Source organism: Pimephales promelas, chromosome 7, assembly GCF_988280905.1.
Source record: "Pimephales promelas chromosome 7, fPimPro1.hap1.1, whole genome shotgun sequence".
NCBI lineage: Eukaryota > Metazoa > Chordata > Actinopteri > Cypriniformes > Leuciscidae > Pimephales > Pimephales promelas.
Genome location: NC_142775.1, coordinates 21546795 through 21618883, shown reverse-complemented (window position 1 = coordinate 21618883; position 72089 = coordinate 21546795). Strand labels below are relative to the sequence as shown.

The window sequence follows — 72089 nt, the reverse complement described above, 5'->3', positions numbered from 1 at the left end:
TGGTACCCCTTACATTTTTTTATTTTCGGGCGAAAAATTAAGTTTCTCCAATCTTCCCAAAACTCTGGATTCTGATAGAGGGCCATGAGACTTAGACCTGAGTGCAAAAATGGAGGCTCTAGCCCCTTCCAGAGCTGAGATATCGAAACTCAAAAATTCGGCCCAAAAAAAAAAAACGACAGTGGTACCCCTTACGTTTTTTTTTTCGGGCGAAAAATTAAGTTTCTCCAATCTTCCCAAAACTCTGGATTCTGATAGAGGGCCACGAGACTTAGACCTGAGTGCAAAAATGGAGGCTCTAGCCCCTTCCAGAGCTGAGATATCGAAACTCAAAAATTCGGCCCGAAAAAAAAAACCACAGTGGTACCCCTTACATTTTTTTATTTTCGGGCGAAAAATTAAGTTTCTCCAATCTTCCCAAAACTCTGGATTCTGATAGAGGGCCATGAGACTTAGACCTGAGTCTAAAAATGGAGGCTCTAGCCCCTTCCAGAGCTGAGATATCGAAAATCAAAAATTCGGCCCGAAAAAAAAACGACAGTGGTACCCCTTACGTTTTTTTTTTTCGGGCGAAAAATTAAGTTTCTCCAATCTTCCCAAAACTCTGGATTCTGATAGAGGGCCATGCGACTTAGACCTGAGTGCAAAATTGGAGGCTCTAGCCCCTTCCAGAGCTGAGATATCGAAACTCAAAAATTCGGCCCGAAAAAAACAACAACAGTGGTACCCCTTACGTTTTTTTTTTTTTTTTTCGGGTGAAAAATTAAGTTTCTCCAATCTTCCCAAAACTCTGGATTCTGATAGAGGGCCATGAGACTTAGACCTGAGTGCAAAAATTGAGGCTCTAGCCCCTTCCAGAGCTGAGATATCGAAACTCAAAAATTCGGCCCGAAAAAAAAATGACAGTGATACCCCTGACGTTTTTTTTTTTTGGGCGAAAAATTAAGTTTCTCCAATCTTCCCAAAACTCTGGATTCTGATAGAGGGCCATGAGACTTAGACCTGAGTGCAAAAATGGAGGCTCTAGCCCCTTCCAGAGCTGAGATATCGAAACTCAAAAATTCGGCCCGAAAAAAACAACAACAGTGGTACCCCTTACCTTTTTTTTCGTGCGAAAACTTAAGTTTCTCCAATCTTCCCAAAACTCTGGATTCTGTTAGAGGGCCACGAGACTTAGACCTGAGTGCAAAAATGGAGGCTCTAGCCCCTTCCAGAGCTGAGATATCGAAACTCAAAAATTCGGCCCGGAAAAAACAACAACAGTGGTACCCCTTACTTTTTTTTTTTCGGGCGAAAAATACATTTCTCCAATCTTCCCAAAACTCTGGATTCTGATAGAGGGACATGAGACTTAGACCTGAGTGCAAAAATGGAGGCTCTAGCCCCTTCCAAAGCTGAGATATCGAAACTCAAAAATTCGGCCCAAAAAAAAAAAACGACAGTGGTACCCCTTACTTTTTTTTTTTTCGGGCGAAAAATTACGTTTCTCCAATCTTCCCCAAACTCTGGATTCTGATAGAGGGCCATGAGACTTAGACCTGAGTGCAAAAATGGAGGCTCTAGCCCCTTCCAGAGCTGAGATATCGAAACTCATAAATTCGGCCCGAAAAAAAAAAAAAACGACAGTGGTACCCCTTACATTTTTTGTTTTTTTTTTCGGGCGAAAAATCAAGTTTCTCCAATCTTTCCAAAACTCTGGATTCTGATAGAGGGCCATGAGACTTAGACCTGAGTGCAAAAATGGAGGCTCTAGCCCCTTCCAGAGCTGAGATATCGAAACTCATAAATTCGGCCCGAAAAAAAAACGACAGTGGTACCCCTTACGTTTTTTTTTTCGGGCGAAAAATTTAGTTTTTCCAATCTTCCCAAAACTCTGGATTCTGATAGAGGGCCATGAGACTTAGACCTGAGTGCAAAAATGGAGGCTCTAGCCCCTTCCAGAGCTGAGATATCGAAACTCAAAAATTCGGCCCGGAAAAAACAACAACAGTGGTACCCCTTACTTTTTTTTTTTCGGGCGAAAAATACATTTCTCCAATCTTCCCAAAACTCTGGATTCTGATAGAGGGCCATGAGACTTAGACCTGAGTGCAAAAATGGAGGCTCTAGCCCCTTCCAGAGCTGAGATAACGAAACTCAAAAATTCGGCCCGAAAAAAAAACGACAGTGGTACCCCTTACGTTTTTTTTTTTTTCGGGCGAAAAATTACGTTTCTCCAATCTTCCCAAAACTCTGGATTCTGATAGAGGGCCATGAGACTTAGACCTGAGTGCAAAAATGGAGGCTCTAGCCCCTTCCAGAGCTGAGATATCGAAACTCATAAATTCGGCCCGAAAAAAAAAACGACAGTGGTACCCCTTACGGTTTTTTTTTTCGGGCGAAAAATTTAGTTTCTCCAATCTTCCCAAAACTCTGGATTCTGATAGAGGGCCATGAGACTTAGACCTGAGTGCAAAAATGGAGGTTCTAGCCCCTTCCAGAGCTGAGATATCGAAACTCAAAAATTCGGCCCGAAAAAAAAACGACAGTGGTACCCCTTACGTTTTTTTTTTTTTCGGGCGAAAAATTAAGTTTCTCCAACCTTCCCAAAACTCTGGATTCTGATAGAGGGACATGAGACTTAGACCTGAGTGCAAAAATGGAGGCTCTAGCCCCTTCCAGAGCTGAGATATCGAAACTCAAAAATTCGGCCCAAAAAAAAAAAACGACAGTGGTACCCCTTACATTTTTTTTTTTCGTGCGAAAAATTAAGTTTCTCCAATCTTCCAAAAACTCTGGATTCTGATAGAGGGCCACGAGACTTAGACCTGAGTGCAAAAATGGAGGCTCTAGCCCCTTCCAGAGCTGAGATATCGAAACTCAAAAATTCGGCCCGAAAAAAAACCCGACAGTGGTACCCCTTACGTTTTTTGTTTTTTTTTCGGGCGAAAAATTAAGTTTCTCCAATCTTCCCAAAACTCTGGATTCTGATAGAGGGCCATGAGACTTAGACCTGAGTGCAAAAATGGAGGCTCTAGCCCCTTCCAGAGTTGAGATATCGAAACTCAAAAATTCGGCCGAAAAAAAAAAAACGACAGTGGTACCACTTACGTTTTTTTTTTCGGGCGAAAAATTAAGTTTCTCCAATCTTCCCAAAACTCTGGATTCTGATAGAGGGTCATGAGACTTAAACCTGAGTGCAAAAATGGAGGCTCTAGCCCCTTCCAGAGCTGAGATATCGAAACTCAAAAATTCGGCCCGAAAAAAAAACGACAGTGGTACCCCTTACATTTTTTTTTTCGCCGAAAAAATTACGTTTCTCCAATCTTCCCAAAACTCTGGATTCTGATAGAGGGCCATGAGACTTAGACCTGAGTGCAAAAATGGAGGCTCTAGCCCCTTCCAGAGCTGAGATATCGAAACTCAAAAATTCGGCCCGAAAAAAAAACGACAGTGGTACCCTGGATTCTGATAGAGGGCCCCCGTCCACACTACGTTTGCACCTCCCGTCCACACTAAAACGGGAAAAACGAAGACCTAAAACGGAGAAGTTTAGAAACGCTGCAGCTGCGTTTTGCGTTTTGAATCTCCGGAGGGCGTTTTAGTGTGGACGAGACAAAACGAAGGAGTTTACAAACGATGACGCAGAGGCTCACGCTCGGCTCTATGATTGGGTGTCATCAGTCATGACGTATCTTTCCCTGATTCGCCAACCACTGTTCACACCAGCGCGCGCATGCCCAGTGTTGGTGAATTGTCACGTGATCCACGTTTTCAGTCGTTTTAGTGTGGACGGAGATAAATTCTAATACGCAGGTAAAACGCTAGTGTGGACGAAGATCGTTTTCGTTTTAATTCTCCGTTTTTAAACGAAAACGCAGTAGTGTGGACGGGGCCTTAGACCTGAATACAAATATGGAGGCTCTTGACCCTTCCAGAGCTTAGATATTGAGATCCCACATAGCATTTATGCCATTATAAAAATAGTGGGTTCGTGGACGGTGTAATAATGGGATGGCGCTTGGTGCTATGGACTCAGGGGCCCCAGCTGAGTGCAGTAGAATAGTTTTTATCATGAAAGAAACTTTTATTAAAATGTCCAAAAAATACACTACCCAAATCCCCATTCAATAGATTGCCGGCGGGATTGTGTCCATTTGCAGCTTATTGCATGAACACTGGGGTTTGTAAATTTAAAAAAATAGTTGGTTATTAGACACATAGTGGGTTCGTGGACAGTGGATTTATGGGATGGCACTTGGTGCCACGGACTCAGGGGCCCCAGCTGAGTACAGGAAAACAGTTTTCATCTAAAAAATATTTTGAAAGCTAAGCTTAAAAACCATGTGTCCAAAAACCCACTTTTTGTCTAATAACCCACTATTTTTCAAATGTACTAACCCCGGCCTTTGTGCAATAAGCTGCAAATGGACAGAATCCAGCCTGCAATCTCTTGATTTGGGTAGTGTATATTTTGGACATTTTAATTAAAGTTCCTGTCATGATAAAAACTATTTTACTGCATTCAGGGGCTCCCCTGAGTCTGTGGTACCAAGCGCCATCCCATAATTCCACCGTCCACGAACCCACTATTTTTATAATGGCATAAATGCTATGTGGGATGTCCATATCTCAGCTCTGGAAGGGTCTAGAGCCTCCATTTTTAGACGTATGTCATGCGCCGAAACGGCTGGAAACAACAAGTCCGAATGATCAGTAGATTTGGTTACAATAGGATTTCAGTCAACGAGAACAGCAGGTTTTGTTCATCTAGGAACAATTATTAATTCGAAATGTATATTTGACACAAAGGACAGTGATGTATTCATTCAACGGTCGAAGCTGTGTCTAATCATTACAAATACGCGGATGCCGCTGCGGTCGTGTCTGATCTGCTGCAAATGCTGTACAGTGATTGATCTGTCTGTCTCTATCTGCAAATGTGTAATAAACAACAATTTTGGGAAATGGAGCTGGGAAAATGTACTTTTATATTTTTCAGAAACTTGATACAAAATTCAGGTCTGAGGGGGTTAACAGGTATTAAACTATATTTATTAGATTTCCAGAAGGAAATGGTGGTGCGTGCAAGGCAGCAAAGTAATAAAGTGTTTGGTTTGCTATTGCTTTAGATTTTAGGTAATTTAGTTAGAAATGTCCCAACCGGATTTGCAGTCAGTTTAAGTCAGTGAGTTCTAGAATACCTGTAGAGAGTGAACCGCTAGCATTCACAATTGTCTCAGTTGCAGTTATTTGGCTAGTGCAGTAGTAAGCTCATTACACTAAATTCTGGACTGGTTGTTAATAATATATGCCTTATGACATTTCTCTGCAGGTGCAAGAAATCAAATACAGACAGGAATGGGCTTGTATTTTTGCTGCTGGTTTTGACCTATTAGAAGTGGAAAAACTTGGGACTGAATACGTTCTTGTGGTGCCATGAAACCCATGATTTGAAAACCTGTTAGAAACCATCATAAATTTCAATAATGTGCTTGCATCTAGAAAGATAACCAAAGGTCTTTGTGATGACCGATGACGTGGCCACACAAAACGATGGTAACGGAGAACACACATGCGTCCTGGGCTGTTTACATGTTATTTTTAGTAATTCATGATGAACCAGTTGCTTACGTGGGAAGAGTGGAGGTTTGGGGCTGTCTGGGACGCTGCGCTCCGGTGGAGGTCCGTTCCATTAAAGGACCTGCTGGTGTCAGTTACCGCCATTTTGTTCTCTTTGGCTAATCCAAGCTGCCAATTAGAGGGGGTACATGATTAATTGTACTGTATATTTGATTGTTTATTTTAATTCTATGTATATTTTGTTGACTATATGTCTTTGGGTATTACTTTGTTTGTGACCCATTTCTTCATATTTCAGAAATTAATTACTTTATTTAGTAAACTGTGTTAAGTGATGTTTGTTACTCCCTGTGTATGTGTAATGGACCTACCCTATCTCACGACCAATTCGTATGAATTAGACGAATGATTAAAAAGTGTATAATTTGTACTAATTCGTACGACCTCACTTGTACGAATTCGTACGATTTGTCTAAACCCACGTGATGGGTAGGTTTTGGGGCGGGGTAAGGGGTAGGTCATTCGTACCCATTCATACGAATTGGCCAATTCGTAAAATATGTACGATTTAGCAAAATCTTACTAATTCGTACGAATGAGGTCATATGAATTCGTACGAATTAGCCCTTTTTTATCATTCGTCGAATTCGTATGACTTGGTCATGAGATCGGGTTGAATGGACTAACACAGTCTCATCCCAAATCGTCATATAACTGACGTTTTGGGACGTATTTTGACCATACGTCAATATCCGCCTTTTTAGGGCCCCCTTAAACGTCGGTAGATGGCGATCCCGGGCCGTCATACAACTGACGCTTTACCTTTAACGTCAGTTAGGTGACGGGTTAGGTTTAGGGTTAAGTTTAGGTATGGGGTAGAGTTAGGATCCCATAACCTCATCTACCGACGTTTAAGGGGGCCCTAAAAAGGCGAATATTGACGCATGGTCAAAAGACGTCCCAAAACGTCAGTTATATGACGATTTGGGATGAGACCGGGTTGAATGGACTAGTCCTTTGTATATAGAATTTCCCCATGTTTGGGAGGTCATGTTTTCTGTTTGGTTTGGTTTGCTTAGTTGGTTTAATTGGTTTGGTTCTGTTCAGTTGACCCAGACCTGACTTTATTTTGTTCAGTTTTCGAATAATTTAATTTGTAACTTTGTCTGGCGTTTAATAAAAAAAAAAAATTATTTGATTAAATCATGCATTCTGCGCCCTTGATTACTTGGTCCTGCACAGTGTTCATGTAATCTTCATCTTTCATCGGTTTCATTCTCAAAACAGTGTTTTGGCCAAAAACAACAAAAACATATTTTGGGTTTTTTTTTTTTTGTTCATAACATTGGCTTAAAATTTGACTCAAGTCTTAATTATGCACTTCAATCATCTTATATTTTTATATAAACAGTCAATAAAAATTAGCCTCTAATCAAGCAATGGAATTTGCATGGCCTTCATTTGGTGCTCCTTTGTTATTTCAGTGTCTGTCATAATGAGGAAAATCAGCCTTGTGAGAATGTTGCTTAATTAAGAGATGCTGTGAAATCTTGAAGTCAAGACGAACACCCCATAAATAATTTATTTAGTAGTTGTGTGTGGTTCTCTCTCTTCAACTTTGCCCAGCTCTGTATGTAGAATGCCCTCTCTCTGCAGGGTCATTTCTGTTCTATTTAGCTGTTGGCTAATGTGTAAATGAAGAGTTCAGATGCAAAAGCCTCTAAGTGCCATTTGAAATTTTCTTCTAGAATGATCATTTTTATCAAGCCTGTATATTTAAGTTCAGTAATTTCACTTAAATTGCAATGAAGATTACCTATTAATTGTCATTTAAGTGAAATTACTGAACATAAATATACAAGCTTGATAAAAATGATCATTCTAGGAGAAAATTTCAAATGGCACTTAGAGGCTTTTGCATCTGAACTCTTCAAATATTTAGCAGCAAGGCAAATCTTAGTGAAATCTGAACAGCCCTGTTTTTTATTAAAGGAGGATTTTTACGTGAGTGATATTTAGCTGAACAGAGAAATTGAAAGGGTTTTTGTCCTGTGTTGATCTTAGTTTAGATCTTGCAGTCTTTGTAAATATATATATATATTTTTTTTTAACATAACTTCACTCTCTGGAAATAGCCTCCCCATTGCGCATTGTTAATCTTTTCCTATGGACTATGTGGGAGAGAAACCTTTTGAAAGATGATCTTTTTTAAATAAATATTTTTTTTTCATTATTATTTTACCCGTTTTCCTGCACCATGAGGCATACATCATCCATTATTAATTCAATCTGATTAATTTATGTTCATGTTCTCAGCTGATGCTTTCTTTCTAAAGTTCATTACAGGATGCATGTCACTAAAGCCAACCAGGAACTACTCGGTGGTATTGGCTACTCTGTGTGTTTCGACCGCAGAGGCCAGGATCTAAAAGTTCCAAGAAAAAGAAAAAAAAATCCCTCTCAAAAATTCCCTACTTGCGAGGTGGTGGTGATTTGGGCACTGAACATGCTGATTGGTTGAGTTCACGCAGCATTTTGATTGGTTGATTGATTGGTTTAAATCTGTTGCGGTGCATACATTAAGAGTTGTTTGTTATTCAAACCAACAATGGAATTACAAAATATACGACTGATGGATCGACAACGAGGTTCAGGCGTTATCAAGCTTAAATGCAAAGGGCAAAATCTGACTAATATGCCTAATCTTCGCAGAACTTTAGACCATGATGGAAATGCAGACAGTAAAAGTTCCTGAGACAAATTGTTCCGGGTAATTTTGGTTAAATAGTTTTTCTTGAACTAACTTGCCTCATACGTTCATATGGTCACATATTATTCACATTCATATTATCCCAGCTGTGCATGTGCACTATAGCTGTTCCCTGAGAAATCTAATGAGTGCTGTGGGGCAATTTCCTTTTCTATTTAGGGGTGATGGGGACATGTGTGTTTGCCATGAATATGTGTCAGAGAGCACTTCCTCTTTTCTCTGCACTTTTATGGTTGCTGGGCTACATCATGTTTAAGAAATATCGAGAAATTCAGGAGGAAGGAAAAAAAATGGACTCCCTTTAGAAGTTGTTAGTAATTGTGTTAAACATCCTATTGGTATTTATTTATTTGGTTACTTACTAGCATGAGCAATATGGTTTTTTTTTTTTTTTAAATGTACCCTTGTGGCTGTATTCTGTTTACTTAGCTGGAAAGCTGACAAGTTTGGAAAACTATGTATTGTCATGGGTATTATGTATGATTACCCTGTGGATGGTGTTGTGCCTGAGATCTCCTTTTAATCAAAGCTGAAAGCCCACAGGCTCATATTGTCTCCTAATAAAATATGTGCCTATTTTAAAGGATAGATAGCAGGACAGGAATAGCATTCTTGTTTGGCCCTGCGCTTGTTAGTGTGTTCACTGATATTTTGACTCATTCCATCTGGTGTGAACTGTAAGGGAAGCGAGACACTGTTTGATGCCCTACAACTCCTCAACATTATACCAGATGACAACCTTGGACAATTTCAGCTTTATCACTAAAGCCTGTGACTATGACAGTCGGGAATAAACATGTCATCATGAAAGCAGTTCAGACACTATTCCACATTAAAGCACCCACCGTAGTAGATACCCACTAAGTAGATAATGCTGTTTATATTTAGCATTTACATTCTTTCTCTTCTGGGACAAAGGACTGAAAATAATGGTGACAACAAGGGTTTATGTATGTAATATATATATATATAGTACAAATATGCATTAATCTACCAATATATATATATTGGTAGATTAATGCATATTTGTACTGGAACTATTTAAAGCCCCCACATGCCCAGGATTATTTATGTTATGTAAGGATCTGACTGTGGGAGTTGAAGTAGCCTGTATCTCATGAGGCAGATTGTAAAAATGATAGTTCTGTCATCCTCATCCAGGCAGTTTGACTCCTTCCATAGGCCAAATTAACTGCCGTTCATGTCTTTTCTCTCTTTGTCTGTAAGGCATCCGAAAGTCAAATGCCCTAATTATTCTGCAGCAGACAGAGTCTCTTGTTTCATCGGCTTTCTGAAGACAGTTCTTCATCAGTGGTGGTGGTTTTCTGTAGTGAGACATGCATCTGGGTCTGTCTGATGTTAGCAGTCTTACACACTGCTACACACTGCACACTTACACACCACATCTTACACACTGTCCCCTGATTTGTAGCATGAGCATCTTTGATTGTCCTCATCATTTTCTTCTTTGCTGCTCTCTCCTTCTTTTCTACAAACTGTACATTTTCAGGCTTCCAGCAGGATTATTGCATAATTTGTCATCGCTCTTCTGCAATTTCAAAAGTACTGTAGGTTAGAGATGACAAATGTGAATTTGATGCAATTTGTTTGGTCCTTAAAACATAAAAATGAAAAGGACGTTCAAGAAAGTGAATATCATAAGCTAGAGATGTTCTGATGATAATCCGATTTTTATGTTATGGCTGATAATAACCGATAAATTGATGATATTAGTACAAAAAAACAAATCAAACATTATTTTGCATGTGAATAACAATTGAATCTACAGTAATTATGAAAAAATGGATATTCATTTTGAGATTTGCTAAAGAGTTAATGTCCTTGCGTATGCAACCCACCGTTCCCTGAAGGAGGGAACAGAGGGCGTAGTCGACAGTCCACTAAATGGGGATCGCGTCAGAGAGCATCTGTTCTTCGATTACTATTGAATGAGCCAATGTAATTGTGAAGGTATAAAGTAGATGCACGTACTAATTGCTTTTTCGCTGAGGAGCCGAGAGTAACCCGGAGTCAGCGGTGGTGCAGCTATAATGGCAAGGGGACTACGTCCTCCGTTCCCTCCTTCAGGGCATACACAACCAGGACGTTCCCTTTCAGTCGATAACGTTGGACGTAATCAACGGTCGACTGAATGGGGATAACCTTTAAAAACGCCACTAAGGCTGCCACCTTCCAGTGCCTAGACAAAAGACTCCTGATGCCCCGCTATTTCAACGCATTCTCACCCCAAGGCGTCACCTTTGACCATGCTTCAATATTTGACGTTTTAGGCGCCCTTTAGCGTCACTTACATGACGCGATCCTACGGCGTCATCTAACTGACACTAAAGGAAAGCGTCAGTTAGAGGACGTGGTTAGGTTTAGGTGTGGGGTGGGGGTAGGGTACACGCGATCCTAGGGCGTCATCTAACTGACGCTAAAGGGCGCCTAAAGCGTCAGATATTGAAGCATGTCCAAATGCTTCCCAAGGCGTCAGTTCGGTGACGCCTTGGGAGTGAGAATGGGCTGGCTATTTTAAGGCGTGGAAGGACAGGGCTTAGGACAGGGAAGTCACTGCTGTTCCTACAGGACCACTGGGAAAGCGTTCCCTGTGCATTGGAAGGAAGGCACGCTGCGGAAGCCAAATCCATCCCGGAGGGCGGTAACGTGGAAAATACACATTCAGTATGAACTGGGTGGAAGACCGGGCAGTCTGACCCCAGCCTAGGTTCCACAGTGCTTACGAGTGGTAAATGGTAAATGGTAAATGGACTGCATTTATATAGCGCCTTCATAGACCTAATGGCCACCAAAGCACTTTACATATTGCCTCACATTCACCCATTCACACACACATTCACACACCGACGGCGGTGTCAGCCATGCAAGGCGCCATCCAGCTCGTCGGGAGCAGCTGGGGTTAGGTGTCTTGCTCATGGACACCTCGACACTTGGTCAGGTGGAACCGAGGATTGAACCACCAACCTTTCGGTTCGTAGACAACCCACATGAACCACTGAGCCACTGCCGCCCCGGTGGTAGGCCTAACCCCGGACATTCCACCACATCCGATGTCGGAGAGGAGGAACTCAACAGCATTCGGTTTTAAGTCCATAGGAGGGGAATGGCGCAGCAAGCCGACACTTGAACCGGGCTATGGTGAAACTGGCTTCATGAGAAGGGAGCCCATGGAAGCAACAGTTCAACTAGGTGTCACCCAGCAGATAGAAACCACCAGCACCGGGGAAAGTCAGCACCGGGGGAAAGGGCGGAGTGTGTGATACGAATCACGCACACCAATTACATTGGCTCGTTCAATAGTACTCGAAGAACATAGGCTCTCTGACGCGAGCCCCATTCAGTCGACCGTCGACGCCCGACGTTATCAACTGAAAGGGAATTTATTATAAAGTAAGTAAAGAAAAAAATATATGCTTTATGGCAGTTTGACAATCAGAGCTGGCAAATACTATTGGTCTTTGCATCTCAGAATCAATCGTATCAAGAATCAAATATATTAAATATATTCGAATCAAAAATGTTAAATACATTTTTAATATACTAATGTAAAGAGTTCTGGAGCCTTATTGGAACTTGAGTGCTTTTTACTTTTATTGTTTAAAAAAATCGTGCCCCAGGACCTTCATGATTACATTCTAATTTCTTCACCAATAATATGCACATGGTTGTGACTGTGAGTCAGATGTAGATGTTTTCATAAATGTTTTTTGGCAGCCGCTCTTCCAAGCCTGATATCAGCGTGCCCTTATGGACTACTGTGACATTTAATATCCGGGGAAGACCTGTGGGAAAATGGGAAGTGCATGGGAGTTCTTAGCCCAGAGCAACGGACACAGTCTGAGTAAGTCCATCAGACACTTGATGCACCAGCCAACTTCACTCATCATCTGACACCCAAAGCCACTGTAACTGAACTTCAATCACAGACACCAGAGAACGACCACCTGCCATGCTGATGAATAAAATACAGATTTTGATGAGGGTGCGCTGAGGACGTCTCACATAATGAATTAGCTTGGAAAGAAAATAAGCCCTGTCACTCTGAGATGCTGCCAAGTTCCCCAGATGATCTTCCATAAATCCAGCTGCATGCTTATAATTCTCCCTGGAATCCTGGGAGTCGGGACAACTTTTACCTTTAAGACATCACTATGTTAAAAAAAAAAAAAAAATGTTGAGAAATGTATCAATATCACTCTCCAAAGAATCGTTTTTTTTTATGGCTCTTATAGACTCCTAAATGGTCTGGAAAGATGGACTTGCATTTCTCCCTCATGTAAAGTTGCTCAATCTCTCTTACATAAGAGGGTGAACACAATCACTCCTCCCTCTAGTATAGTTTCTACTGTCCATTCAACCATGGATCTGGTTTTTATCCCAGTATTCCCCAGCGAGATATATCTCAACCTTTTAAATACATTTCATTTTAAAAGTTGAGAGATGTTAGTGGAAGTGTCACCTGTCCAATTAGGCCAGTAAAGTGCCATCTCTTCCAGCCCATTCTCACCCCCAAGGCGTCACCTAACTGACGCCTTGGGAAGCATTTGACCATGCTTCAATATCTGACGCTTTAGGCACTCTTTAGTGTCAGTTAGATGACGCCCTAGGATCGCGTGTACCCTACCCCCACCCCACACCTAAACCTAACCGCGTCCTCTAACTGACGCTTTCCTTTAGCGTCAGTTAGATGACGCCGTAGGATCGCGTCATGTAAGTGACGCTAAAGGGCGCCTAAAACGTCAAATATTGAAGCATGGTCAAAGGTGACGCCTTGGGGTGAGAATGCGTTGTCTCTTCACATGCTTCATAAACTTTATCTATCTATCTATCTATCTATCTATCTATCTATCTATCTATCTATCTATCTATCTATCTATCTATCTATCTATCTATCTATCTATCTATCTATCTATCTATCTATCTATCTATCTATCTATCTATCTATCTATCTATCTATCTATCTATCTTTCTTTCTTTCTTTCTTTCGGTGTTTAAAAAAATATCACTAGCGGCACACACACACACAAATGTTTCAAACGTTTCTTTGCATTTCATATGCAAGCAATAAGGTACCTGGATCCAGGACCTTCCTAAAGCCTTCCTTCCGCTTAAAAAAAAAATCCATGACCTTGAATAGCAACACCGTTCCAATGTGTAATATGCATGAAAGCTCAAATAAAAACAACATAAGAACTGCAGTGTTGGGTTTGACCAATCAGAATCAAGGATTGGAACTAACCGTTTTATAATAGCTAATAGCTACTGTCTGTGTCTATCTCATTGCTTGAAAAGCTTGCGTGTCAACGTCATTCACTTCATTGGATCACTTGCTGATACTGATCACTTGGAGATACTAATCCTCCAACCAAGGCTGAACGGGACACGGTGGAATTTCCACTCAAGCCCGGCAGCCTTGGTGGCCCGTTTCAGCACATCTGGCTCGGGCAATGTTACACTCGCAGAGGGAGATAACACAGCCGAGTCGTCATCTCAAGAGACCAGCTCACCCTCCGATGCTGCCATCAACATCTTATTGCTGTCTAAACATAATGTTGCTGTTTAAACATAAACAACATCGGGAAAGTTACAACGCTCAAAGTTTAAAGCAAAGGGAGATATTTGCTTTTAAAGAAATACATTTCTAAGACCTAAAGTAAACGGCCGATAAGGACTACACAACATTCTTGCAGGGTTGCTGACGTCACTAACCCCAATATTTACATACCCCCCTCCTCCGAGAATACTAAATAAAGTGGGTGAGTCCATTTTATATTGCTTTGGAGAAGAGTTGTTGTGGTATAGTAGGCTAGAGTGTTTTTGCCGCAATGCCGTCGAAATGCTGTTTTTTTTTTTCGTTTTTTTTTTTCATTGGGACTGCAGATCCACTTTGTTCAGCCTTCCTGGGGATGGGGGAGTTAAGGATCAATGGTTACATTTCACATTACCCAAATCTCATGCACTCTCTCTGTGCTGCACATTTTACGGTGGAACTGTAATAATTTGTATTGTTAATTGTACGTTGTAGCAAGGAATTAAACAAATGACAATGCTGTTTGGCTCTGCAAACCAGTTTGTTAAATGGTCATTCATACTTTGACGTTATCCGACTATCACCAAACGTTACAAGGTTTTTTTTAAATCTTAACAGCGAACTTGGAATTAATGTAAATTATTCTTTGATTAATGTTAGAGCTTTTATGTATGTTTCGAATCACAACACTGGGCCAGCGAACCAATCTGATCCCATTGCATATTTTTGAGGGACTGGCTTCTTAGAACCCGGAAACCATCAAACCATCAGAAGAAGGGGCGGAGCAGTGTAGAATAAAGGTCAAATATATGAAAAATAATGACAATTTTTTAAAACAAAGCATGAAAACATGTTACAGTGCACCCTACAAACACAATCAAGTCTTCGAAAAAATGTGTTTTACCATCCCTTTAAAATAAGAAACGGATGGTTCCTGTATGTTCAGATGGTTAAATGACTTGTGTATGTGTTTGTTTAGATTAGTTATGTGTTCGTGATTTAGTTAAAACTTTGTGCACATTCATGTGAGTTTTGATTCTGGTCCCTGCTTGTACATCAATGTCCCTTTATTGATGCAATCAGCTATATGCCAATAAAGAGTCATTTTTATCTGTTTTATCTGTGATTGCCACAAAAAAAATATACTTTCTGAGAGTTGATAGACTATCAATACTGGGTGTTCGCTGGACGGACAGATTAATTGATTGTAATATTAATGCCGGTACATCAAATTAATTCGATTAATTGATCCAAATATTTATAAATAAGTATACCAAGTTATGATTCATTATTCATATTTCCCTTTTGAGCTAATTTTCTAAAAAAAAAAAAAAGAAGAAGAAGAAACAAGAAAAAGAGTTTGCCAATGGGATATCAAAAATATTTTGTTTATATAATATTTTATTTTTCATACTTTTTTTATTTTTGCATACGCACATTGTTATTGTATTCCTTTAGAAGAGAATGGCACACAAATCATATGAACTACATGATAATTTTGATTGATTTGGCATGTCATAATCCCAAAGGCATCTCTTTTTATTCATTTGTCATCAAATCATTTTTGAGAGTGGTCAATTATTCCTTAAAGTAAATAGTTAATGCATTGAGTTATTATTTAATATTTTTCCAACTAGTTATTTAATTTTTGTAATGTCTTTTTGCAGCACAAAATGCACACTTTTAAATAACCTAATGGTGCAAAAGATGTATTAGTTTCAGCGAGAGGTGTGGCACAGCACAAGGATTCATCAGTGTGCATGGGAACTAATGAAAAGACTGGGTGTTTTGACCTCATGTATCGATGCTTTTGGGCAAAATAAACACCTCTAACATGTCTTACTATAAAAGAGGTAGTCGTTTCTCACCATTTCACATCTTGTAATTCTCATCATAGACTCAGTGAAGATACTGAGACTGGTAAAGCAGCATTGCTGGCCTTTGCTCTGTCTGTCCTGCGAATGAAAGGAGACTAACATTTATCTGGTCTTCTCTTCCTCTAAAGACCCTGTTTACTGATTTGACACCGGTGCAGTTATTTATAATGTCTTGTTGGATGTATGTGTGCGTGCGTACATGTGTGTGTGTGTGTGTGTGTGTGTGTGTGTGTGTGTGTGTGCTACATCCTTTAAAAAATCCAGTCAATGCACATTGATATCATGCCACCTTGTCATCAGCTTGAGCTTTAAGACCGCTGAGTGTGTCTTCAAAGCCTTAACTCTATTCAGTGAAGAGAAACCATATGATCATCTCTGTCTGAAGTGTTACTGGCATGTCTTCTTAATGCTCTGAGCTCTTCACTGACTTCTTAATCACACCCCTTCACACTGTACCAGTCTCCATGTGTGCCACATAAATACATGCACATCTTTCTTCATCCACAGTTCATCTACCCCTTGACTCACTCTCGCTCAAGAGTCCTTGTCTCATCAGTAATAGCTTTCTATCTTAAATGAATAGTTCAACCAAACATGAAAATACTGTCTTCTTTAACTTTGTCTCATGTTGTTTCGAGCCTGATTCTCCTCCTCCTGTGGAACTCAAAGGATGTGTCTTTTTTTTTTTTCTCCCCCTATTGGGAATAAGGCTCACAAAATGTAATGAACTGCAATTGTGACTAAATATCTCACAATGTAACTTTATATTTGGCAAGCACAATATATTAGTATCATATTGTTTTATTGATCAATGTTTCTATATTTGATAAGACGTGAACAGTCTCTGACTCCTTCTCCGGACCCCTGTACTCGGGACCGGGACCACTGGAACAGTGACCACCGGAAACGGGATCATCTCCCGACTACATCCTTCTCTGTGACCTCCACAGGTCCCGCGAAACTTGACCAATCGGGTCCCCTTAAAAAAATTATTCATTTTTATAAAATTCCCTTCTCTCCCACTCAGTGGCTGGGGAAAAGATATTAAAAAACATACCTCTGGATCTTGAGTTGATGGATTTGTTCTTTCACGACACACACAGGACAGAAGATCCAATTTGCAGCAGTTTATCAATATAAGGGTAATCCAAATCGTAGTCTTCCAGGAAGGGGTCAAAATCCAAATAATCAAACCAAACATGAAACAAAACACAAACCACCAAGAAAACCGACCAAGGAAGTGGTGACATCTAACAACAAATCCGTACACATACTAACACAGACAGGGAATAAATACACAGATCTAACAAGACTAACAATGAACAGCTGGGAACAATGATGACGGGTAACAGCTGAGTGCAATGATTTGATGAGTGACAGTGACAGACAGAATGCTGGGAAATGAAGTCAATAGTGAAGGACACCGTGACAACAAGGACCTCTAGTGACAAACGAGGTAACACAACTAGACACTGTGACAACGTTATGATGTTGTAATGCATAAATTAAGTTTCAAAATTATATTAAAGCATTTAAAATGATTGATTTTATTTTTTATGTTTTTTAAGAAAATAATTATTTGCAAATAATATAATAAATGGCCAGAATTGTAATATTACTTATCGCTACATCTCACAATGTGACTTTATTATTTTAAAACTTTTTTATTTCATTTTTTATTTTTACCCTGAGACAGAACCCATAGTTATTGCATTACATTAACAAAACCAACAAATGACTCATTCACCTGCATCAACCTTCCAAACTGAGGACCTCATTCAGTCGCACTCAAATTTCTAAATAAAACTGCCTATTGCTCATCCCTACTGCACTCAGAGTTAATAATAGATTATGATTACAGTCAAAGTTCAGAGCCAACAACTCTCTCGACATTATCACAAATGTTGTTATGAAAGAGTAGTTCTAGACCAGTGTTCTTTCTTTAGCTTTGACAGATAAGTCCACATCATCAGAATTTTAGTGTTTTTCCCCATTCATGACTTCTGATTCATTTGGATATTTGATGTTTTGAGTGTTTAGATTAATTTTCATCTGAATACTGTTCTAAAGACCTAGAGCATTATGATTCTTGCCAAGCAGGGATTGGGCATCGGGCATTTTTGTCAGTGATTGTATTCTAAACCTTCTCGAAGGCATTCACAAGCTGAAAATGATTCTTGCCTGAGAGAAAGATGAGACGAGAGAGAGACACAGACCTGTTTCTGAGCCTGGCGGCTCAAATGTGTAACATAATGACCTAGCAGAGCAAGTGGTGTCTTTATTGAGCTGTCAATCAAATTACCCATCGCTCATTTAGATTTTTGATCAGGCCAAGAGTATGCAGGCCTGCTGGATGTCCTTCAAGCAAAGCAACGTTTACTTGTTTACATCATTTTGTTTGGTGAAAAAGCACAATATGTATGATATTTTGATCAAATATAAAAAAATAAAAACACTCAAACAATGTTATATATTTTGTATCCCAAATGTCCCAACAATGTTTAAATTTAGAGAAATTAGCTAATTTTTCCTCTGGCTAACTGGCTTATTTACAGTGTTTAACTGTTTCTCAATGATCACTGTCCCTATTAAATAAATAAATAAAATATTTTAACTAGTGAAGCGGTCTGTGTCATTGCATCGCCTGTCAATGTCATATCCCAGCCCATTCTCACTCCCAAGGCGTCACCTAACTGACGCCTTGGGAAGCATTTGACCATGCTTCAATATCTGACGCTTTAGGCGCCCTTTAGTGTCAGTTAGATGACGCCCTAGGATTGCGTGTACCCTACCCCCACCCCACACCTAAACCTAACCGCGTCCTCTAACTGACGCTTTCCTTTAGCGTCAGTTAGATGACGCCGTAGGATCGCGTCATGTAAGTGACGCTAAAGGGCGCCTAAAACGTCAAATATTGAAGCATGGTCAAAGGTGACGCCTTGGGGTGAGAATGCGTTGTTAACAACCAAATATATGTACATTAAAACATGACAAAAACCAGTTGATAGTGTCAATAATGTAACGTTTTAAGATAAAATTAGAGTTTGAGCATCCCAAACACCCTGGCCACTCAAAATGAATGACTGTTTTTGCTCAGTTGGAGATATATAGAAACAGCAGCAACAAAGAAATTATAGCCATTGTTTTGTTTGGCTCATGCTTTTGAGAATATTGTCTTTTTCAATGGAATGACTCAGGTGTCCTTGTTTTCCTCCACATGCATTGACTCGATGAAGAGTCTTTGAGTGTACTTTGCTTTAAATCATGAAAGCCACCCACACCCAGGGCACTTGGTAGCATGAGCTCGTTCTACATCGGTGAACAAACCCACATGCTTACTTTACACGTGGGAGGCATTGTGAAGCAATTTGACTTCAGAGCAAACAAACACCTTTTTGTGTAGCAGAGTTAAACAGGAAAATGGGGCAGAAAATTGGACTCAGCCGAGCTCTTCAGAATGAATGCAGGAATTAAATAATCCAAGAAGAGGGAAACTGAAAACTCTTTAGGGGGGCTTATTGCAGTTAACAAATGAAAAAGACTAAAGACATCAAATATTATAACATAATAATCTGAAGTTATAGTATTTATGATTTATTGAATAACCAGGCAGTATGTATATTCGTTTGCCCTCCTGAAAACTTGTACGGTCATGGTGGACTGGTCAACTTGTGAGCTGACTGTTGTATGCAAACAAATGTCTATTGAGGAACTAGTGTATGTAAATATTTCAAAGTTTTAAAATGAGAGAATTTCAGACATCGTCATGCTGGCATTTCTATATAAACTCAATTGATTGATCCTGGGTAAAAATTTTTGTAGTATGAATAAAATCATTGTCACTGTACATTTATATTATTGGGAAGCACATAAAATACGCACGGAAGCATCCAAACTGGACCTTGGAGCAGTGGAAGAAGGTCGTCTGGTCCAATGAGTCCTGGTTTCCTTTACAACACATGGACGGCTGTGTACGTGTGCACCATGGCACCAGAATGAACCATGGAACGACGACAGCTGGCAGGGGAAGTGTGATTAATGTGTGATCCTGTCTCCAGCTATTCACATGGACATCAACTTGACACGTGCCACCTACGTAAATGCACCTACGTACACAGCGATTTGAGATTTGATTTCAGATTCAGGATGCAGGTTGTGCTATAAATATATCAAAGCGAATGACTGACATTGACCATTTGGAAAACGTTAGATCATTACATCTGTCTTTCTCTTTAATCATCATGGCCAGTCCACTAGTCATAATTAGAAGGGGGTCTGCTTTACTAATTAGAGTAGAACTTATTTCTTTAACACCCTACTAAATTTAAACCTTGCTTTTCCTACAGAGGATATAGTATGTGTGTTGTGTAATGTGGTCACTTGTTATCAAAGCATAGCCTCCTACTCAAATATTTCTCTCTCCTGTTATATTCACTTCAATGGGCAAGCAATACCTTTTCCAGGGTTTCCTTTAGTTATTTAGGCAACCTCAATAACATGCTCAGTGCTTTCACTCAGTACTGACAAAATAAAAGGCTCTGTGGAAACTCTTTCATGTGGACCATTCCATTAATAACATGCTTTCATACTGGAAGTGGAACCCCAATGAAAGGCATAGACCCTCTTATGATGGTCCAACAAAGACAAACTAGGGCACAGAATCTGTCTCTAAAAATAATGGGAAAATGGAAAAGTTCATCATTTCAACTTCTTGATGTCATTATTGAAAGAGCTTCACAGGATGGCATTGGCATGCTGGGAAAGGATATAGCTACCACTTCGAAATGAGTGAATACCCTACAGACAGAGTTTTAGACAAAACACATTTTATGATAAATGGAACTAGCTCATTGAAGATTGTGCCGATAAAACCAGCTAATGAGCACTCATCTTAGAAGATCTGTGACTGCAGTTTTAATGTGATCAGAATCATTTTAACAGAAATTGAAATGTGATGGCATAATGTATTTTATGGCTTTTTATGTGAAAATGAGCAAAAGAATTTGACTACTGCCTTTTGACTACTTATTCTATTCTACTATTCACAAAAACTTCGACTACAATTTGACTACTGATCTGTACAGTTTTGAAAGAATTTAAAAAGCATGTGGAGCAGTTAGTCTGATTGGTCAATAGCTTTCCAGTTTTGCTAAAATAGATCAGTTATTGGTCATAGCTCCCATAGAGATCAACGATTAACCTTAGTTTGTATGACAGCGACTACTATGTTCTACCGATTTGATTATAGTAAAATGTGTGTTGTTGTGAAACAATATTTGTCAAGTTATCAGGGTTTTTCTTTGCCTCAATGTCTGCCCAAACTTGAAGAAGGCTTCAATCAACTCAGAAGGTGCATGGAATAACTCAAACCATCTGGTTCTTCATCATAGAAGCAATTTATTGAAAATTTCCCATCAATGACTAGATCTTCTTTTTGTACTTGTCTGAATGATAATTACAGAAGGTTAGCTTAATAACCTACACAGAAACAGATTTGTGATATGAGTCACTACAAAGTGCAACAAAAATAACAAAATCACAGTTTTGCACAGCAACTTAACAGCAATGTAAATAAAAAGCTTGTAATGCAGCTAGAAAGTTAAATGCTAAACTACTAGCATTAATCACCTTTCAAACATACATATGTAGTCATTAAAGAAAAATGAGTCTTTGTCCTACCAGTTTCATCTCAAAGTTGATGAAAACATTGTGGCTTTTCCCAACAATCTTTCTCCTTTTGGTTTTTTAATCACCAAAAACCACCGACTTTGGTAGGAGAAGCACATTTACTGCAAGCAAAGACCTCTCTTGCTCCTAGATATCACACACACATGGTGGAGTTTGGAGATGTGGAGTTTCAATGACCAATCAGATACCTTGATTCTCCCAGGTTGCACCATGTGCTCACAACCAATAGGCTGCACTCATTTTGATCTTAAATCTTTTTACCAATGATGAATTTATACTTTTTAACCATTTCTCTTTTTTTCTCTTTCTCTCAAATTCAACTTAACAATATTTCTGTCCCTAATATTTTTATTGTGTGTGTGTGTGTGTGTGTATATATGTATATATATATATATATATATATATATATGTTGTATTTCATTCTTTAGACTTATATGTCTTTCAAACCCTTAGCCATGACTATATCTAGGGTTGAGCTAGAGAGATATTTGGAGGACACGCATACAGATGCAAAAAGGCAATATGTCAATTCCATCAGACATACCACCAATCAACCCACCAGAACACCAAATGGAGGTCTGTTCGCCTAAGTGGAGAGAGGTAGAGCAGGCTGGGAGAAAGGCAAGGGCTTCATCATCTCCAGGGCCTAATGGAGTTCAGTACAGAGTGTACAAGAGTGCTTCAGAAGTTCTACGAATTCTGTGGAAATTGATAAAAGTGGCATGGGAAAAACAGGTTGTACCTAGAAGTCAGGGATGTAGAAGTCAGTAAGCTGGGCTGAGCTGAGTGGGGGACGGAGGGGGGTGACTCTGGGATGTCAGAGTCATTGTCAAGCCCTCTTAAGGTGTCGTGGGCTAGTCGACGAAACACTGAGGACAGAAGGTGCCCACTTGAAGACCCTAGAGATGTTCCCTACTCAGCAAGCAGCTGTTTACGAAGAAAACTATAGAATGTGTGAGAGAGTCATTCATTCATAAAATGGATTTACAGAAATGGAGCAAGCAATAAATATTTGTGATGATTATCTGGGCTAGTATGAAAAAAGCAGATAAAGACACAAAAGCTGTGTTTACATTGAAGTCGTCACAGTTAAATGCATTAAAATGCAAGCATAGTTAATGCAATGTATTTTTTTTTTCATGTAGTGAAATTCAACAATCTTTTTTGTTTTAAAAACACATGTCATTATTTTACTTCCATTGAGAGTCAACAAACTTCAAAGAAGCAACCTTTGTATTAAAGCTGAAATCACGGCACCTGCTACAGTAGCACCAGACTTGTACCTCCTTTTTCACCCAAGGGTTTAGGATACACAATCCAATTACAGAGCCGCAAATGTAACCTGTTCTGAGTTATTGCTGAAGGGAAGGGCACACAATAACCCTTATAAGGTTATCTAGAGTCATCAAAACAATGACACAACCTATGGGCTATTATAAGGGTTACTTGATTGGCTGAACAATTCAGAATATGAGGGGATTGTTCTGTAAAATTGTTTGAAAATCAGTTTGGTAACGCTAGCTGTATATAAATTAAAATATAATAATTTATACATTTGATTTATCTGAAACAAAAAAACAAAGCAATACGCCCAGCGAACTTAAAGGTCAATTACAAAATTGCTTTCATAAAACGGTTACTTGTATTCATAAAATAAACACCAGCAACTAAAAATATAACGTTATAACACATTTATTCCTCTGCCAAGCAATGCAGCAACAAAGAATCACAAACAGCAGTTGCACAGTAATACTAATGAGTAATACTCACAGGTTTGTTGAGTAATTTACAACGGCATTGAATGCGGCTCAAACAATCAGAATCAAGGACCAGAACTATCCGTTTTATAACAGTGAATTAACATGTTAATTAATAACAAGGACCACTCTGACTTTTGGGGACTTTATCTTATTAAAAGATGCCTGTGTCTCATATAAACCTTGTTATTTGTACACACTGTGACTATACAAAATCACAACATATAAATAGGAAAATGTTGGCGTTATTTTATCACTTATCGAGAGCAGTATGCTAGCTGGAGCCATTTACTTCCAGTCTTTGTGCTAAGCTAGGCTAGCAGTGAGTGTGTAAGACAGAGTTAACTGTCACCGTCCCACAGGTGGGACGTTTGCCACTATGTTGTTAAAACAATAATATCTTAGTAAATACCTTAAATAATATTGACAAACTATATATCATTTGAAAGCTTACAATCTCTAGTTTCCATATTTGGTGACTGATTTTCAAAATATATTACAGAGGAGCCATAATTTATCAATATAAAACAAGAATATTTTCACACTCAACGCGTGTTCAGACCTTTATTTTAAAATAGCAGTAAACATGAAAAATCATGAAAAAATGGTAGATACCACAGTTTGTTTTCATGCCAAAAGTTCAAAAGATAGAATCCATTCAATTATTTTGGAAAAAAAAAGGTCTGAAAAGTTTGAAATATCAAGAAAAAAAAACAATAAATTCACCATTTGTGACGTGGCAGCTAGCTATGACTTACATGCGTGTTCTTTGTATGTGTTTCTTAGAGGTTCAATTCATATCAAAATCTGCCAAACTTCCCATGCTACTTCTGAATAGGATCTCTACTTCAGAAATTCTATGAAAATTGTGAAAATAATGGTTCATATCACTCAAAACACGAATGGAAATGCAGACGCCCTTATATGGGCAGTAATGGAGTCTGATTGTGCCCTAGTGAAAAAGTTTGGTACTGCGCTCAAACAAAATCTTACTGAAAGCTCATTTTTTGAGATATCAACCTAAAATTTGAAACACAACTTGTTCAGATTTTTGGCTTTGATCTTTCTGCCATTTTAGAGTAGCCCAGGTTTTGAAAATATATATTTTATTTAAAATATGAATAATTAATATTTTTACATTGTACATTTCCATAAACTCAAACTTCTATAACTTTTTTTCTGTTTCACTTTCTTAATTTATTTCACTTCTACAAAAATCTGCCAAATGTCTTCTTTCAAAAACAAGACCAATCATATGTCTATATTCCAAAGCATTCTTGAATTACAACCATTTAAGTTCGAAATGTGCATTTTCATGTCTATTCAAAAAGGGGGGGTGACAGTTAACAGCAAGCACGGAGAAGAAAAGGGTATGTATGAACTTATCTAACTCTGGGGGATACGGTGAATACGCTTAAGTCCAAAAAAGTCAGCGTGTTCTTGTGTGTCAAGTGGTTAGTAGTACAAGTGTCTAAAAGGTAGTGAACTGTGTTGTATTGTCCTTTACAGATTTCCTGTGCCCTCCAATTGGAGCATCATTTACTGTAACTCTTTGAGTGTAATTAAAAATAAGTCCCTTGTGATGATTATTTGTTGTGGTGTGGCTCAAGAGATGGGTGACGGGTTTGTCTCATTAGTGAGGAGGAGACTGTAAATAACCCTTGTGTCGTTGCGTCTCCCCTATCATCTAACGGACTGTCCTTTGAAATTGACCTATTGAGAACATCATTATTCTTCTCCCCCTCCATCAAGGAGATTAAACAACACTTTTAATTGCCTGTTATTAAAGTGATAAATGGCTGATGCATCGAGTAGTCATCTATTCATCTCTGTCAATTCATTTCTAATATTGGCAAATACTGGACATGGCATCTTATGTAATGTGATTTAGGACTAGATTTATTTAATACTCTGAACTTCATAGCAATCAATAAAGTATATGAGGCCAGGGACAGCACATTTGAAATATTTTATTGATTCCACATACAGATTATATAAAAGTGATGAATGTTGCTCAAAAAAGATGAACTTCCCTGATATAACACCAACAAATCAGCTCATTGTTTACTCTGGAAAAAAGTGTTAGTTGTGTAAATGCCATTCATAATTTCACAACATCCTTTTGTACAGTCTTGCCAGTACCTGAGTGGGTGATTCTCACCAGGTGAATGTGAATATTCAGGGATCTGCTGTCTGACGGATTTAAAGATTTACAGTTATTCACAAAAACGTTGCCTGTGGTGCTCTGGCCTATAACAATTTGCATTTATGCCCCCAGAACATGAAAAGCATGTGGATTGCTTATAGGTAGTATAGGTATAATTATTTTATGTTTTATATATGAAATTTCTGATTGAATAATTTAATATCTGATGTCACTTAAATAAGAATCTCATATCACTTAACAAATTTTTTTGATATTTCTTCTTTTGCATTCCTTCAAGCTCTGTAAAGATTTTTGAAAGCTGTGCCTTTTAGATATTATGGTAGAGAGGAAAGAAATAAAGATTATCGAGTGTGCTACCTTGTCTAAATTGCGTCTAAGCTGAAATGAGAGCTGTTTCATGATTTTAGAAACTAAAATCTATTTTTTCATGATTTAGATTACCTTGTAGTGTTGAGATCTTTATCACATAAGGATTGACAATGACTAACAGTGTGTTGTTGTGTCCATTTAGGTAGGTTACTTATTTATGTTTAGCAGTGCTTTAAAATTTGTGTTAAAATAGTGGCACATCAGTGCATTGGTGATACTGGCGGTTATTTAAAAGGAATCATTTCTGAGGTTAAAAAATGAAGCTCCATGAATATCCTTCTAGCAACAAAATGCTGAGACATCATGTGGCATCAACATGGAAGTAATTCAGGAAATAGAAGCCGAGTGATTGTGCTGTAAGTTACTGACCTGTGGTTGGCTAACTTCTGGTGACTCATGACAGCATGCCTACTCTCGTGTCTGTTTATTTGCATATGATGTGCCCAAAAGCAACCATCCAAATGAGGGGAAATGTCTGGAATAAAAATAAAAAAGTTGAGGGCAAATGACTTTATTATAACTGCAGGAGAAATCAGAGGCTTTGAAACTCAGCTGACATTAAAGACGTCTGGTGTCTCCGTCCAATTCGCTACAGGCAGGTGAAAACCACAGGCTTTTAATCCACAGAGCTCCAGAGACACACAGGCATAACAAAAAAAAAAGAACATTTAGCAGAACCATGTGAAAAAAAAAAAAAAAGAAAAGAAAAAAAAAACATAATTTTAGTGTTAATACATAATTCATATCATTGACAAATGCTGCAAGCTTCTTAGCTGGATTGTCCTCCACTAAAGAAAGAAAATATTGCCCCTTGACCTCATGAAGCCTGTGTGTTGAGACACCAAATAATTCTCTGTTCACTGCTTCTAATAGTATCTGATAGCCACTGTCAATAGAAAAGATGGCTCTGATCCAGAACATGATGAGCTGCTGGACTGTCTGTTGCCTACAGTATATAGACATACATACACCGTATAGGCAGTTACCCTACTGGGGGTTCACAAAGATTGTGATTAAGCCTATAATTGAACAAACACTAGAGCAAATTAAAACATTAAATGACATTAAAAAACATTAGGCATTAAAATATAGTAAAGTCATTTTTGCGGTCTTTGTATGGTGGAATTAAATGACCTTTAAAGCTCAAAAAATGCCATAAATTTGTACAAACCAAATTGAGATTTCATTTGTGGTGTACAAATGCACATAGATTTTACTATCAATGTAATACATTTTTTTTTTCTTAAAAAGGAATTGATTGCATGAATATAATAAATATGCATGAATTTTCACTTATATACTGTATGTGTGTGTGTGTATATATATATATATATATATATATATATACACACACACACACACGGTATATACAGTATATGTGTATGTGTGTGTGTATGTATACGCACATATATTACATCACATACTATAAACCCATCCATTAGTCCAAAACTTTTTAGTATTGAATGAAATTATTTTCTGACAGCTTCCCAAAATCTTGCATTATTTTGATGATGCAATGGTGGGATTGACTTGATTTTGAGAGATTTTGGCCAAAGCATTTTTAGGTGACATACCGAAATATCTGATCTTGATATTCATATAATTTCAATTTATTTTTAAAATCGGAAGGACCATAATATAGTAAAAGTTACTGGCATGATTATGGTTATAGCCCTTTTTAATTTTTAAATATTACAACACAATTTTAATCATGAATGTCATGCTACAAATGTCATAATTTAGCACAAAGCACATCTATGAGTGTGAAATACGTTGAGATGTCACAAAGTGATTGAGTCCAGTTCTCACATAGGTTTGTCAAACACATGGGAATAACAGTGTCCTTCCTTTGGTGTTTATCCATCCAAGGTTATACTTATCCATCATCATAATGACTTGCATCCAGATTGGAGATCTGTTTCACTGACAAAATGCTGGCATGACAAAACATTTAGTTAAAAACTACTTAAAAGAAATTGTGCTGAAAGTTTTTGTCCGTATAAATGACTTGCGTGTTATCTGTTTGTAGATAACACACAAACCGTGTTCACTATATTCTGATGTATAACTACTTGATGAGAAACAAGTCTTTCTTAATGTTCACAGTCTGTGAAATATCACCTTCTCTGTTGTTCAGTGTGGAGATTATGGGTTAACTGTTGTAGACTTAAACAATTCCCTCGCTGCGTTTACTCCTCCACACCACAAGAGCAGTCATGAGTAGCGTCACCAGAATGGGCACCACGATAAAAGGCCCCAAGATCCGATTTGGTGGATCGTGAAGCAGCCGTCCAGACAATGAACAGTCATGGAAGTAGTGTCTGTGCACCCGGATGAAGAATTCATCCACCATTCGGTTGGGCCAGAAACAGTTCATCTTCAGAGCCACCATGAACGTGCAGTTGGTTAGTTCTCCATAAGCCCTTTAGGAGAGAAAACAGGAGGTTAATGACGACTGTTGGCATTTGTGCACTTTTAAAGGTTTCAGGAAATATTAAAATACTTTCTCTTTCCCCGTGGGAGGCAGGAGAAGTGCCAACACTATCTCACGACCAATTCGTACGAATTCGACGCATGATTAAAAAGTGGCTAATTCGTACTAATTCGTACGATTTGTCTAAACCCACGTGATGGTTAGGTTTAGGGGCGGGGTCAGGGGTAGGTCATTCGTACGAATTCATACGAATTGGCCAATTCGTAAAATATGTACGATTTAGCAAAATCGTATTAATTCGTACGAGTGAGGTCGTATGAATTGTTACGAATTAGCCACTTTTTAATCATTCGTCAAATTCTTACGACTTGGTCGTGAGATCGGGTTGGAAGTGCAGAGCCAACAATAGGGATTTTTGCAATTTTACTTGGAGCCACCAGTGATGCAGAGATTGACAATTCACTTAATTAATTATTGTAAAGAATTCAATATGTGCTGAAATATAAAAGTACTATGAATCAAAACCTGCAAGAGTTCATGACTGTACATGGTCTGTAAGAAACATGGGAAGAACCATAGGGTCACACGAATCTTTCTGGTTCTGTTCCTAATCACCCATCAAATCCACTACAACATATTTGTGTGTGAGAGTTTGCATGATAAGTGTCTTTATTAAGCTGAAGTAATGATTCTCTCAGTAATCATTAAGAAGCCCTGATGGAATGAAATCACTCCAATAATGATGATGGTGGTGAAGAAGCTCAAGGAGAGACTCTTCTTTAGATGAGCTCTTAATAGGTCCCTGTGTGAGTGTTAGACCCCAAACCCCCTCCCCCCTCCCCTGAGCCATCTATTTTTAAGCCTAGTCAGCCTAGCGTGGGATGCCTGGCATAACCAGTGCTGACTTTTAATCAAGAGTTTTCTTCCGGGCCTGTATTAGGGGCTGGAGCAAAGACTGCACACCGCCGCCCCTTACATTTCACCCCAAGGGATACAGATGGCTTGCAGAATGGCAGTTCAAACACTCGGGAAGTGCAAAAAGCACGTCTCATCTTCCCAAAGAGGCATGTGTGACACATATGGGTGTAGGTCACCCCTGCACAGTCGGGCTATTGAGGCTATGGGTGTTTGGGTAAAGGAAATGGGAACGAATTAAAGTCAGTAGAGAATGACTGGAACTACTGCCAATTCAGGAGAGGGGTTTAAAGGATTGACTTGGAAACTGAGCATTATTAAATGCAATTCCATTTTTTTTTTGTTTTCCCTTTATTATTTATTTTAATTAATTTTAGAATTGATTTTATAATTTATTTGACAGGGACAGTGTCCATTAATTTGCAATGCTGCAAATGCACCAGAATTAGCCAAAAGGCTTTTTTTTTTTAAATTCTCTTTTTATTTGGAAGAGCAAACACCCATCACACATTAATTAGAGCTTTGGTCATTCAAGTACATATGCAAGGGTGAATTTAGAAAGTTTTACATGAGATTGGCATATTACCCTTCTGAATTTTTCATTTTCTTTTCTTTACTTTTCTTTTCTTTTCTTACATACTTATTCATTTAGGAACAATAACAAAGCATAACAGAACCGGGTTGCACACCTCTTCAGGTAATACACGATCCATTTGGTCCAAATCTTATAAAACTTTGCCAAAGGCTATTTTTCATCTGTTGTCCCTGGACAGATCTTAACATTGTCTACCTAAACAAATAGCACAATATGAAGATTACAGTGAACAATACAAATATAAAAAGCCGTCTTCAAACTGTCTTGCTCTCTCTCCCTCCCTCCCTCCCTCTTGCATATTAATGATTTGAGTTGCCTGAATATCTTTGACAATACACGATGGTAAAAGGTCGGTTTATTTATTTATTTTTATTTTTTCTGAACTCACCAGCGGTGGTTGTGAATTGTGCTAAAATAAATGCAACTCTGAAAAGCTTTCCACATATTCAGATGCACACTTTCAATAAACAAACAAAAAATCTATCAAGTGATGAAATGTTTTCTGTGTTGAGACAAATCTTGTGAAATGTACTAAACTGACGGGATAATCACAAACGTGTGCCATGGTCCGTCCGATTTGCGAACTAATTGCTCCACTTTACACTTAAATGAATGGTTAAAACAAATGATCTGTCCAACACTGAACTCAAGAGACATAAATCGGAAACACTTTACAATAAGGTTCCATTTATTAAAGTCTAGTTAACTAAATTCGTTAACGTTCTAGTAATATTAGTTTCTATGCGGATTTACTCCATGACAAAACCACCCAAGTCATTCTAGAATGATTCGTTCATTTATTCGAGCTATTCAAGTCATCTGGTGAAATAGTTTTTTATATTTCAGAAAAATAAAATACCGCAATGTCATTTTTACCAATAGCATGCAGCCCTAATCCTTTCTATGTGTTTTCTATGCAGAGGTAACGACATCGGTAAATATCGGTATCGGCCATAACATCAATATTAATATCGTTTATCGGTATCGGCCACAATTTTCACAATGGTGCATCTCTCTCTCTCTCTCTCTCTCTCTCTCTCTCTCTCTCTCTCTCTCTCTATGTATATATATATATATATATATATATATACAGTATATATGTGCTATGCGTCAGTGTTTGTGTCGATCTGCCTGGATAACACTGAAAAATGTTAAAACAAAACAAAACAAGGAATCATTTGTGGTAGACATTCACTAATGGTGAGAGTGAGTTAGTTTTACTGGAATGAATGTTCAGGAGAAGCTCCAGCTTCTGTTAAACCCCGTCTGTTAATGGACTGACCCTGAGCGCACACCTCTGATCGTTTCTGTCTGCCCATGTATTATTAGCATTCACATTAAAGACTAAAATAAACAAAGGCCCATCCAACTGTATGCCCACAATGGACCGTTAAATAGTAAAGAACTGTATTTATTTTTTCTCATTTCATTTTTAATTGTGTTTGACAAGCGTCTTTATTATTACTGCTGATATTTGAAGTGAACATATTAGTACTGCTCATTATGATTAAAGAACAAACTCCTAAACATGTTACAGGGATGTGCGCCCTTACGAAAAAGAAGTTTATTCAAGTGTGCCATTAGTATACTTCTTTTAAACTAAAAATAAGAAAGTATACTTTCAGTTTATTTTTCCTGTACTTCTCAGAAGTATACTATATGTACTTCTCAGAAATATACTTCAAATTACACTTTAGTGTACTTGACTTGTGTGACTGAGAGAAAAGCAAGTATATTTGTCCTGTTCTTGTACTCAATCTTTTGATCCAGAAATACTTAAAAGTATAATTAAGTATTCAAAGTATACTTGTATAAGTATTACAGTAAAAAAGTAAACTACTAGTATACCCATAAATTCACTTGCAGTACACATGAGATACATAATTATGAACTAGTTGTGCACTTACTGTTACACTTATAGTACACTTAAACATATACTTTTATGTACTAAAAGTGGGCCAATTTAGTCCCAAGCAGTATTAAAATAGTACACTTACAAGTTTACTACTAGTACATAGTGACATTAGTATACTTACATAATGTATACTTAAAAATATACTTGAACATTACTTAAGTATACTACATAAAATGAACTTGATATACTTCTTTTTCGTAAGGGCGGTCAGGTGTTAAACTTTGGCACATAACACTGCTTTGGCTGGATAACTTTAGTAGCTTTGTTAAAGCCTCTTTCATTGAACATGAACAGAATCATGCATTGAAGCCAGTAACTGAAGCTTTTTTAATTAGTATTATTTTTGGACGATGTTCTCGCTTTTTCCAGTTTTTGAATGTTTACTTGAATAGTTCATACTGCTGTTAGGTATGACAAAAACTTGTCTTGAATAGTAACTTGATAAAGAATTTCTCTTTCACATTCCTCTTTCACGTGTTCGAATCGAAATTGGTATAGAGAATATTAAAATTTCACTAAAATTTCACTGGTACTATTCTGAAATTCTGACATTGTGACACCTGATGCACAACACATTCAACAATATTAGTATATATGAGCACATTGTGCCAACAGGCCTCAATTGAAGCTACACGGCAGCACATTTGAAATGGGCAAAATATGGATCCATGTAAAAACTGTATAAATGGCATTTTGTGACATTTCATAGGCTCTTAAAGGACATGAATGTGACAGAATCAGAAATCTAATAATATCAAATCCTCTCCAGGTGGATAGCAGTGTAAAGCTATGCACATAAGGTTGCGCCATTCAACAGCAGTCATCACATTTTCTTTAAACTATATATGGTTTTAAACACTATGCCATTGTACATTCATTAAATTTGAAAGACATTTTGGTTAGAGAATCTTCCCAATTCATTAAAAGCAAATACACATCACACCAGGATGAGATGTGCTCAATTATCTGAAAAATAATCTTGTAGTTTCCGCTCTGCTGAAGAGACAAATGAGTATTTCTGTTTATATTTAACTACTTCATCCAACTGTACAGAGTGATGAACAATGATGTCAAACGTATCATCACCAGCATGAACAGAAACAGCTGTGGCAATATTTAGCCTGTAGCATCAGTTTGAGAGGAAGTCATTTAGTGAAAGAGTTAAATTTGGATGTTTAATCATAAGGAAGCCTGGAGCTTCATTTTTGCTCGGTCAAAACCTATTATCATGCAATTAACAAGTGAATACAGAGAAGATGAAACAGTTCTGGTTAAGTTCCCCTGACTGCAAAAGTGAGACATCAGATGATATCTTAGTATTATAATTAAGGCCACCATTTACTTTCATGTCATTCCAAACCCATATGACTTTCTTCTGTGGATGTTGAGGCATAATGATGTCATAAATTTAGGGCTGGTTCATAACACAATACTATCTTCAGACGACCTCAACATCTGCTTTTATGGTGCTTCTTTTTTTATATAATTAGACAAAATTACAGCTTAATAGACTTTGATAAAACTTTATTAGTGGCAAAATAATTGGTTGTGGGAGAAACAGTGTCACTAGAGGGAGAGTCACAAATTGTGTAAACGTGAATATAAAGCATTTTCTCAAAATTGAAATGTTTATTTCACTCATTGTTAACATTGTTTACATATAATTGTTTTGATGTATTTTGTAGTTTTATAGACCTGGCACAAAGGTAAAACAAAATTTAGACAGGGAATTTGAAAAGTAGAAATAAATGATGAAGGTATGTTAAAAAGTTTATCTACTGGCAAGAAATCTGTTCTTTCTGTTGTATTCAGTTCAATTATGATTTACTGTACATTATTTATTATCCGTTTAATTAATCTTTGTATTTAATCTTAGGCAGCACTGGGAGAAGCACACATGTCAGTTCTTAGTTGTTTTGCACTATGATTAACTGATAATAATATACTGAGTTTAATATAAAACTCAGCAAATATTTCAGTCTGTGACTGCTGCTCCATTGACCATGTGATGGGAAAGTCTTCCTGCAGCTTTCACTCTTGTAAGAAAGCAGATTGAATTTCAAGATGGTTTAACACCACTAAATATAACTTGTGTGACAGGACAGAGAGAGTCAGGGACAAACATCGACACACAGAGACCATGACTACGGCACGGTGTCACTGTACATGCTGTGTGGGACGTGAGGCTTTCCTGTCACCATATCAAGTCACAGAATAAAGATGGTTTCACGTTGCCATTTTCATGATAAATGCTTTTACTCCTGCTCATCCCTATTGGCACTGCTATTAGTCAATAAAACCTCTTAACAATCCTAATTTTAGCTCATGCTGAAATATGAAATTTTTCTTAATAAGCATTTTGTCCTTTGTTTGGCAAATATATATATATATATATATATATATATATATATATATATAAATATATAAATCAAAATAAATAATGACTAATGTACTTACAATTTAATATAAACTTGAGGAGGAAACAAGTAGTTGACTTACCCCACTGGCAATTTTTTTTTTTTTTTCTCATGCCATCTCATGCCGTTTAAGGATATTTACTGAATTGTACTGGCAAACAATATAATTATTATTTTTATGTTTCATTTTATTATATTTTATTTTAACAGAAAAATTCCTTTTTATGTCAGCTGTGTTTCTCATAGTTATAAATGTTAACAATTTTCCAGATTAATAATACTCATCCATCATTTTGTTTTTTGGAGTTTAGAAACACCCATAACAGAACCCATATCAACAGTGACCCAGAAAATCACATACTCGATGATCCAGAAACGTCCTTTAAAACATTTCGAGCATGTGCCTCTGCAACAGTTACAGAAGCAGTTGATCTCTGTCCACTGAATGCTGAAGCTGATGAGAATTGTTGAACGTTATAAAGTGTCACCCTCTTGTTGGCTCTATCAGTCTCTCTCAAAGTTATTAAGTGTCATCAAGGCTGACATAGGGGTTAATGCTTTCAAGTGTGGTCACATTCCCCAGAGCTAATAAAAACTATCTCACAAACACCTTGACTGTAATGTAAAAGGGGGGTGCATTCCCTGGGGGAACAAATAAACATTGGGATCAGAACCTAAACTCTGTGACTGCAAGAGGAGCAGAAAGATTTCAAGGGGGGGATCTTGCCCAATAATTCCATCTTTTATATTGCATACAGTTGGGTAACACGTTTGTTGAATTCATTACATCTGCCAGTATAAAGCCATATAGATATTTCCCAATGTAATTCATATAACTTACAAGTACACACACTGCAGGAAGTTTTGTCACTTTGTATCACGGCATTCAGATACAGTACATTTGAATTCCAGGACTTTCTGTTAACCAGCAATTTCAGTATTCCCATGCCACCAAACAGTCACTTTACTTTCTCTTCTCTCCTTTAGTTTTACAATCGATTTCATGAACCGCCTGTCCTCATGCAGTCTCATCAGGATGGAAAGGACAACAGGTCACAGAGGGCCCAAAGAGTCAAAACTGCGCAAACACCAGATGGTGGACACAAAAATGATGGGTATTGTATTGGAGTCAAGACACCTGAGCTCGAGTTACTGGATCTCTGACTTATTACGTGCTTGAAGAGGATAACATTTATCATCATGGAATAGATTTCTGAAGAGGCCAAACAGGGAATAGCCTCTAATATTTTCTCATGGCCAGAAAATATCACTGTTTTGTGTCTGGAATAATAACAGCTTTAGACACTATAGAAGTATTGGGACGTGTGTCTCTTACTTTTTTATTAGACCAATCAAAATGATATATAATTTTAAATTAGCAGTTCAAATATAAAAAAACACATTAATTAGGTCTGACATTTTGTCTCCTTGACTAATTCAGATAGCACACATTAAAACCTCAATAAAATGCCCATGAACTAAATATGATTAAATGCATTGACAAAACACATCAAACCAATTACCAAAGTTTTCATCCAGTTAGGGTAATTTTTTTATCTGTTGTTAGTAATGGCACAAAAATAGATAAAGGTTAGTGCTGCCAATTTATCAACTTTAAGTTTCGGAATTGTTGCAACTGCCAAATCTCATTCATGCACATATTCAAACCTGATGCCTCAAGACACGCTCTCTCTCTCTGTTCTTGGAGCTTGACAGCTCTTAGTCACTGAACTGTCAATGTCTGCAAAACATTTTTTTTTTTTGAGCTCCACAAAAAAAAAAAGAATATCATTGCTTGGAACAACATTACTATTTTGGACATTATTCTATTAAAATACTCAATATCAATCTCTGAGTTTTTGTCTCCTCTTCTATGTAATGTTTGCACGTTATTAAACCTGTTGGGATCTCTTTTGTGCTTGTTAAATCAGTAGCAAAACACTTCACAGTGAGGTTTTAACCCTTAAACACATACCTCAGGTCTTTAGTGACCCAGGACATCATGTTTTAAAGTAAGACATTAACCTTCTTACTATTCCTCAATCAATTCATTATAAACAATATACTAAGAATTTTTTTATAAAAGAATCCCTAATTTTTCATTAATTGTTTGTAAAACTTGTATAGGGTCACTGATGACCCGAGGTGTGTAACAGTGTAAGTATATTTATCTGCACAACAATAATTGAATCTTTTTAGAATTAAAATTTCTTTTAGAATTAAATAGGTTTATTCCTGGTGGCAAATATTGTCTGATTAATGATTAATGCACACTTAAATAGTGCACACAATTACATAGTAATGATTAATGTACACTAATGATGGTGACGTTTCACTCATAGTTACTGCAGGCAGAAAACAAAAGAATAGGAATAGGCTCGAGTGATTTACTGCAGTGCAAGTACTGAACGCAATCAAACATTAGTGACACTGTCGGTCATCAAAATATTATTTTTGAAGATGTTGAAAATGATAGTTTTGAGAATTTGTTCGAGATGCTGAATGTACTGGGAAATGAGCTCTGACGAGGACAGTGATGATGATATAAAACATCTGTTCAAACTGAACCTTCCAAGATTCAAACGGTAACAATATATGCTTTATTTTATTCTTCTGTAATTGTTACTTTAATATCAGTAGAGTTTTATATTATTGCTATGTCCAAACGAAACGAAGCAAAATGTAGATCTACATCTGGGGAGCGATATTTTTTTTCCTAGGATGGTAGGGGAACACTCAAAAATGCTATTAACCCCAGTGACGGGTAGGTTTAGGGGCAGGTTTGGGGTAGGTCATATATTTATACTGTATATACTGTATACAGTAATGTAACCTTAAGTCAGCGGCGTTCATAAACACGCTGAAAAGCAATTATGCGTGTTGATAGCATGCCAAAAATGGAAATACGAATTGGCGTGTCATACTCATGCAATTTCAAGAGATCAGTCTAGTACAACGATGTAACTCGCTGCTTCACTACCATAGTACGATGCATTGTTAGAGAAATCAACTAACTAGTTGTGACTGTTTCCTATAACCCATTGTCGCAAAGTATCGTTCAACCACGTTGGTTTCGCACGTGGTGGAGTAATAACTACTTTTAATGAAACCAATTAATCCAATTAATGCTAGATTTGTTCATATAAATTACAGACATGTCATCTGAGGACTATATCAAATTGTCATTTTGCTTTATTACCAGGCTCAATATTTGGCTCGTTCTTACATAGTATGCACGTTTGCACATGAGCACTCTTCAAACACGGTACTTTAAATCTTTTGACAAACTAAAAGACGTAAATTACATTTGTATGTATTCTAAATAAAAGGCACCGGTTGTACTGAATGTCATCTTGCTTGTTTTGTTCAAGATAAGGATTTATTACGTCCAAATGTCATGCAATATAGAAACTATGCCTCTAACCACAGGTCGAGAGCTGTCGTTCAAACCACACAACTTTGCAATGCTGTTTGCGAATGTTCGTTGGAACGATGGTTTCGGGAAACACCGTCTATTTTGCCTCTAAACAGTGCTTTAAGAGGGGTTTAATGAGAATACAGCACACACAGGAATGACCCTTGGCAGGACAAAACGCTATGTCAGTAGATTGTTGATTCTCGCCGAAGTGGTTTAATGCTTCATTGCCCATGTGAGACAATTTGCTGAAGTCCAACAGTGCTTGCCGCCTCTGATCGCTTGTATATAACCTTAATTATCTGCAGTTGACTACCCTCAGTGCTTGATACGTCTTACCTCACCACCTCTGAGGCTCATTGGAGGCCACACGTCGTTCTACAGCGTTGCTCAGCCCTCATCACAGACCTGTGGCTGTCTCTAGACAGTGCTTTGTACATAATTGAGCAACAGAGTTGGATGACCCCATGGAGGGAGCCGAGGGGCCATACATACTTTAATGAGCGCAGTTTCACAGGTGAGTGAGGCATTTGAACCTGCTCCAGGATCTGAGAACACCCTGAAATCCACTGAGCTGTGAAAGAGCAATCATTGAGCAATAACACTCTTCTCTAGGATGGCTGACAAACTGAGCCTGGACTCGAACTTCATGGTAAAAAAAAAGTGCTGCATTGAATCATGGAGTAATATTGTTCACTTTCAGTCCTGCCGTGACAGATTTATGTTATGAATTTTCTATTGATTTAAATTAAGTGTGGTATTTTTGATGTCCTCTGTATTTTAAATAAAGCCAGCTAACTTAAGTCTGTGCTTCTTATTAAGGTTTAACCACAGATAAATCCTTGTTAAATATATTGTTAGCCAGGATTTAAGGCTTGTTTGGTGGGCTTAAGCACTTCTAATGTAAAAAACACACAAAAATGAAATACAAAAGATCAAGGTCATGGCAAACCATTATGCGCAGTTAGCAGAATCTATGACTCACTATCTAAAGGGAATCACTCAAACTGCTTTTAATAAAGTTGATATGAATAATCATTTTGTGTCATAATGGCTCAGTATAACAACACCAGTAGTAATCAGTCGTCCTCCTCAACACACTTCTTTTTTTTTTTTTGTGCAACTTTAGGGCTTTTTTTCTGTGATTTTGATTTAACCACAAATGCACCAACAGTTTTGTTAATGAACACCAAGAACTTTTTGCTATAACAATCCCTCCACTTTATAGTGGAGTAAAAATCTGGGTTAAAGTGAGGCACTTACAGTGAACGTTAATGAAGTGAATCCATACAAGTTAAATTATTCAATTGACAAATAATATGTGTTAAAGGGGTCATGAACTGGCTTTTTAAATTTTATTATATTGTTGTCTGAGGAGAACTTATGACGTTCGCTTGGTTTTAGCCTATTTTCTACCCTAGTTTTGAGCCCAGCTCATAAACGCTCGGTTTTTATGGGCGTCTCGCACTGAAGACCTGGAAGTAAACGCCCATTGCAGAGTGGATAACAGTTTTGCATATTATACTGAGTTTCAACTCACCTCGTCGGTGTATGTGGGGAAAATTGTTTTGAAAACAGCACCATTCTTTACTTTTAATCGGTCTGCAAATCTAGAGGAAGCATATGCAGCGACTGTCTTCTTCCACAACCAGGCACTGCACAATATTTTGTATTGCTCAGTTGCTGGATCCGGTTTGTCATCACGAGGTAGGCCTATGTTATTTAGCTATGCGAATCGGTGGGCGGGGCTAAACCGGCCGTGTTGAAGTAGGCGTTGATCTTCTTCTGCGGGGGTGGTGTTTTATCCTCTTTGACCATAGTTCCCCACTTTTAAAAACGAGTCGTTTGCTCAATGAAAATTTGATTTCTCAGTTCATCACCCCTTTAACAAGATTTTCTGTGTAAAGATAGGTCTAAACTTACAACTACATCACTATGACAATGAAATGGCATAAATGTTTTAAATGTCACACCTCAAATACAACAATTTTAAGCAAATAATTAATGTGCTTTTATAAAATCACAAAATCATTCTTCAGTAAACTGCCCCATTCACAAGTGCCTAACTGTAACATAATTTAAGAAAACTAAAGTCATGACACATGATGGTCTTCCAAACCTGTTCTTTCTCTAGCAGAACACAAGAAGATACAGTATTTGGAAGAATGCCTGTAACCAATCAGGTTACCATTGACTTCCATTGTGAAAAAAAAAAACCAACAACAAAAACAGTGAGACATTTTCAAAATATCTTCTTTTGTGTTCTACAGAATAAAGAAAGTCATAAAGACATGACATCAGGAACGACATCAGTGCGAGTAGCAAAGTTTTAATTTTTCGGTGGACTATCCCTTTAACTACAATGATTTCTAGAAATGCAAAACACGGTCATCAGTTTTCACGTTGGCATGAGCTACAGTATTTACGAGGTAGGTCGCAGGGGACAAACAGTCTATGAAATGTTGATGACAGGGACAGGCAGACCTAGCTGGCCTCGATCCGACAGCCTTGACATCCAGTGTCACTTTTTCTGACTGTTGCAGTGGAGCGCAACGTCTTCAGTCTAACGTCAGAGTGGCAGTGTTTTAGGGTCAGTTGTCAAAGGCATAAAGGTAAAGCCAAGACAGTTCTTCTTGTTAAGTTCTTCAATATCATGTGTTTTCTGGGGCACCACAAATAACCTCGATTATGTCACAGAGACAGCTGCACATATGGAGGCATTTCCCAGGAACGGTGTACGCCTGGAGCTGTGCCACATGGCACACTAAATCCCTCCGAAGTATGTGATAATATGGGAACCCCAGTCGACTCTCTTACTGAGAAAACTCTGCTCTTCACTAACCTTGTCATGAACTGTTCAAATAAACAAGCAGGTATGTCAGCGGCAAGGCAGGATTGTGCTGAACAAAAGTTGCAGAATGAAGTCTATTATGCTCACCAAGGCCTCATTTCTAATGATAGAATACAATAATACTGTTTAAAATATATTTTGTAATAATATTTCACAAAGAAACAATGAACGGGGAAACAGGCATTTTAAAAAAATATATGTAATAATTATTTTTTTCTTGTTATATTGTTTATAAAATATATTTTGGTGTCAATAAAACAGACTAATGACCAAAGTTGTGTAACAGTGTAAGTATATTTTTCTGCACAACAATAATACAATTTTTGATGACTAAATAAGTTTATTCCACAAGGTGGAAAATAGTGTCTAATACACAATGGCTCACTGATTTACTGCAGAGCAAGTACTAAACGCAAATAAAACAATATATATAAGATGCTGTCAGCGATAAAAATAATGATTTTGAAGATGTTGGAAATGACACTGAATGTACTGAGCACTGACGAGGAACGTGATAATGAGTCAGACTGTTAACTAGTAAAGTTGACTGAAGTGCCAATGTGCAAGGCACCGAACCCCCAATCACTCCCTGGTCACCACAGCAAAAATGGCTGCCCACTGCTCTGGGTGTATCCACGGTTTGTGTTTGTTCACTTCTCACGACTCCTAATGTGTGTACACTAACTTGGATGGGTTAAATGCAGAGGACAAATTCTGAGTCACCATACTTGGCCTTCATGTCATATGTCAGCTAATCAGTGTCAAGAATTTACCAATAATACATTAAATCCTACAAGTGTCATGTTTCTCACTTACTCAACAGTGTCCTCCCAGCTGCACCACTGTTGCTGGTCGAGAATCTCCATGTCCAGCTTGAACTTGACCAGGCAGAACTCCTCAATGGCATTTCCATAGAGACTGCTACATGCCATTGTTAGCACAGGTAGGTTCACTGCAAGAGAAAAAGAATGGAGGGTGAAGAAGGAAAAACATCTCAATTAATCTTTACTCCACAGGTAGATCACTGTTAGCACTGTGTATGAAAAAAAATATGTAGATAGATAAATAGTGGAACTCAATGGTAAAGAAACACCACAAATGAGATTTCTTTATACTGTAACTCAATTGTTTCCATACACACCAAAAATTACAAGATCAAATGATCAGCTAATTCTAATGTCTCATCTATGTCTATTTTTGTTAGTAAGGAGTTTTCTATAAAGTATTATTTATATGTTTGTTGTTGTTTTTTTTTTGTTTTTTGTTTTTTTTGCTTTTGCTTTAGCCTATTTAAAGTATGGGGGAAAATGTTTCCATTCTAAAAAAAGAACGTAACTATTTAAAAATATCTAATTTTCCCAGATTTTCCCATAGGAATAATAAGGCAAGCGGTTAATCAGGATATGTTTGAACCACATCCCTAGCATATGTTGAGTTGTTGACTGTATCTGTCATTTGACCTTAATAAATCAATAGGCAGAAATCAGAGGAAGATTTTAACAAAACACATTAAAATCAGCACGAGGAGGAAATGTGTCTAAGCACGCAAGTTGATATATTGATGTGTCTCAATAATAAAAAAAGGAGACTTAAAACTCAAAATGTTCACATTAATCATAACGTTTAATGAAATGGACACTGTAGTCTATTGCTGTCTGATACCACATAGGTTTAGACTCACTCTGCAGTTTGTAAAAGGCATAAATCAAGCTTTACTTGACTGAACCTGGGACATTACTTTAGAATTGAACATCATGTCCAGCACCACAACTGATCTTATATAAAACTCTACTAAAAAGCCAGTAACAGATTAAACATTTCAGAAGCTATAGCAAAGGTCTGAATAGAGTGTAAAAGAAAAAAAAAACTTTAGAGGAGAAACAACGATGAGTCATTTCATTAACTCTGATATAATGGTATTAATGTGCAGCTCTTGGAAAACAATAGCCTTTTAAACAGAGAAGCCATTGTCTGACAGTCCTTTTCTTTCATATTCTCTGCTCTCTCTCTCCTTCCTATTGTTTAATTCTCCTATAGGGATCCATGTTACGAATGTAGCACTCGCCCCCAATGCCGTACAGAAAAGCGTCTGATCAGTATGAAAGACGTGCTCACAGTCAGAGCCGCATTGACAGTGCTCCCCTTGGCTCATTGTTAGTCAACATCAAACATGTGACAGGTGAGAGTCCCACAAGAAAAAATAAAGAGGGAGGTCAAACAAAAATCCAAGGAATTTGTGCAGGATAACAATCAGACTTTCTTTCTAACCGTTTCTTTCTAACCCAGACGTTCTTCTTCTTCTTCTTCTTCTTCTTCTTCTTCTTCTTCTTCTTCTTCTTCCTCCTCCTCCTCCTCCGACTGGGCGTATATGGCAGCCCATAGAACCGTTTCCGGGAAAGTTGTTCCGGTTCTGATTGACGACAGTCCCAACAGAAATTACACAAACTTTGGTGTCCTGTTTCACTTATATTATGCTAATAACTTTTAAACCGTAAGGCCTATCAACAAAATATTTTTTTCCTCTGATTCCTGAGGCATCCTACAACGTCATTTTCCGTCATAAAAACATGACCGCCATTTTGAATTGTCCAAGAAACCTACTTTTTCGAACTCGTCCTACACGGTTGGTCTGATTTTCACCAAAATTGCACCAGATGATCTCCAGGCAGTGCAGACAAAATAAAGAACGATGGAATTCAAGTCGATTCGTCAAACAGACCCATTTAAGGTTCGAAACTTTTCATCCAAGAGTGTACTGTGTATTTGAGGCAGATTTAAGACTCTTAGTAAGAAAAACAGCAAACTTTAAATGAGTGGAAATGCAAAAGTATGTAACATCGCAATATCAAACCATATTTGCAAATAAAAATAAAATTGGCAGAGGGGAGATGCAAGGACAATAAAACAACAAAATGCATAAGAGAGCATAAAACATTAAAAACACTAGATATTGCATAGCATCTGAGACAGAATATGTTCCTGTTTTATTTCATGTACTGTACATAAATAACCCTAGACGTCAACCATGAGTAAATCCTCTAGTGATTAGAGCTATCAGAGTCTGAAATGGAATAGAGCAGATTGTAAGTCTTTTGCACAATTTAATGCAACACAATCATCACATATTCATGGAAAGAAACATGTATATGCATCCTAAGGGCACAGAAAGCTCAAATCCAGAAAATGTTACATGAGCGTTTTGAGGGCATTTACTACTTTGGGTCAAATATGGACAAACCCAAATGTTTGGTTAAAAATATAATTAAAAAAATGTAACCCAATGGCTGGGTTTGTCCATATTTGACCCAAAGTTGGGTTAAAACATGTTTTAGAGTGTAGGTATTAATTAACTGTATTTCACAATTTTCAAGTTAATGCGTATCAGTTATTTCAACGAGAGTCCGATTATCATAATTGCAGTTGCCTCTTCAACATTTTCTATTTTATTTTTCTACTATTCCTCTCCTCTGTTTTTGCTTCACTGCCAGTGTTTTCCCTTCCATGTGCCAATACATTCATGTTTTAGTAACATTCACAAAGAGAGAAAATGTTTATTTTTGCGATAAGATTTTGAATTCGAGCCACTGAATCTCACATATAGATGGAAAGTGTGCCTTTCCCTGTGTTAAAACACAATCATGACTTCAGTAATATAAAAGAGTTCTCCCCTGGGAAGACAACAAGAACAAACCCATTCACTGTTCCAAATCCTTATCTTGAATGAATTCCCTTTTCAATCACACAGCATGTAAACAAGTGAAAATAACATTATAAAAACAGAAAGTGAACATTTATATGGCGAGGAACAGTAAACTGCCTGTGCAAAGCAGTAAGATTCTCAAGCAACCAGGTCCAGAGAAGACAACATCAAGCTTGTCACATTAAAACATGACCTTTGATGCAATATTCTCAAAATGACAGGAACCTTTCCACCAGAACACTTAATTAGTGTCTTAATGTGTAAACATCACTGCTCTCACTGACATTCACAGCATATTTGTGTGAGAGAGAGCGAGCAAGTGTGCCGCCAACTACTTCACATCTGCAATATGCTGGCAATCTGGATGATATCCAGGATCCTTTACAGTCAATTAGTCAGTAATATGTCACTCCATTTACTGGTGTGCAGATACAAATACAAAAAAGGTACAAAGTGTGATTTCACATTAGCACATTGGAGCCTTCTGACAACACGACGCAGCTTTGCACCCAAAGAAATTCTATTTTATGAGCGATTCTAGCAGGCGTAAGCTTTTATATTGCCCTGGAGATGGATGAAAGGGAAAAATGAATAAAATGTGGAACACTGTTTCAGTTTTTGCCTCACAACACAGGCAAAGTGGCATATTTGCTTATGCTAAGTGAATTTTTAACCTAGACTGCACTGATGGTGTAGGGGACAGGGCACGGTATGTTTTCTTATACTTCCTGAGGAGCTAAACTCATATTAAACAGATATTAGGAAAGAGAACTTTCCATTTATTATAAATAGAACAAATCACTGAAACATCATGGATTTTGTAAGAGCAGTGGCCACAAAAACTATTTGTATACTTTAGTCACGCTTACAAATACATGAATGTACAGTATTTGTATTAAATGGCAATATAAAATAAATTATACTAAAACTAACTTTTACAAGACATTTTTTTCATCATTACTTTTAACTAACATTTAACAAAATACTAAAGTTGAGGCCAGCCCAGAGTGTGTAGGAGGATGCTGGGCCACACAGATCACATCCATCTGTTCTGGCTGCTGTTAAATGGTAAACTCACAAACAAGAGTTTTCAGAACCACTTCAATTTGTCACAAACCACACTGTATATCAATCTGTAAACAGAGAATAACAATTCAGTAGCTATTTGAATATTTTTTGAATCAATTTTTAGTATTTAAAAAATATATTTATAGTTGCTTTTATATTCGACTCCATTTGCCATCTTGGATGAATATTTTTACTGAACTTGCCATAGTGCATCTTGGGATTGCCTTATCTTTAAGAATGCGTGCAATGCTGCCTTACAATTTGCCAAAGCATGACATCTTAGAAGGCAGTATAATGTTGTTTTTTTGTGTGTCAGGAGTGCATCTGTAATACCTTTAAATACTCTGTATTGTTGCAGGTAAAGTCAAGGTAATAAACTTAAAATATTACAATAAAACAGTAAAAAAAAAAAAAAAAAAACGTCAAGCTAATATAACATCATGCTGCTACATGACCTTATTTTTTCTCTTCAAACACTGAGATTCTTTTAACCTCAAACTCTTGCATGATACAGAAAATATTCAGTGAGATAGAATTTTGAAAGGGAAAAATAAGAGTATTTCGAGTTTCCTCCTTTGTCATCTCCGTCACTTTGACTGGTTTGACTGTCATATTCATCATCATCTTTTCAGTGAAGAGTATTTATGCAGATATACTGTAAGGCTGGAATAGTTCACCCAAAAATGGAAATTCAGTTATTAACTCTCACAACGCGTGTTGTTTGAAACACTTTTCTTCCATGCAACACAAAAGGACACATTTATGTTTTTAAGTTAATATTTTTTTATCTAATATTTATATTATTTCTGTTTTATTTAAATATTTTTTTGTTGTTTAGTTAACAATAACACATGTGTTATTCAAACCATACACTTACTTAAAGTTGCTTTATGGATTTTGAAGACTACACTGAGACTCACAAGTGAAACAAATACCATTGATCATCTCCTGTGGCAGTTTATTAAAGACAGATTAGATAAGTAAACCATCAGTTCTTATGATCAACATGTTGGGTGGACATCATGGCCCTCTGCCTCATCCTGCTTGCCAAACTCTTAGAAAAAAGGGTTCTATAATATGGGTTCAAAAAATGATGATAATGACAAGAAAGAACCCTTTTTGCACAAAGGTTCTTTATAGGCTATTATTCTTCTAACATCTTGGTGCCAGATATTTTGTGGTGCTGTCATCATGGTTTTTGTTCCTTTGATAGCTTGACAACATCTGGTCACTATCTGCTTTCATTGTATAGAAAAGATGAGCCTAGAATCTCACCACAAAAAGGTACTACAGCTCTGCAGCATGCCCTTTCAGTCCAATGAATTAACGCTGCTCAAAAACCCATAACAATAGACATGAAATATTATTTCTAGTCCAGCTGCAGTTTCAGAACTATGTCCTTTCTCATTTTCTGTGTCAACATATCTGTCATGCTTAACTAAACATGAAATATCAGCATCACTCTGCATTCAGTGTTTGCATAGCTGATACCCTATTAAGTGTGCCTCCTCTTCCAAACAATGATGCATGAGAAGTGTGAATATGTTACTGGTAATTATGTGAAACAATGACACGTTTAGACTTACAATTCAAAAGGCCACATAAATAAACCTTCAAAAAACATATGGAGTCACCAAAAAAAAAAAAACGTAAATGCTGTCAGTAAAGTTTAAGTTGTTGAACCCGGAATGCTCATTTTTGTTGTGTTAAATTGATGCTCTTCACAGCTTCAGGAACACTTGAGATTGTGTTGGACAAATATTGTTGACAGAAGCTTTATACTGAAATTAACCAGTTAACCCAGTTACTGAAATTTTTCCTTCAGCATGCTTTTTATGCCACTGTCAAGCTGTCATGTTTTCTTAAGGTGTAACGGCCTCATAATTTGTCATATGAATGACTGCCACAAGTGTCTCATGTTAGTAAATGGCTGCAGAAAGACAGTGATTGACAGATACTGATGGGATGTAACTTAAGAGGCAGACTATACTCTGGATACCAGAGAACAACAGCTGGATAGGTTGCTATCATCTGAGAAAATATGCTTTTGAAGGGACCATATGTCCATTTATCAAGACTAATGTTCTTCTACAAAAACGTTTCCAGTCAAAATGACTAAATTATTAAAAAAATATATAAAAAAAAAAAAAATTATATACACAAATGTGATGTTTTGGATTATGTCTCTTGTCCTATTCTTTTCCAAAAAAGCATGAAATAAATGTAAAATGTTACGGTGCATTCTGCATTCAATTATTCATTTTCACTTCAAGTATATTTTTAGAAAATATGTTTTTAGAAAATATACTAAAATACAATTATTTTAAAGTGTCTTAAAAGTTGTATTGTGAAAATAGGTGAAAGCATAATGCTAATAATTTTAATATATTTAAAGATAGCACAATTTTTAGTTAGTACACTGTAAAACCTAACACTGAAAGTCACTAAACGAAATGAGTTGTGGTAACTTATTTTTTTTAAAAGTTCATTTCACTCAATAAAAAATGTTATATTAACTCAAAAACTCAGAACTTAACTCGGAACTTAAACTGAATAAGTTATGAATAACCAATTTGTTATTTTAGCTCTAAAGATTTAAGTTGGATTTAATTAATTTAATATAGCTTATGGTTGAAAATAAATAAAAAATAAAGTGAAAAGTAAATTAGAAACCAGCGGATGGTTTACTTCCTCATTTTAAATAATATTTTTCAAGAAACTAGGCTACTTTTCTATAATTTTATACTTAGCTAATCAAAAACACGTAAAGAAATCCATTTAAAGTTTTCAGCTTCATTCAAAGCCGTGATTTAGGTTCCTGTGATGTCATCGATTTTCCTCATCACCGCGTTCGCCCTTCACCCTTGGAAAAACCCGCGCATTTATTTCAACAGGCGTATAATGTACTATTGAAAAGGGGAATATATTTCAAACACAATATATATATATATATATATATATATACACACACATACATACAAATTAATTTTTTTCACTGGGGTGGTATTATGATCTTATTATGCACCAGTGTATAAAGTACGCAGAATTGAAGTGTACTCAGACGCTGCTATCCCAGCATAGACAAAAACAGCCTGCGGCTACTCCAGAAGAGCACGCTAACATTAGCATGAAACCCTTTAATGCCAGAAAAGATGCATTTGCCTGCATGCTGCAAGGGGGTGGGGGTGGGTCTGGTGGTGGGGGGATGCAGTGACATACAGCACTCCCAGTCAAGCATGGCCAAGGACTGTCTGCCACTTTTGAAAGCAAGCAATGTGCTAGTACAAACTGCCACTCTCTTTTTTTGCACGACACGCCTTGATTTTGCAGAGTTAGACCCGTTTCTGGGACAACAAGTTTTGTTGATCCCGGAACAACATTCCTGCCCGAAAATGTAATCCATATCCATATCCCTACTCCTAAACCTAACCCTACCCATAAGTTATCCCTAAAATCTGAGGGAAATGATAGGTGAATAACACTGATGTGGAAGCACTTAACACTGGTTATAAGAACTAATGGGTTTATAAGAATAAACTTGACATAAACTGTAAACGTGTCCCTCAAATCTGATTGGTTGATTGGAATGTTGTTCCAGGATCAACAAAGATGTTGATTCAGAAATGTTGCACTTGGTGAAATCAGGCTCTGCAACATGGTGCACAACACACATGCACAACATCCATCATGGCATTCCAAAATAATCTACATGGGCCATGGCTCAGGTCCTTTGTGATGAAGCAATTACCAGGGCCATGAATGTCAGCGTATCTGTCCATACGGGTGATGGATCACTCAAGGCCATTACACCAACGGCTGGTTCCCATTAAAGAGGGTCATTTGCTGTGGGTCACCGTGACTCACTGCTATAAGAGTTAATCGACACCTTGCACTGTAATTTGTTGTAGGCAGCAATTGAAATGCACTTCATATTAAGTATCAGAGTTAAGCTAAAAAAAATGATGATTTGTGTGTTTGCATCATAATTTGTATATACAGTATCTCACAAAAGTAAGTACAGTCGTCAATGTGCTGCTTATAGAGCCATACAGCAATTATTGTCAAAATAGCTGGCAACAAAAGTGAGTACACCGTAAGTGAACATGCCAAAACTGTGTCCAAAGTGTCAATATTTTTTGTGAGCACCATTTTTATCTAGCAATGGTGCCTTACTCCTCCTGACCATGGAATTCACCAGAGCTGCAGAGGCTGTTGCTGGGACCCTCCTCCACTCCATTATGACATCATGGAGCTTCTGGATGTTAGACACATGGCACTTCTCCACCTGAGAATGCCCCATAGGTGATCACTAGGTTTCAGGTCTGGATAAATACTTGGCTACTCCATCACCATCACCTTCACCTTCCTCAGCAAGACAGTTGTCATCTTGGCGGTGTGTTTGGGGTCATTGTCATGCCATTCAGAACTGTTTCTGAATGGAAGGAGTCAGTTTATGCTTCAGAATGTCGCAGTACACCTTGGAATCCATGTTTCCCTCAATGAAGCGCAGCTGTCCAGTACCAGCAGCACTCATGCAGCCGCAGACCATGATGCTACCACCACCATGCTTGACTGTAGAAAAGACACAATTTTCTTGGTACTCCTTACCAGGGCATCGCCACACATTCTGGACAGCATCTGAGCCAAACAAGTTTATCTTAGTCTCATCAGACCACAGGACATGCTCTTGGACAGGTTGCTTTCAGCAAAATGTTTGTGGGCTTTCTTGTGAGCCAGCTTCAGAAGAGGCTTCCTTCTGGGACGACGGCATGCAACACGACTTGTTGCAGTGTGCGGTGCATGGTCTGAGCACTAACAAGCTGGCCTTCTGCAATCTCTAAAGCAATGCTGGCAGCACATATGGCAGACTCAACTACTTTGATTGACCCTTGCGAGGCCTGCCTTGGAAAATCTCTGCATTAAGCCTAGGCCATCTTTGTGGAGAGCAACATCCAATGGTCATTATGTTAAACATCCAATGGACATTATGAGAGAATTGTACTCAAAGCACAAATTTCAGCTGCTCTAATACAAGATACTAAAAATTGTATGGTCCTGTCAAGCAGACAAAACATTAACAAGATGAATAGGACATGTGGCTTTGCATGGATAAACGATGCGCAGCTATTATCACTTACAGGAGTGTACTCACTTTTGGAGTGTACTCACTTTTGTTTCCAGCTATTTTGACAATAATGGCTGTATGCTGAGTTATTTTCAGAGGACAGTAAATACACTCACCTAAGGCATTAATGAACACCTGTTCAATTTCCCATTAATGCAAATATCTAATCAACCAATCACATGGCAGTTGCTTCAATGCATTTAGGGGTGTGGTCCTGGTCAAGACAATCTCCTGAACTCCAAGCTGAATGTCAGAATGGGAAAGAAAGGTGATTTAAGCAATTTTGAGAGTGGCATGGTTGGTGGTGCCAGATTTATGTGCCTCATGTACATATTTATGATAATTTGCTATTCAAAGGTTAGAGACAATAATGTGCATAATACACAACACACTTTGTTCCCTCGGATGAGGATGAATGGGGGTTTCACTTAGAATGCCTATCAACTTTGAGTCTTTCAAAACGAGCCAATGGCAAAGAAATGCCATGGGTCTGCGGAATTTGCATGGCACAACTCCGCCCCACCTTGTGGGTGTAAAAGGAGAACGCCGGCAATATGCAGATATGTTTTTTACTTCTGAGCCAAGTGTATGCTTCACTCCCTAAGCCATTCTGAGATCTTCTTCCTGAGGGTGACGGTGTGGCACAACCAACCGACGACTTGTCCTCGGGCCACATCCCCCTCTCCAGTATGGCAACCCGTGAGCCGTCCGGATGATGTTCCACGGTCTTCCTGGTCACATGACGCATGTGGGCCGCGGGTGTCATTTGGCGCTCCAGAGGAGGATGCAATGTCAATCACAGCATCACAAGGTGGGCAGGAATCATCGGGAGATGATGACTCGGCTGTGTCAGATCCCGAGAAGGCCGCCATGCTCTCCTGGGTGGCCGTGAGCATTGGGTTAGAGTGGAACCCTCCACCATGTCCCGAGCGCTCGCGGCTTGATGATTGTTTTTTGGGAGCAGCCACTGACTCTCGTCGGAGCCTCCGCCTTTCCTCCCCTCGATCAGGCCGCTGCCAAAGGGTACACTGGGGTCCCCATGGTGGAACACTCTGTTGGAATAAGAGTCCTTCGTCCGTGCATTTCTTTGCCATTGGCTCGTTTAGTAAGACTCGAAGTTGATAGGCTTTCTAAGCGAAACCCCCATTCGTCGTCATCCAATGGAACATCTCTGTTCCCTACTCTGTTAAATGAGTGATCTTGTGAAGAGTCCCAGTAGTCATCCAATGCAATTTTTTTGTTTGGCTTTTTTTTTTTTATTCTTTAATTATATTCTTTTTAAAGATATGACTGCTAGGGATAGGGATAATTAATAATAGGGGGTGTTTAAAGCTGCTAAAGTATCTTAACACTGAGCTTTCCATGTCAAATCTAAAGGGAAATTAAATGAATGCTTTTGTTGCCTCAAGTTTTGGTTCACAACTCTAAGTAGTTGTGGTTTAGATGCCTCTGCTCACTCGGGGGCCGGGAAAGATCTTGTTTCTTGAGCTCCTGCTGTCAGAGAGGTCTTAAAAACACTGTATGGGGTCCAGTGCTGCTTTAAGAGTCTCTTTCGACAATCAAACCAAAGACTCGGGAATGATTCTTCACAGCACATTATGCTACATTCAGGGTCAATGCCAGGTTGTCTGTCCCCTGCTTGATAAGAGGGGCCCTTTTGTGGCTTTAATCTCAAGCATGTCAATGAGCAGAAGAATCAATCCACCTCGTTTTCTTTTAAAACTAATTTATACCATTGTATGACGCAACGCAGTTTATAGGGTGACTCAATCTGCATAATGAATAATCAGCTAATGCAGGAGTTCCAACCCATCCAGCAGCGATGCAGAGATCTGCAAATTTCAGCATGCCTATTCCCTGCTGACATCACAAGACAAAGTTAGGCATCAAATATTAACTGCATTTTTCAGCCCATTTCTTAATGCATTAAACAGAGCGACGCTTTCATTTTGTAGCAAGACAAATCCACAGAAGTGAGCCTCAAAGGGCAGGGCTGGCACACAAATAGCCTGTTTTTATTTATATGATCAGCAGCCAAGAGCTAAGTCTCATGTTATTCTGTTGAAAAAGAAAAATCTCCAATGCTTCTCCAAGACAGCGATTAAATTGAGATCCTTTACCAGATCCAGACCCTAATGTGTCAAATGTGTGTCTTATAAAGTTTCAGAAGATATCTCTGTCTACGCTCAGATTTGTCAAGATACCAAAGTCAGCAATGAAATCAAACATTTCCTATTAAAACCTAATTATGAGCTGTGTTGGTGAGTAAATACTGACAGAATTTTTCATTTTTGGGTAAACTAACCCTTTTAACTAAAGATAACTGTAGCAATAAGTATATTTGCGTTTACAGCAGCGACCAATACTATTCTGTTTATAACCATGCACTGCAGTTTTGGTTGTCTGTTGCTTTAAATGCTCAAGCTCTTTAAAGCAGGATGGATTCTGATTACCGTTCAATGTTTTTATTGTTTATCTGCTGGGAAAAAAAAAAAAAATCGTTCTTAAAGTGATTTCAACAAACTAATTCCTCCGTGCCGTTATCACTATAGGTGTGGTGTGGGTTCTGCAATTCTTTAAAATTTAGAATGATTTGTAGAACTACATCTTTATTGTCATGTTTATCGTCCTTGGTGTGAACAGGCCTTATAACTGTACTTTTGTATTCACATCTCCCATATCTCCCACAACTCAAAGGGTAATCTAGGTTTATGAACAGCATAAAAGTAACTTCTTTCAGATTGGATGGTATCAGAGCTAACGTGGCTAACTAATATTTTGAGACAATGACAAACATAGAGAATGAAAAATTCATCCAGATTAAATTAATCCACTTTTGCACAGTTACTTAAGGCTAGTTGTTGAGATGTCTTTAGTATATGCTACATGACTGTCAGCTCTAATTTGAAATATAGATGAATTTGTTGTTTTCAGCGTCAGCAGCCATTCTACACAATCGAGCATGCTTAGTTTATTCCAGCAACCTCTGGATGCAATTTAAAACAATCCATGCTAAGACGAATTCCTTAACAATTATAATTTACCATTAAATTCCTTGCACACAATGCTTACTAATGCACTTGGATTCCTACTGAACTGAATTATTACAAAGGTTGAACTGCAGTACATTGGAAATTACATACAAAGCGGTCCTGACAAGCGCAAAGAAATAGAGCAGCCATATATTCATCTTCACTTGTTAAGGCTGTCCAGATCTCCCCGCCCACCGCCATCAGGTTATTCACCTCAATCAGAGAAATGCACCGTGTTAATCTGTATTTAGAGAACTGTAGTGTACACATCCCTGAGCTCCCCTTCATTCTGAAGTGTTCTTAACTCTTTGTGGTGTTTTTATCTGTGGTAGACTTTCAATTGTCAGATATATGAGGGCAATGCATCTCAGTGGGTCTCAAAAGATAAATACATTCTGGCCTGGAACACAGTGCAAGCTTTGTTCGAATTTTAAAATGTGCACTTCACATTTATCTCTCAGCTCGCAACAGCATAAAGCCACCTTTTTCTCTGCGCCAGTAGTGAACCGTTATGATGCCATCAATATTCTGGGACTTCTCAGGCTCCCCTAGTGCATCTGTGTAACAAGATGGACATATGAAAAGACATGAAATGAAAGCCAAAAGGAAAGGAAAGGACTAAGGACTAAGGAAAGGAAAGGAAAAGACGAAGGAAAGGAAAGGAAAAGACGAAGGAAAGGAAAGGAAAGGTCAAAGGGAAGGAAAGAAGAAAAAATAAAAAGGAAGGGAAAAAAGAAAAGGAAGGAAAGGCAGATAAACAGGAGACAGGAAATAAAAGCTAGGCTAAATGAAAAGTAAAGTAGTGCCATGCTAAAAAAATAAATAAATAAATAAAAAATCTTCACATACTTGTATTTTCTGTGTACTACTCTCTGTGTAGACTGTGTACTTTCGTTTAGGCTTTATTTCAGAGAATAGTTAACATCAGAGTCCGTGCTAACATGCACTCCTCCTGAGTTCACTTCATCGCTTTCTCACACTGTTTCAAAGTAAGAAGATTCTGCTAAATCTACATAATTTTGTACGGCACTCACTGCAGCAGGCTTAACTGGAGCAGGAGTGTTTATTCAAGAGTTACATATTTCTACAGACTGATTGCATACTTGTATCATGAGCTTAAAGCCATTGTCTTGTGTGAATCAGCATTCTCTTTTTCCCTCAGCAGACAAAGAGCCAGATACAGTATCTGTTTCACTGTCACAAACAAGAAAGAGTCACATACTTGCATTACTTGACTGAGAGTCAGGTCAGTTCACAACAATGAATCGCTCATATTTGCATTAAAAATCTTTAGAGACAAAAGGTATGTCATGATGAATCCCAATTGAATAGTGACAGGAAATCAAGCCAAGCAAAGAGCAGCTTGTTAGTCATGCTCAGCACAGCTTAGTGAGCTTGTTAAGGTAAGTGTGAAATAAATTCTTTCCAACAGAAGGAGGTTGCCATGCATTATTAATTAGAAAAGTAGATAATTGAATCATACATGGGTGTGCTTGTCACTTATGGATTTTTCCCTTTCATGAAAATGTCCAACCTCTGTGTATTGTGAAAAAGACTAAAGGCATGTGTTATATGTAAAAAAAAAAAAAAAAAAAAATAGTCCACGTTTTTAAAGTGTAAAAGGTTACATATAAAAATAGTAAACCTGTTTTGGCCAGCAAATAATTAATTAATAATGCAATTTATTTATATAAAATATAGCTATTATAATATAAGCTAGCTTTAATATGAGCGGATATAAGCAGTTGCCCTAATAACTGACCTAAAATACAATTCCCTTCCCAAAACCAGCATTTATTATTGATTCTTAGCCTAAATACACTGTATGCTAGTATGTTCACTAGTTAACAACATTCATTATGTTAATATGGTTTGAATTTGATTGAAACCGACCAAAATACAAAACCACTGCAAAACCACATCGGATTTGAGATTCAAAGCCTTACAGTTACAGACATGAATGGTTTCGTTCTGATTTGTTCTAGCTTTCTTTTCTTTTTTTTTTTTTCTTTTTTTTTTTTTTGTATTTTACAGTCAGTATGAATTAAAAACTTACATCATAGGTTGAAATGCAGACATGAAAAGGACAAACCCAGGATAACTTACCAACTACCAAGAAGAAAAGCGCGTGTCTCCACGACACTGCCATGACGTTTCAATGTAAGTCAAAGCAAACAGAAGTTTCTTGATTAAACGGCACTACTCGCTCACAGCTCGACACATCTGCGCCCTTGGCAGGTCATTTTGCTGACAGTTCATTCAAAGCTTAATCTCCACTGAAGTCCTCTCGGTCACCATAGCCCGTGTTTTATAAAGTACTGTTTTGGTTCCGAATAATGCTCAAACGAACAACTGAAATGGGTCTCGGTCAGTTGAAGCGTGCGCTCTCATTAGTTCTCGCTAAATTCGCTCGTGGACAGACGGGCTGTGCGCTCGAGCGCGCGTCAGGCATACAAGTAAAAGATGAGAGCTGTGCTGTGGCAACTGTAAACGCGAAGCCACCTCCCCCAAGGATCATCAACTTATGCTGGCTAATAACAAACATGAACATAATTCATTAGCCAAATTAGGCACTGTTACACACAATCTGCCGTTCACACTGGGGAAAAATTAGGGAAAACATTTAGCGACAATAGGATATGGCCAAAGGGAATCATGCTCATTTTCAATTCTACTAACTGCACAAACACATAGGCCCTATACTGTTCAAATGTAGCCTAATATATAGGCCTAATAAATACACAGATTTTCCAAAGCCTTGCATCGAATCAAAAGATGGAATGACGCGTCCGGATGAAATATCATAAGAAGAGCAGTCCCCACGATTTTGATCCATCAAAATGTAAATAAGGGGGATTTGCCAAAACAATAAGCTCTGATAAAGAGAACAGGCTATTCTTTGAGTAGTAGCCTATTGTACAAAAAACATTCATAAAAATAGCCAATTAAACTGTTTCAATCCTGCACATTACTGTCCAAAAATATATTAGCTTAGGCTATAAGTTTGTACAGGGATTTAAACGATTTAAGTTGTCATCGACAATGATTAAGTGCACACTGCCTTGATTTAATGTGTACTTGTTGCTGTAATCATATGTGCCATTTATACTAAATTTAATTGCCGTCTATTATTGATTGCCGTCTATTTCAATTTTATCATTTTGAGCAACTGAGCACTTTGTGCATCTGTGATTTCATATCGTGACCAGAATCATCTACTTTCATCTTTTCTGTTGGAGTTATGAGTAGCCTAAAATAAACGTGCTGTAGGCTATAGACTGCATTAGGGGCATTAGTTTGAAGATGTAATCTGCATTTATTTATGATGCTGTCATTTTTTAAACAAATACATTTTTTTTTTCAAACTAACTTCCTTAAATATAAGGCAAAAAAATATATAGTTTCAGAGCTTGCACTGAAGCTAGACGACTCAAATCGGAGTATCACTCATGTAGGTGCTGAAGAGCTCTGGCTCCACCTGCTGGCCCAGAGACTTCAGCCCAACTGAACAGGATTGTCAAATAGAAGAAACAGAGGTGAAACTCTGATGCTTTTTTTGGTAACAGCCACTAGGTGGCGCTTCGGTAGCACGGCCGCCATTTTTGGGGTGAAAATTCCAACAACTGTTTTTTGAGGTAGTTTTTTTTTCTTGCATTAGTGAGTATTTCCATTGAATGCAACCTTACACATTTACTACTATTATTACTTACCAACTCCACTAGGCCTGGAATATATTTTGTACATTTTAATCCCAAGGTAGCGAAGTGAGCAGTTGTAAAAGTTGCGAGGTCTGACAGAAAAAGTGATTTTGACACCCAAAACAGTTCATTTAGAACAACAGTCATCCCTCAAGTCATGGTGAGGTAGACATCACTCTTAAAAGACTATTGTGAGACACTTTTTGAAAAGATGCACTAAATAACACACACAGAAAAAAATGTCTAACAGACTAACACCCAGGACCAAGCTAACCTCAATAAACATGACTACAGTGTGGACAGGATGCGTGAGGCATGTTTTGACGAATTTGTTGAAGAGGTGCAGATGGCAAAACCTCAGAGCGATCACACTCCATTAAAGAGTCCAAATCCAAAGAAACTGAAGAGGAGAGATGAATCAAGAGTAAGCATGGAAAGTGAATGATGCTATTCACACTCTGTCACAGAGATTTGAGGAAAGACTGATGCGTTCCAAAGAAAGTTTTAAAACTTTGATCAACACATCCAAAATAATCAAAAAGAGGTGACAGAAAATAAAAATGCAATAATTCAACTCAAAAGAGAACAAGCAGTTGAAGCAAAGATGCAGGGAAATCAAGCGACGATGGAATCTCAAATTGACTGGGCTACCGGAGAAGTAAAACGAGGATACAAGAGAAAGGGTTTTACTCAATTCTCACAAGAGTGATTCCGATGTTGTTGGAAACTGTGAGACAAGGTTGATACTGTCCATCGTCTGGGAAAGAAAGATGATCCCGACCATCATGCAGTTTGGCATGCAGACGACGAGGGATGAGATCTGGAGGAGGTCGAGGGAGGCCAGAGTTGCAAGGAGCTCCATGTCCAATTCAGACAGGACTGGTCAAAAGAAGACCGTGAAGCCTGGGCAAAGCTGTATCCGACGGTACAGGAGGCCAGACGCAATGGGAAGAAATTTTACTTAAAGCAAGTGTATGCTATTATAGACAGGAAAAGAGTGAAGGTACCTTTCACCTATAGTGTCATCACCTTGATTCAGAAAGTTTGAAGGGGACTGTTACTATTAATGTCAAAGTTGAATTCTATGACGGATTGTTAATTCCTGCCTTAAATCCTAAGTGAATTTAAGAGCGTGTATTTTGTTTCATTCCTATGTCTATTGTTTTTAGCTCTTTAAATGTTCGAGGTTCAAAGAATAACTGAAAGCGGAAGGCCTTTTTTATTTTGTAAGGAAGTCAAAACCAAGAGACACATGGACGATTCAAAATTCTGGAAGCGACAATGGGGAGACACTATTTTGTATTCACATGGAAATTCTCATTTTGCAGGGGTGATGATTTTATTTTTTAGGTTTACAGGGAAAATTATTGATTATTAAAGTGATGAAGTAGGTCACTGGCTATGGTTGTGGTGGAAGGATTTGATTTTAAAATGGAGAGCGACACACCCTAAAACAATGCAATTTACATGGATCAGCCCAGCCCAACACAGTCATACTAACCTATGCTCAAGGTTAGACTCACACACACACACACACACACACACACACACACATATATATATATATATATATATATACAAACACACAATTATTATTTTTTATCTGACTTGGCTAGTAGAAACATCTGTTGTAGTTTTCCACCACAGGAAGTACTGTGCTATATTTAACCACTTAACTGTCACCGTCCCACAGGTGGGACGTTTGCCACTATATTTTTAAAACAATAATATCTTAGAAAATACCTTAAATAATATTGACAAACTATATATCATTTGAAAGCTTACAATCTCTAGTTTCCATATTTGGTGACTGATTTTTAAAATATATTACAGAGGAGCCATAATTTATCAATATAAAACAAGAATATTTTCATACTCATAAGGCGTGTTCAGACCTCTATTTTAAAATAGCAGTAAACATGAAAAATCATGAAAAAATGGTAGATACCTCAGTTTGTTTTCATGCCAAAAGTTCAAAAGATAGAATCCATTCAATTATTTTGGAAAAAAAAGGTCTGAAAAGTTTGAAATATCAAGGAAAAAATAATAAACTCACCATTTGTGACGTGGCAGCTAGCTATGACTTACATGCGTGTTCTTTGTATGTGTTTCTTAGAGGTTCAATTCATATCAAAATCTGCCAAACTTCCCATACTACTCCTGAATAGGATCTCTACTTCAGAAATTGTATGAAAATTGTGAAAATAATGGTTCATATCACTCAAAACACGAATGGAAATGCAGGCGCCCTTATATGGGCAGTAATAGAGTCTGATTGTGCCCTAGTGAAAAAGTTTGGTACTGCGCTCAAACAAAATCTTACTGAAAGCTCATTTTTTGAGATATCAACCTAAAATTTGAAACACAACTTGTTCAGATTTTTGCCTTTGATTTTTCTGCCATTTTAGAGTAGCCCAGGTTTTGAAAATATATATTTTATGTAAAATATGAATAATTAATATTTTTGCATTGTACATTTCCATAAACTCAAACCTCTATAACTTTTTTTCTGTTTCACTTTCTTAATTTATTTCACTTCTACAAAAATCTGCCAAATGTCTTCTTTAAAACAAGACCAATCATATATCTATATTCCAAAGCATTCTTGAATTACAACCATTTAAGTTCAAAATGTGCATTTTCATGTCTATTCAAAAAAGGGGGGGTGACAGTTAACAGGTTAACACGGTTGCATGTTATGAAACCACAATGAGGTTTCACTCTGGCATGCAAACAGATTGATCGACAATCAGAGATTTGGTGTTATATTTTTGTTTTCCCAATGCAAATGAAACCTAAAAACCTATTGACAGATAGAGCAAACCCAAAACGCACTTGAATATACTGTAAATACTTCATTTATTTTTATATACCAAAATAATGAATGACTAGAAATCTATTATTAATACAGGATTATATGGTGTTTTCATTTCAATTTAATTATACATGAATGGAAAAAAGTTCTATATACATTCATGTCAAGCGCGAGTGCTCACTGTGCTTTAACAGTTGAGTAGATTACTGTAGAATTCATCTCCAACACCTGTAGATATTGAGATATACAAGCTTAAAGAGTGTATTAACTATACATAAATCACAAACATATATATATAACACCATTAGCAAATCAAAATGATGTTCTGAAATAATTATGAAAAAGGGGGTTTCATAGCTGACCTCTGAACTTGCATGATCGGTTTTAAACCAGCTGTCATCTCCTGGAAAATGAATCAAAGTCATAGATTTAACACACTATAAAGAACACACAGAGGTTAATGAACTTCCATCCTGCCTCACCCTGACTAGATCCTGCAAACGTCACTGAAGCATAATGGATGTCCTCATCTTCTTGTGATTTTAATCCAGTGACATGAACTTCATCTATCGAAACAATACGACAATACTGTATCCCTCATTTCAAATCTCATTGCAATCATGAAAACATGCATTATAAACATGGACAGTGGACATAGACACATAAAACATGCAAAACATTTTAAAACAGGGATTAAATTTATATTTAAACATTCACTGTAATAAAATCTGTTTCTTTCAGGCTTATCGAGCTAATAAGCATGCACAAAGGCTTAAACAAACCGGCTAATGTCTCTTTAAAAAGGCAATTCGCTTTTGTAACTGAAAGTCACAACAATTATTCAACTGCCACACTAAGTCTCCTTCTCCTCCTCATACTGTCTCTGAGATCAGCTCACCTGTTTTTCGCTGACGTTTAAAAACTAGAAGTCCCAGCAGCAGAATCAGCACAGTGCCAGTGCCAGCACACACCACGATGATCACGATCTGTAGATGACTTTCCTGTGTCATGATATCTTCTGCAGAAACATGTGGAGTCAGATAACACACCAACACTTCTCAGCGTCATGACAACACACAATTCACTATTTGTATAAGCTTAAAATATACAATCTAATTCTGAGTTAAGGGTGAAAAAATACTGTAAAGTAATGGTTAAAAGATATTACTTTGGTTTGGAGCATTAGTAGTAGATGAGGAAAGACTGATTGTTATAGGAGCCAGAGCTCTGAGTGTATCCTCAGTAAAAACTGCACACTGCCAGTGCAGCGGGTCTGTTTCATTGTTGGACAGATTCACTGTGAGTTGTAACTTGTTGTTTTTCTCAGTCATAATTTGCTGTTTTCCCAGCACTCCTCTGTTCCTCTCCATCCTGAGCCAGACCAGCATCAGTGAATCAGTCACTTCAGAAACTTCACAGGTGAGAATCAATGACCGATTCCTCAACACACCATCAGGGTGCTCCACTGAGACTGAAATCAACAACAAAACTGTCAATGACTTTTTAAAGTGATACTCCACCGTTTTTTCATATTAAACTAAGTTATTTTCTTAACTAAGAGGAGTTAATACATACCTCTCTCGTCTCAGTGCGTGCACTCAGTCGCTCTGGCGTGTAAAATGTATAATTATAATGTATGGCAGAATACCACAGCGAGTGATTGGTAGGTATCCACTTTACACGCTTAGAAAAGTGCAAAGTTTTATTTTGTGTCAGAATTCTCGGTCGAGTTACTCTACTTGTGTAACTGTATTTAAATAGGGAAAACGTGGAGGTGTTTAGTCGCTTCTCTGCTTGGCCCATATTGAATGAACTGGGCTAGTTAAGTGCTATCAAGTGTCTCGCGCGACACGAGGTGTATATAAGACGAGAGAGGTATGTATCAACTTGTCTTAGTTAAGGGAATAGCATAGTTTAATGTGAAAACGGTGGAATATCCCTTTAAATGCACTGAACAAATGAACTGATGAGCAAAATTTTGCTGAAAAATCAATGTATTTATTTGTATTGATTGATTGATATTTGCAAACCTCTGATGGTGCGAAGCATTGTGGTTGTATAGGTAGGTTTTTGTTCATCTGTAATACACCTGTATGTCCCACTAGAATTGAAGTTCACAGGTGAGATGTGAAAGATAAAAACTTGACTATTGTATGTGGTTGAAGAAAGTCTTCCTGGTTTAATCGGTCCTTTTACTTGAACTTCTCTTCCATTTTCAACTGCTATCAGATCAGTCTGTGAATTAGGCCTCTGCTGCTCCCAGGTCCACTTCCATCTATTGTATTCCTTTTTAGTCTTGCAGATCAGTGATACGTCACTATTACTAGAGCTTTGTCTGTAAATGGTATTAATTTTATTATTTCCATTATATGAATCTGGAAAGACAATAGGTAAAATGGTGAATTTCAGTGAATACATCTCAGTACATTTATATTTAAAAAGCTTTAATTTACTAAAAAGATTACATCTGCATTTTTAACTTAATATTCTTAATGAAAATATTATTATTTAGGCACAGATTTAATATAAAAAAATATACTTACGTGAACTGACATTAAGTGTGTGAATCCTAACCGTTGTCGCTCTTCCATCTTCCATCAATCTACAGTAATATTTGCCCTGATTGTGTTCATCAACGGTGTGTAAGATGATGTAGGCAGAGCTGTTGTACAGTAGAGTGGTGTTGGATGTTTGTTCTCCGTCTCTCTCCCACTGCAATGTTGAGGATTCAGACAGGAAAGACACCTCACATCGCAAAGACACATCAACGCCACGTAGAACTTTTAAAGAAATTAAATTAAAACAGAGTGAATAAATATGGGGGGTATAACCCTGGGTTGGATATAGGGTTAATCAATCACATAATTATAGTCACAAGCATAATGTTTACTCACATGTTAAATAATAATACAATACATTTTCTACCTGGCTAGGTTTATGTAAACATAATCATGTTACAAACACAGAGTATTATTAAAATAAAAATTACAGGTTTATAAAACTCAACATCCTGTTCAACTAATCATAACTGACAAGTTTCCGGACAAAATCAACTTATTCAAAAGAAAGCAAAAATTATGAAACTTTTAAAAAACAACAACAACCTTTTTTAAATTTAGATTTAGGTTTGTAAAACTCACCTTCTTGATATTTGCAAAAAAAACCACTTCTCAACATTAAAATTAAAACGGAGATAATATGCATTCTGTTTTGTTCCGTTTATTTTAGAGCAAGAGGAAATGAAATTAGGAAGGAAACGTTGTAATGTGCTGTTCTTTTTTCTCTCTCTTTAATATAAAAATTTCGACTTCACATTTTAAATAGAGATATTAAAATAAACAAAAGAATACTGACATTTTAAATGGACAGTTCGGGTCAGCTGAGGCAGGCCTATATACCTTTTTTGCCATACTTTGGATATTTAAGAACAGGATCACTGAAAATTGCACATAATACATTATGTTCCAAGTTTGTATTTATTTATATTATTTAGCACATTTAAAAACAGCAAAGAGGGCTGACCAAAGTGCTGAGCATTACACAAGATGAAGAACAAGGACAAACCACACGTAAAAGCTCACAACGAATTAAAAGCTAAAGAAAAAAAAGGGCTTTAAGAGAGAATTTAAAAACAGTAAGAAAATGAACAGCTCTGATGTAAACCGGAAGGCTGTTCCACAGCCTAGGGCCAGCAATTGCAAATGCTCTGTCCCCTCTATTCTTTAACCATGATCTGGGGACAGACAAAAGTCTCTGACCACCAGACCTCAGGTTTCATGTGGGATTGTGTGGACAGAGTATAGCTCAGACAAATAGCTCTGTGCCAGATTATTTATGGATTTGAAAACAAAGAGAAGAATTTTAAACTCTATTCTAAAATGCACAGGTAGCCAATGCAGGTATTTTAAGGTGAAACATGATCACATTTACGTTTTCTTTTGGGGAACTTTTGCAGCAGCATTCTGTACTAATTGGAGATGAGCAATGGAGTGTTTTGGTATGCCATAGTAAAGAGAGTTGCAATAATCCAACCGTGATGTAATGAGTGCATGAACAGCAATCTCTAGGTTTTCTCAGAAAGAGAGGATTTGATCTTAGAGAGAAGACGTAGCTGGAAAAAACAAGAAGTAATCACTGCATTTATTTGTTTTTCAAATTTGAGGGTTCTGATCCCAGAGAACACCTCAATTCTTAATGCAAGATGATGTTAGATAGAGATAATCCAGATCAATGTTACTGCTATTATAGTTGTCATGGGGGCCAAAAACTATAATCTCGGTTTTTGGATTCATTAAAAAATAAGACATTTTGGGAAAACCATATTTTTACTTCTACTAGGCATTCAAAAAGAGATTTCAGAGCATAGCAGTGAAAGGATACCTTGCTTTCTGAAAATGGAGCCCAGAGGAAGTAAATATATGGAAAAAAGAATGGGTGCAAGTCAAGAATAGACCCCTGTGGCACTCCACAGGAGAGTTGGGCTGGCAAGGAAGAAAAATTGCCCAGTTTGACAGAGAAACTTCTATTTGTTAGATACGATCTATTCTAAACCAACTAAGAACAGTTCCCTGGATGCCCACAAAATATTCTAGTCAGGATTAGAGAGTTTTATGACCAACTGTATAGGCTGTGGTTAAGTCTAACAGTATTAGAATCAGAGTCACCAGCCCTTAATAAAGCAGACTCTGTACTGTGCAGATGAAGCTTAAACCCGGACTGGAAAGTTTAAAGCATTTGATTTAAGCAAAGAAAAAAACTGTGGTTGATGCATCGAAAATGATTCAAATCCCTATCATCAAGTGAAGGTTTCTTGAGAAGATCTGTAACAGTAGCTTGTTTTAGTATATCAGGGATAGTCCCTTTATTCACATGTTCCGATTGAATCAAAAGTTTTAAAGGATGCTCAAGGATGCTCGTCCATTTCGGGTTGTGGAGATTTAAGCGGAGGAAAACCGAGAAAAACGGGATAATGGCAGAGTCTAATTTACTGTCCTCCCGTCTTTGAAACGAAACGTATACGTTTAGATGTAATTTTATATATAGTTATGTTTATTTAATATAATTTTAAAAAGAAGCATAAACACAACGAGGGGTGTCTGTTTTATCTGTTTTTGTGACTAACGTTTCTTTAGTATAACCATGGAGTATACAATTCAATATAAATTCTCGGTATTGCATTGGACTCTAGGATCGGCGGAAGTTATCGAGCATCCTTACACCTTCACCGGAAATACAGCCGTGCATAGAGCCCATTGCGCACAACTGCTGTCTTCAAGCGCTTCTACATCCTCACAGCGAGTTGACTTGACAACTTGACTGCTGCCCTCTGGTGATGTATTAATAAACACATTTTCCACATTTTCAAAGAGCACATCTGTGATATTATTATTATTATTTTTTTTACAGTGCTGTGATCAAAGTAAAAAAAAAAATAAAAAATATGAGAGAGCAGCACTTCACATTCTAAAATGGATAAAGATTGTATGAGTCTAATAATAATAGAATACACGATTCAAAGAATACACGTAAAGATTTAAAACTTTCCTCAGTTTTAACTACATTTAGTCAAACTGAAGTTATAATTATTTTAGTAGCGCCAATTCACCGTTTTCCTACCCCCCATGACGCTTTGCGCGAATGGGTGTAAATTACGTTAAGCTGTAAACAATCAGTGAAAAGCTTTTTTTATTTGAACGCCATACGTTAAAAGAGTGTCATAATGAGATGACATTAATCGACTTAACGTTCAACAATTGAACATGAAAATGAAATCTAAAAGTTTAAAAGAATTAAGGTAGCTAACAGAGCAAAAATAGCCCCAAAAGCGCGAGTAATTTTGGTTAAATAAATACCACTGGCAAATATCTGTATAACAAACATAAAAAATGTTCATTAACTTCAGAATTACACGAATCATTTTGACAGATTATAAATTGCATTTAACTATTGTCCATATTAGACATTCACTGTCAGGACCACGAACAATAAACCCGTTTTCTACTCTCGCGATATCTGGCTGTTGATCTGTGAGACATTGAAAAAAGTAAATATCAATGGCGACGTCCATAGCACTCTATAATAGCACTGGACAGTTTTATTACAACTGGAGTTGGTATTATTTATCAAATTAGTCCAGTCGAGGCCAGAGTTCTTTTGTCACACAAGAATTACCAGACTGGAACTTTGATTTTGAGTGTTTAGCGCCATATTTTACCGGCACGAACCATAGACTGTAAAAAATTGGCTCGAACAGAAAAAGACAGCGGCTAATACATGACACAGCTCGCATCATCTCCGTCTCTGTGAGTTCCCATGAAGACACGTCACGCACGAGACAAGCAGTGTGAATATCGCAACGAGAAAGACAAATTAAGAATGCTATTTTATTAAACATATTTTTAAATATTGTGATTCATTAATATTGAAAAAAAAGATAATGTTGTACATTTTAAGTTCTGTTCTCCTCGTTTAACGCATCTAAATGCATCAAATGAAAACTATTGGCTAACGTTACATATTTCGATATTTTTATCATCCGTAAACTCCGGCACATATGGACATTGTGTAATATGTTGTCTTTACAAATCCTATTACGCTTGCTGTCGGTTTCTTTGTACCAAGTTTTCTTATAACTTTTTAATGATGACGTAAACAACGCTACACGTAAGTGGCTTTAAGTACTATGTACTTACATTGAAGTTACTACTTTGATACATTGGACTTATTGTGTACATACATGTTTTTACATTGTACTTATATTTTGAAAATACCTGCATGTAATTACAACTGTAATTAATTCATGTAATTACATTTGTAATTACACAGTTGATCCTTCCCTTACACCTCAGCCCACCATGATACCTACCCATACCACCACACCTGTCCCTAACCTTACCCCTATCACACCTCAATAGCACCAAAAGTGTTTTACAATACAACCTGAACACAATAAGTACATTGTACTTATTTTCCTATGTAAGTACATAGTACTTAAAGCCACTTAATATAAAGTGGGACCAGTGTGGTCAATCTGATTCGCAAGTGTTTCAATGTGTTTTGTCCGTGTTTCACATCTCTGCACAAGTCTAATGTGAACACGAGTGTTTTAATGTGTTTCGTCCCATCCTCCCATAGGATAGGAGCACTCCTGGTGTACAATGAAATGGCTGTGACGTCTTCCCTGCACCATTCTATTCAGACTATCATGGTCACTATTGGTTTGTCCTGCCTCTTGCTTGCAATGTCTACTAATAATTAACTCTTCTTGTGCAGAATTTTCCTCTGAAGATTTGCTCTGAAGTCACAGTGAAGATGACTTGCAGAATGTTCGAAGATAAGCAACATGCCTCCCTATATCAAAAATATCGATTTGATCCACCTGATGAGCTGAAGGAGCTTATTCTTCAGTATCTGGACAAAAAGGTAATATTATTGTACATTTTGAGCACAACAATCTGACATGTCCACAGTATTGTGTGCATAACAGCTGAATGTTTGTTTGGTAACTCTAAGGCCTTTCCAAAATTTCCATAACATATATTAAGCCTATAAAACAATTATAATACATGATTGTAGTTGTAGTAATAATAAATATTCATTAACAAATGCTATGGCTGTAATAATATACATTATCTTACATTATATATGAGACTATATAGCACCTCCAAAGTCATACAGTAAAGATGCTGATGGTACATGTGCATATTTAGTAATTATTCATAAAATTCTTTTCTCTCATACAATGTTGTAACTTTTTTTTTATAAAATATAAAAACATGCTTCACAGAAAGGAAAGCCCCATCAGCTGGCTGTGGATTTAGGCTGCGGAACAGGGCAGAACTCTCGTTCGCTGACACCATATTTTCAGCAGGTGGTGGGCATTGATGTCAGTGAATCTCAGGTGGAGGAAGCAAGAGCAGTGCCAGGGTTCCCAAACCTCAGCTACAGGTTAGTAAAGCATGTTTCTACTCTCTCTTAACAAACAACTCGTTCTTGTCCCATCTCTTCTTTACTCTGATTTTGCTAAAGATATGGAACAATGCACCTTTACACCTTTGTATAACCTTGAAAGAATGCAATTAGGTCTTTGAGACACAGCATTGTGCAATACAATGCTAAAAGATTACTGTGGTCTAGCCCTGTCATGTTTATCATTAATTGACAGAGTTGGCACTGCAGAGGATCTGCCGTTCCCAGATGGCTCTGTGGATCTGCTGACGGCTGCGTCTGCAGCTCATTGGTTTGACGTTGAAGGTTTTATAAAAGAGGCTGTACGTGTTCTGAAGCCTCATGGCTGCCTTGCTCTCTTTGGCTATGGAGACAATATGAAAATGCACCACGAGTCCTGTGGTGATCGACTTAATAACATATATGAGGAAGTAAGCATATACCAGAACTATGTACTGCATGAATTGAATTTAAGTACACCGAGCTGATTTAATAATAAAATATGTAACAAACTGACACTGTTTAATATTAAAATACCAAAGCTTCTGCTTACTGAATGCATGTTTATTTGAAATTTAACTGCTGTAATAAGAATAGTGATGCACTCTGATATTAATTTATCCTGCTAGGTAAAGCAAATTCTGCTGCCCTACACAAGCACTAATGTAACTGGGGCTAACAATAAGCTAAAGGTCCTATTTGAAGCCATACCCTTCCCAGATAAAGAGAGGTAAACCAGAGCACTGCACTGAAATGAATAATTAACTTTCTGTGTCAAAATGAGCCTCTACACAAATCTGCTTATCACATTTGCTTCCTTTTGTATAGTTACATTTGTGTTTAAAATAAAACATATTCTTTGTCTATACATTATTATTTTAAAATAATATTATCTTTTACATATTTTATTTGAAATTATGCCATCTTTGAAATAATATGAGTTGCATTTGTGGTTTCTGATACCTTTGTAATAATTAGTTGTGTCTTTGTAAGGATCGAAATAATACCAATAAAGCTGCAGCTGAGCATCAAGAACTTAACTGGTTTTATTCAGACGTTCTCCATGTACCAAGCCTATCTGAGAGCTGATCCAAATGCTGCAACTGCACTGTTGGAGAAAACAGAATCACGGTAATTACTTCTTTCTCAAACTTCAGCATTTCAGGCTTTTACCGTCATGCAGCATATATGGTTTGCAACACAAAATTGTACTGCAAGTTTCTCTTTGAGGAAACATTCATTATTTTTCAAAATATTAGATTACACTAAAATGCTTTTTGTCCTTTATATGATATTGATAGTATATTTACATGTCACTTATTTTGTTCCAGTATTCTAGAAGAGTTGAAAGTGTCATCAACAGAGACCAAAGTTGACTTTATAATGGAGTACTTCTGTGTGCTTGCATGTAAACCTGAGTGACACATGACTCAGTCACATGACCCAACACTGTCATTCCAGGTGTTAATATAATGTAGTTCCTACACAAGTTTTAATCTTACTTTGTCAATCAAGTTGTTAACACATCTGTGAGCCTAGATAAACAATATATTTTTTTTTATAATTTCACATGAAATAGTCTGAAAATATAAACCACTTATTTTTTTACTATGTATTATGTTTCAAAATGTTAATTTGAAGTAATTTACTTTACAACATGCATGCATTAATATAATGTTGTTTAAAAAACAATAAAATCAATGTTTTTATTTTTAATACTTGTTCACATGGATAGTAAACATTCCTTGGATGTTACAGAAATATTTACTCCAATCTAGGTTTTGTTAAAATGTTAATAAATCTGTCTTAAAGGCACACTATGCACTCTCTGATTTTTTTGTAAAACAGTGACCTCTAGAGCCGCTGTGGTGTACTTGCACTGTTGTAAATAAGTCAACTGTCAAGTGTTAGACTACTTTATAATAATCGCGTTTGCTGGCTTATAACGTTTTTACATGATTTTTGCTAAATCCCAAGTAAATAGCCTATAGTGTATGACTAATGTATAATTTCATTTGTGTTTTTGTCAGATGACATCAATAAAGTTAAATGTACGTCACATTATTTCATAACATTGGCCATTTCATAACATTGGTTATGATTTCATTAGACATGATTATTACAATTTATCACAATAGTTAGAAAATTGTGTTCAATTACACTATTTACAACCTCTAGACTTATATGTCCTAATAATTATGTGAGATATTGACTATGTCCTTGATAATCACAGGAATCAACATCAACAGTGTCAAGATTTAATTGATTCATAATCAACGCAATTTGAAGAAATATTACAGTCGGGAAGTGCACTGTTAGTCAGATAAAGTTTATAACAGTACCTTACGCACAACATAAGAAATCCGAACCATACACAGGACTAACGTTACGTGATACACATCACAACACCTGAGTTCAGCTGGCAAACTAGCTCTTGTGGCAACCTCGGCAATAAAACATTACGAAAAAAACAACGGTAACACTTTACAATAAGGTTCATTAGTTAACATTAGTTAACTACATTAGTTAACATGTACTAAGAATGAACAATACTTCTTCAGCATTTATTAATCTAAGTAAATATTAATTCCATCATTTACTAATACGTTATTAAAATCAAAGGTTTTATTAGTTAACATTAGTTAATGCACTGTGAACTAACATGAACACACAATGAACAGCTGTATTTATATTAACAAAGATTAATAAACACTGTAACTAATGCATTGCTCATCGTTAGTTCATGTTAGTTAATGCATTTACTAATGTTAACTAATGAACCTTATTATAAAGTGTTACCAAAACAACAAAACTAAGAGAAAAGACTGTTTGGAAGCCTGCTTACAGCTTTGGCAAACGAAAGCTAGCTAGACGTGTGGGACTTATATGAACTGGTCTAATTATCAACAACGGATGAATGAACAGCACCGTAAAAAATGACAAACTACAAGCTAGTGCAGCAACATACAACATAGAATGCAAAGAAGCTAACAAATAAGAGATTTACTTACAAGTCCATCACAAGATCGCCAGGTCAGCATCGCTGTTACAATCCAGTGCTTTAAGCTCGCGCCAACGTGTGAAAGCCTGACCGAGTGGACTCCTGTCCGGTTTCTAGCACGGTCCGATTCTCTTTCCCTTTTTCTGGACATTTCTGACCGAGTTTTCTTGGATTCGTACAAGTAGCTCCACGCAGTATGTTGTTGTTGATGTGTGTGACGTCGTTGCCGTAAACCATTTCGTGATGTGTCAGGGGCGCCGCTCTCAAATTTGCATGGCTAGTTTTTCCAGCAGCGTCCCCCCCAAGCTCTACTACCAGGATGATTCGCCCCACTATGACTTTGCGGTCGAGGCCGTTGTGTCGTCCACATCCGGGCCGGTCATTCTGCTTCGCTGCACCACCGAGTAAACATCTGTGGTTGGCGTTGCCCTGCTGGCACAGTCTTTGGCAGCCTCGCTGAGCTTCCCGATCTGTCCCGCTGGGTCGCATGAGCCATTAGGCTCGGCCTGCGATTCAGTTTGCGCAGTCTCCTCCCTGCTTCTGGGGAGTTGGTGGCTATGGTCGGTGGCTATGGCCTATCATGAGAGCGGAGATTGCTACCCTACTGGCGAGGGGTACGACCGAGACTGTCCCTCCAGCCGAAATGAGGTCTGGGTTTTACAGCCCATGCTTCATTTTCCCGGAGAAGCCGGTGGGTTACGACCAATCCTGGACCTGCACATCTGAACCGCTTGCATCATAGGTAGTGTTCAAGATGCTCCTGGCCAGACGCATTTTCAAATGTGTGTGGCCACAGGATTGGTTTGCAGCGACTGACCTGAAGGACGCCTACACTTATGTCCGTTCTCTCGACTCAGACCGTACCTACGGTTTGCTGTCAGGGGGCATGCATTTCAGTAGCATTCTCCCATTCGTGCTAGCCCTGTATCCTTGCGCCTTCATGAAGGTTGTCGAGGCAGCCCTTGCAGAGGATCTTTTTTCTCTGTTTTGACTCGTCGCCTTCTCCACTCAGCCACTGCTGACTTGCCTGCCAATCAAGCGCAAGAGTGCAGTTCCACTGAAGTTATTTCAGAGGCTCCTGGGGCATATGGCATCTGCAGCCGCGGCAACGCCGCTCGGATTGCTTCATATGAGACCACTTCAGCTTTGGCTTCGTGACTGAGTCCCGAAGTGGGCATGGCAAAACAGTGTGCTCTGACAGCTGTGCTGTGTCAGCGGGAGTGGGCGGGACCGGGAATCGCAATAAAACTATGATACCCAACTTTCTACACAAATATAAAGTTTCTATAAATACATTTTGAACTAAATTCAATTTGCCACGTATCTTTATGCACTCCTGTTTGCTTTGGTGTGGCTGGTAAAATGAATGACGAGCTCCACACACCCGTACCAGTTGGTGGCTGTAACATAGCAGCCAACT

At 37.6% G+C, this 72089-nt stretch overlaps 3 protein-coding genes across 4 annotated transcripts; 1 reads left to right on the top strand and 2 right to left on the bottom strand.

Moving 5' to 3' along the window:
- Window positions 1-27076: 27076 nt before the first annotated feature.
- ramp1 (receptor activity modifying protein 1) lies at window positions 27077-55668 on the bottom strand. The gene is made up of 3 exons (XM_039682936.2): window positions 55315-55668; window positions 41100-41235; window positions 27077-28164 (listed from the first exon to the last, which is right to left on the bottom strand). Exons 1-3 carry the CDS (start codon window positions 55355-55357, stop codon window positions 27909-27911), a joined length of 435 nt encoding a protein of 144 aa, XP_039538870.1. The 5' UTR covers window positions 55358-55668; the 3' UTR covers window positions 27077-27908.
- A 4067-nt stretch (window positions 55669-59735) lies between these two features.
- On the bottom strand, window positions 59736-63206 carry LOC120486787 (uncharacterized). Its single transcript, XM_039682938.2, has 8 exons — window positions 62862-63206; window positions 62265-62501; window positions 61752-62096; window positions 60890-61192; window positions 60620-60739; window positions 60204-60287; window positions 60084-60124; window positions 59736-59949 (listed from the first exon to the last, which is right to left on the bottom strand). The coding sequence occupies exons 1-8, from the start codon at window positions 62923-62925 to the stop codon at window positions 59899-59901; spliced, it is 1245 nt and encodes a 414-aa protein (XP_039538872.2). The 5' UTR covers window positions 62926-63206; the 3' UTR covers window positions 59736-59898.
- Window positions 63207-65752: 2546 nt separating this feature from the next.
- On the top strand, window positions 65753-69483 carry LOC120486788 (putative methyltransferase DDB_G0268948). 2 transcript variants are annotated; one of them, XM_039682939.2, is made up of 7 exons: window positions 65753-66023; window positions 66994-67143; window positions 67508-67668; window positions 67886-68099; window positions 68298-68398; window positions 68662-68799; window positions 69000-69483. In XM_039682939.2, exons 2-7 carry the CDS (start codon window positions 67033-67035, stop codon window positions 69088-69090), a joined length of 816 nt encoding a protein of 271 aa, XP_039538873.2. In that variant the 5' UTR covers window positions 65753-66023; window positions 66994-67032; the 3' UTR covers window positions 69091-69483. The 2 variants fall into 2 exon arrangements, with proteins under 2 accessions (XP_039538873.2, XP_088989344.1); XM_089133218.1 differs by lacking the exon at window positions 65753-66023 and adding an exon at window positions 66048-66064.
- The last annotated feature ends 2606 nt before the right edge of the window (window positions 69484-72089 follow it).

Bases quoted from the DNA above. Each gene is read 5' to 3' on its own strand.
- ramp1 (XM_039682936.2), bottom strand. From the start codon at position 55,357: ATGGCAGTGTCGTGGAGACACGCGCTTTTCTTCTTGGTAGTTG. The intron at 41,236-55,314 runs GTAAGTTATCCT...TTTCTCTTGCAG, and splicing joins GCTTTTCTTCTTGGTAGTTG to TGAACCTACCTGTGCTAACA. The intron at 28,165-41,099 runs GTAAGTGAGAAA...TCTCTCCTAAAG, and splicing joins AGCTGGGAGGACACTGTTGA to GGCTTATGGAGAACTAACCA.
- LOC120486787 (XM_039682938.2), bottom strand. From the start codon at position 62,925: ATGCATATTATCTCCGTTTTAATTTTAATGTTGAGAAGTGGTTTTTTT. The intron at 62,097-62,264 runs GTAAGTATATTT...TTGTCTTTCCAG, and splicing joins CACACTTAATGTCAGTTCAC to ATTCATATAATGGAAATAAT. The intron at 60,125-60,203 runs GTGAGGCAGGAT...TTCATTTTCCAG, and splicing joins GTTTGCAGGATCTAGTCAGG to GAGATGACAGCTGGTTTAAA.
- LOC120486788 (XM_039682939.2), top strand. From the start codon at position 67,033: ATGACTTGCAGAATGTTCGAAGATAAGCAACATGCCTCCCTATATCAA. The intron at 67,144-67,507 runs GTAATATTATTG...CATGCTTCACAG, and splicing joins TTCAGTATCTGGACAAAAAG to AAAGGAAAGCCCCATCAGCT. The intron at 67,669-67,885 runs GTTAGTAAAGCA...ATTAATTGACAG, and splicing joins TTCCCAAACCTCAGCTACAG to AGTTGGCACTGCAGAGGATC.